Source organism: Miscanthus floridulus, chromosome 8, assembly GCF_019320115.1.
Source record: "Miscanthus floridulus cultivar M001 chromosome 8, ASM1932011v1, whole genome shotgun sequence".
In the NCBI taxonomy this organism is placed as follows: Eukaryota; Viridiplantae; Streptophyta; class Magnoliopsida; order Poales; family Poaceae; genus Miscanthus; species Miscanthus floridulus.
The window spans coordinates 140,228,025-140,300,113 of NC_089587.1; the positions used below are offsets into that span (position 1 = coordinate 140,228,025).

At 44.0% G+C, this 72,089-nt stretch overlaps 2 protein-coding genes across 3 annotated transcripts in view; both read right to left on the reverse strand.

The window, feature by feature from the left end:
• Window positions 1-326, reverse strand: part of LOC136473593 (oligoribonuclease-like) — a 5,893-nt gene extending 5,567 nt beyond the window's left edge. For both annotated transcript variants that reach the window (XM_066471250.1, XM_066471249.1), the window contains exon 1: window positions 132-326. The gene's annotated coding sequence lies outside the window, so the exon portion shown is untranslated. The remainder of the gene's footprint in view (window positions 1-131) is intronic.
• A 23,710-nt stretch (window positions 327-24,036) lies between these two features.
• Window positions 24,037-26,534, reverse strand: LOC136473594 (gamma-glutamylcyclotransferase 2-2-like). The gene is made up of 9 exons (XM_066471251.1): window positions 26,335-26,534; window positions 25,984-26,120; window positions 25,807-25,883; window positions 25,164-25,220; window positions 25,009-25,065; window positions 24,881-24,921; window positions 24,718-24,789; window positions 24,544-24,623; window positions 24,037-24,373 (listed from the first exon to the last, which is right to left on the reverse strand). Exons 2-9 carry the CDS (start codon window positions 26,090-26,092, stop codon window positions 24,210-24,212), a joined length of 657 nt encoding a protein of 218 aa, XP_066327348.1. The 5' UTR covers window positions 26,093-26,120; window positions 26,335-26,534; the 3' UTR covers window positions 24,037-24,209.
• Window positions 26,535-72,089: the final 45,555 nt, after the last annotated feature.

The following is a 72,089-nucleotide window of genomic DNA, read 5'->3' on the forward strand; positions in this document are numbered from 1 at the left end:
TAATTTTTGCAAAGCAGGCATAATACATGCACATACACTTGTAATTAGATTCGATGCGAATACGAATAGTATTTAGGGTTTGGGCGCACGGTTTCGCACAGCAGGAAGGGAAGACCAAGGGGAGGGCATACCTGGTGGTGCTCGTCGCCAGCGAAGGTGGCAAAGTAGGGCGGCAGCAACGGCCGGCCCAGTCGTCGGTGGGTGGGGGTTGCTCGCAGCGGCGCACGCTTGGGGAGTTGGGGTGTGTCACCGCAGAAGACCCACGGCGACTGCTCCTGACGAAGGTGAAGCAGTTCCTGAGCCTGAAAACGACACCGAGACACCTGAAGGAGATGGAGCTTCGACAGTCAGGCGCAGAGGGCTTTCCAGGCACTCAAGGACGAATGCTAGGCTAGTTGGGCCGGAGTGGGTTTCCTAACTGAATCATGGACCCTGCATGGCCCAGAACGGAAGGCAGCCCAAACAGCTCCTTCTTGTACCGTTGAGAGAAGGTGAGGAGAGCTCGAACTTGGTTACTCTCTGAACCGTGCCTATCGGCGGCGCCGGCGCCGGCGAGCGCGGCAAGTAGCCGGAGCTCGAGACCTTGATCCACATACTCTATCAATATACTTCGTAGTTGATATCGTGTAGTCGGGTAACAGAGTGATGGTCTGATGGAAGAAGACAAGGCAGGGTAGGGGTGCAGCGTACAACTTACAAGCGACAAATTTCGATATTTCACATCGAAATACTGCGCCTCTCAACTTAATATAAGAGATCCAGTGAAGATGACCTTAATCCTATAGGCGTTTGATAGATCTTCTTTTCTAATTTTGACGATAATACCATCAAAGTAGCCAGGATTTGAAGATTTTCCCTAGTCAATCTTAAAAAAAATTGTCCATACAAGTCGGAGACCCTCTGCCATTTGGATGAAACATTAGGTGACCATGGGGTGGTAAAGCTAGTTTTTTTCATCCTTGGGTGCCATCCAAGTTGGATGGTGTCCGAGAAAAAAATTGAATAAGCTTAGCATCTTGCACCTGGCCGTTAATTCAATCAGAGTGTCCATTCTATGTAACGATAAATCATCCTTTGGGTAATATTTGTTCAGATTAGTGAAATTCATATACATTATTCAATTTCTTTCTTTTTTCTTGACCATGACTAAATTGGCATCCAGTCGAAGTACAGGTCTGATGACCTTCACGTGCAAAAGGAATTACACTTCGGATTTTACTGCTTGGGCTCTTTCTTCTGAAATGTTTCTCAAACGCTACTTTCTAGGCTTGGTGTTTGGTTTGATATTGATCTCGTGTTGTATAATGTCTCTACTAACCCCATATAGATCTTTTGTCGATCAAGCAAAAAACATCCTTGTTTGCTACTAAGAAAATACATCAGTTTACTCTTTGTTTCATGAGCTATCTTGGCTGTGAGGGTTACACGGCGTGATCTGGTATCATTTTGTCTAGCGTGCATTGTGTCATCTACTCTTGTGATTCTGCTCTTTATTCGCATTCCTCTTCCTTGTCTTTGGAAGGTTTTCGTTGCTTTTAACTTGGTTGATAAGGCTCAAATGGAATTGGTTTACCTTCTATCTTTTGGGCTTCTAGCTGATTGCCAAATATTGTAATCAATCCGTAAGGGGAGGGGACTTTCATCCATAGAAGCTTTGCTTGATTTTAGTGTCAAATTTGTTTGTGAACCCTCTATCAAATATAGTTGTATGTGTATTCAATATTAACGATTATCAAAGGTGATGATCTCTGTTCAGACTTTATTACTGTTCAAAAAGGAAACATGGATATCCTTTTATTACTGTTCTAGCGTCCTTTTGTTCATGCTATTAATTGGCTTGATGAACATTATATTGGGGCTAACTACCGGTGTTGGCGAGTATGTTATGCGAGGTGTATCCATCTATGTTTGCTTGAGTGATGAAAGCATCAATATGAAGGTTATCTCGGGCTTTGAAATTGTCCTCCTCGGTGAAAGTTACTGGAACCATTGACGAAGTTGGTCTATTCAACCGGAGTCTAGATGAAATCGTGAATACTCTTCGGTCATGAACTTTGTGGGCGTTTTTTCCCTTTTGTTTAGTGACCTAGATAAGGTCATAAGGATACCATTCACTTGAGCTGCTTCATGTTGGTTTTCTACTTTTGGAATCAACTGTTGTTGGGGTTGACTTAAGAATTGCTGCTCTGGTGTGGGGCCGAAGATAGATGCGGCTTGTGTAGTGTTGTAGAGAGGTGGTGCGAGGTACTGCAGGGTGCAGACTGAAAGTTGGGCAGCCACTGACTTTTATGTTTGCATAATTCATTGCCATGTAGCTGGGTGCCTTACTATTGATCCAAGAGAGAAAACGGAGCACTAAGCTAGAGTAAAGTGGGCTCTTGCTTTTGGGTGGAAAGGTGCTAAACATTCTTCGATGTTTCTTCTGTATTTGAGGCTTCTTCACTCTCCTTAAGCTTTTTGGCCATTTTTTAGAACTTGCATTCTTGTGAGAAATAACCTGTGTTTTCGCTGCATATGTAGCAGCATGGAGGTCCTCGATCTTGCCTGCTTCCGCCTCAGATGTTGAGGCCCTCTCGGCCACCATGAAATGGAACATTATTGGGTGCTTGGTGTTTTTGTTTTTGCCGATAATGTTTCATTTCATTGTGGCCGATCAACAACAACACAAGCAAAACTTGATCGGGTATTTCTTTGCTTGTGTTGCTGTTGTGGTGGTTGTGGGCGCTATTGTTTGTTTTCTTGACAAGTGCTTTGCATCTTTTGCGATAATCAACATTTGACTTTTCATACTCATTCATGACTACGAATAACTTATTCACAGAAAAGCGGCAGATTTCATGCGAAATGTGATGCAAACTGTCCCATTCCAAGCCCTTTGATTGTTGTTACCATGACTGTTGTGTCTGGTATGTTGGGAGTTTAGGATTTTACTTGGATAAATCTTCGAAGATATTTCTTAAGGGGCTCATCTAGTTGCATGCAGTCATGAGGTCTCGAGACATCTTGTTCTCCACTTGTAAGCCCTAGAAAGTTGCCAACAATTCTCCCTAGATTTGATCCTAAGAGTGGATAGATATCATAGATTGCAGCTAGAGAGAGATGTACCGGTCATGAGTGATGCCATCGACTACCATGACGAAGCTAGAGCTGTTGTGTCGCTGCCTACTAAGATGATGGATATTTCAAATATTACTATGAACTCTCGAGGCTTGGTTTGCACATCAAAATTTGGTATTTTGAGCTTGTAGTTGTTTGACAACAGGTGCTCCTGTAGTTCCTTGGCAAGGGGACAGCTTCTATCGAAAATCAGTTTGGCTGCCTTTCTGCGAAATGATCATGGTCTTGCCTTGCTATGTGATGACTGAGGGCTTTTGCTCTACTCTTGTAATGTTCTCTGACTTTCTGCTATTGGGGTGTACAATCTCAGCTCTTCTCGAGTTCAGTGACCTCTCTATTTCATCTTGTGTAATATAGGGGGTGGAAGTCGATGGGCATCCAACATGAATCCTGAAGAATCCACACTCGTGCCCCCATCCGCACACGTATCCCACCCGTATCCCGAGAAAACAGTGTGAAGCAAACAAATAGCCTGAAACACACGCGTTACACTTTCCTTTCAACAACTCACCTTCCCAAAAATCGAAGCAAACAAAACATCTAATCCACTACACAAAAAGGCAACTCTGGCAGACAAGACACAACAAAGGTGCTACACCTCTCTCCCCTTCCAGAATCAGCATTTCATCCCACTGGAGTTGACACCGAGCCCCAGAGGGGCCGCTATTGGGGGTCTTACCTTTGGGCACCACCCCTCTTGTCGGGTTCATAAACCCGGGGTCCCTAATGGGCCTGCTTCCTAGGATAAAGCTCGGCCCAACAAACGACGTTGCGGATGACGCGTAACTCCTAGGCCGGCCTAGATACCTAACGACAGGCCAAAAGAGTGATCTAGTCTCCGACCGGAAGACCTCCGACTCCGACCGGCTTCTCCAGCCGGCAGGCCTGGCCAGGGAGGGGCGACGCTCGCTTCCGACTCCGACCCGCTTCTCCGACCGGAAAGCTTGGCCAAGGAGGGACGACGCTCGCTTCCGACTCCGACCTGCATTTCCGACCGGGAACACACCAAACCTCTACCTGCAGCTCTCCTCCGATCGGCGCGGTCGGAGCCGACTGGGAACGACCAAACGGGGACGCCCGCTCGGTGAGGACCCGAGAAATTAGGAGGAGCAGATAAGGTAAGGCATACAAGTCAACCGCAATACCGAGGACCGTACCCTGCACACCTGCAGGACACTACTCAGGCCATGTTAGAAGGGTACTTTGCAACCTTCCAGACATGTCAGGACATGAACAGTGTGGCAGAACATCCTAAGTTATAGGACCCACATGCACCTGTCACTGTCCAACGACCATTGACAACTATGCATATGTTCCTAGTAACTTAAAAAGTCTGTCGGGTGTCCTTGGGGAACCCCGAATCATCCACGATTTCCGAGCAGGATCACATTACAGAGTCATTGCAGTATTACAATATTTATTCAAATATATACATCAGAGTAAATTAGCGGAAGTCTTACGATAACATAGTTTACAAACCAGTTGTTTCAAACCTTACAAACTAAGTTTGATAATTATTACAAACCATAGTAGTAGTGGAGTGGCATAATTAATATAAACATAACACACAAAATAAACATCATGTCCAAGGATCACACATTTACTTATCGTCATCGACCTGAACAACGGTCATGCAGCAAGGTCCAAAACAGACCTGCTCATGAGGCTCACCTACAACAAGGGTCAACGAACCCTGAGTACAAAAGTACTCAACAAGACTTAACCAAAATAAAAACTGAGAAGACTCAGGAATGCAGGTTCAGGGATTCAAGGTATGGCTTTAGCAATAATCAAGTTCTTTTGCGTAAAAGCTCTTTAACAAAATTTTAGTATTTCAACATTTAAACTTCATCAGAACCATATATGAATCCGCCATGATCCGTAATGAGATCATGAACTTCATATCAAACTCCTTCTCAAATCCAGCTCAAGTTTCAGTTATTAACTACGATGATGAACAGTGAGTTGAGTCTCCATAACCGAGGAGCAACGACGATTCGAACCAATTATAAACCCAGCTGGGGATTCCAGACCACACGACATATGCAGGTCCCCGACTTACATATATCAACCTACCCTCGGGTCTCCTAAAATAAGAATGGGTTCGCGCCACCCGAGAATACAGTACTCCACCAATCCGGCCCATTGCCACGTGGGTACATGTTATTCTCATCATCTCTCCACTCCCAGTGCGCGATTAGCCATTCTCGTAATAGAATCGCCAAGTTAAGGCTTACCAGAGTATGTGGTTAGTACTACAAAGTCTCATCTCATGCAATTCAACAACGGACGGACCTTAATCGACACAGGCAGAAAGAAGCCGCTCACAAGACCTCCATGTCTTGTGGCTCTCACACACCGAGTCCGCCCGGTCTAGATTTATTACTTCCATGTTCATATCTCAAGATAACATAAGTAACCAAAGATCCATTTAAAATTCTCAGGTGACAGGTTATCACCCGACTAAGCATGACTAAGCATATCTAGATATTTACGGATAAATAGGTAATCAAGGTAGATATGGAAAAACAAGGTTGGTAATGCACCAATTAGGTTTCCACTTGACTCCTAATCACTTAATGCAGTATATATAAAAGCAAAAGCGATAAAATTTGTAAAACACAAGGTAGGGTTAAATGCATTCAGGGCTTGCCTTCGTTGACGGAAAAGTTAGGTTCCTACGACGTTCCACAAGTATCCGATCCGACCTCAATAGGCGGATTAACCTCCTCCGCAACTTGATTAACTACCACGTGTTCACCTTCGTTCACTACACGTAGTAACAATGCCATGTTTAACATGATGCGGGATACGAAACATGATGCTCGATGATGGATGCAAAATTAACAATTCGGATACAACTTTCCTTCGCGGTACAGTTGCAAGTCAAGCTTAACTAAATCTTTTTCATAACACATACATCACTTGCCAAGGATCATTATCAACTAATGACCCAAGGTCATCACTCAATCCAAAATTTCAAACAAAACCTAAATCATTAAAGGTTACTATTTGCTTTTATGAATTAATTATTTAATTCAAAATTATGAAATAAATCAACTTATTCCAATTGAGCTCAAAATTTTAGTAAAGATTCATCACATGATAAGTAAGTGGCAAAACAAATCTCATAATTTTTGGATAATTAATTGAGCCTAGAAAAATCATGGAAATCCATTTATTAATTAATTGAACAATTTTCATCACATTCAAAAAGTACTGTAAATCAATATTTAATATTTTTCCTAAATAATATTCATCACAAAGAGGTCACACAAAAATTTTCATAATTTTTGGAGCTCTAAATAAATGTACACAAAAATAACAAAAACAGACACTATTCATTCAAATCTGTAAAACAGAAATTCATTTTGAACTACACAGTCGCTGACATACGGGACCCACTTGTCATCCCTAACCTCTAGCTTTGACCGCGACGACGACGGCGCTGACCGACGCTAACTCGCCGACGGTGAGTCCAACGGCGACGACCAAAGTACCAAAACACTCACAACAACATGGCGCATCGATTGGAGACACTAGCTAACTCAATCACGGCACGATTCGAGGCTGACGCCGGCCATGGCGGACGCGGTGACACGGCAGCGCTACGCCAGCGAAACAAGGCCGATAGAGATCAAACAAAAGGCACGGGAAGGTTCAGCAGCTCACCATGATCACGTTGGAGCAAAGAACGAGACCGGAGAAGCTACGGTGACGCGGGTCGACGTTGACAGCGGTCACGGCGGAGCAGACTTTGTTGACGGCGGTGTTCCGGCGACTGCAGTGGGCAAAACGAGCAAGTAACAATGGATTAAGCACCATGGCATCGAGACGGAACCGTAGGTACACTAATCAAGGGCAATGGCTCACCGGAGGACGCTGGCCACGGAGAGGCGCCTACGACAGAGAAGTTGCCGGCCGCGAGGAAGAAGAGTTCGCACCGCGGTTTCCCGGCAAAATCAGACGACCCAAGCTAGCTGGATGGATGCGCAAGGAGTAGGTGAAACTACTGGGCGCTTTGCTATGACGGAGGAGGTGCTGGTTCGACGACGAGGGCTCGCCAAAGATGAGCAAGGCGACGGGAAAACAGAGCAGAGAAAGGAAAGTCGATGACGGCGTCGGAGCTTTATAGCGCGACCAAGAGAGCGAGGAGACGACACGTAGTGACCTTCACCACGCCAGCGCGAAGCCAAGGGCGGCCACAGGTGCGTTTGGAAGACCGGAGAAACAACGCCAGCAGTGGGGCGGTGGTCGTGGTACTGTTCCTCCAAATTACAGAATTGCCATCCATTTTAAAATTCAAATTACTCCCAAATTTGTATAACAACTCAAAAATCTCCAAAAATAAAAGTTGCTCAAAATCCAAAGTTCTACAACTTTTCTTTTATAACCACCCCCTAATTCGGTATACATTTTGAAATGAACTTTTGAATTCAAATAGGGGATTTTTTAACGAATTATGCCTTTTCAAATTACTTCAAATTTTATATGTAAACTTTAAAAACTTTGAATACCAAAGTTGATCCTTATAAAATAAGCTTCAACTTTGCTTTTTGTCACACCCCCAAATTTCAAATGGATTTTGAAATAGACAGAAGGGGCAAAAAGGGACTTTTATAATTTGAATTTGAATTCAAATTTAATTTGTTTACCTTTTTACTTAACTATGATTTTTGACCATTTACATGGCCCATTAGGATTATTTGAGTCAATTGACACATGGTCTCACATGATCATATGAAAATTGACCCTTGTGGTCATGATCTTTATTTAGAGTTTTGGATCACATTACATTACATAAAATAACAACTTATGAAATAAAGCTTATTTAGTGAATGCATTCAAAATTTTATACTTTATGAATGCTTTGCAATGCATATGATGACATGTCAAGTTTTAGTTCTAGGTCAAAACACCAGAGGTGTTACAACAGTGTTGTGGGCGCCAACATTTGTCCTGCAGTATGGTAGGCGCCGACATTTGTCATACTAGAAGAACACGATGGAACCAACCACATGCATCAGGGCGTCAACATTATTGTGGCCGTCGACAAACCGTCTCGTACCCGATGACGTGGGCAACAAGACTAGGTAGCACACACTCTCTCTCTCTCTCACTTGTAAGGCCATCCCCTTCATCTATAAAAGGGAATGCGCTCTCTCCTAAACAGGAGGATCAATTCCAACAACAACAAACAACAACGATAGAACGATCGATCACAGACAACAGACAGATAATTCTAACTCACTCTCTGCTAGCTTTAGACATTCTAAAGCTACACAGAGCATACATTTCGATACCTAGCGCTCGTAGGAGCTCCTGTCACTCTTGGCCATTCAGTCCAGAGTCCGATCGGACCTCTAACACCCCCATCTTACTCCTACTCATTTATAACCCCACAACAAACTTCGAGCACCTGGGCTCAGGAATAAAGTCACTAACCGACTCAAACTGGATGTAGGGCATGTTGCCTAAACCAGTATAAACCCTATGTCATTGAGTGCTAGGCCACATCCGATCATAACGTATAGCAAAACAACAAATATTTACTAGTTGGTCACTTTTCGCACAGACAGTTGGCACCATCCGTGGGGAGGACACTGTATGTTCACGCTTTTGGTCATCGGATGGCCCATCTTTTAGCCATCTTTGTCATGGAGGGCTCAAGCGATACGACTCGCTTCGACTCGTTGGAGTTTCCCATGCTCCCACCTGTTGGGATGTGGGTTTCTCCCATCTTCAAGCCGTCCTAGACCTTCCTCTTCGAAAGCCTAGACTTCATCACTGACTAGCTCAGCGTGCTTCGCCTTCGCAAGGAGGCACTTGTCCTGGTGCCTGTCGGAGGAGAAGCACCCTCCATCAACATCGGGACACCCGGCGACCTCAACGACGAGACACCTGCGCTTCGCTCCGAGCCCACACTAGGCTCAAACCCAACTGTGAGTAATGTACATTTTGTTCTTTACTCGCTTTTTAATATCTTCCGCCGACTCTCCGGAGGGACCCCATTGTCTCCGCCATGACCGCCATGCGACTGGTTCCCCTATGGCCTCGCGTCCCCTGTGGACGCGTATGCACGGGGGGCTCCAAAAGATGTTGATGCCACACCCTCTCACATCCGAATTCGTGGGGATGGCGGGCTATGCTCCCACCTCTTTCCACGACATCATGGATGACGAGGTTGAGAGCGACGGCTCCAGCATCGACAATGTCGTGGCACCTAGCCACCCTCTGTCCCAGGAGTACGCTATGGCGGACGCTCTAGGACAGCCGCCGATGGTAGCAGAGTCTCTATAGACCCACACCCCTCCAGACCCTCATGCGAAGGCCCTCATGTGTGCATAGGAGCACGGTGAGGAGCTACGACAAAGGTGGTAGAACTAGCCACCACCTACGCTAGCGCGCTCAGCACAGCACGTTGTGCCCCGCGTGCGAAACCCGGCGAGTGGCGCCGGGGGTCGCGCCCGCCAAATCCAGCGCAACATCATCGATGGGGGAACGATCCCCCATAGTTTGCTCGGGTTGGCTAGAACATCCCCGCTGCGATGATGCTTCTACGCAGTCTTCTAGAGCCCGTCGACCCCTAGGAGCAGGCGGTTCATGGGAACCTCTGGGCGCTGGTGGAAACCACCGCCGTTCAACAGGCAGAGAGCTCTGTGTCGCGACACTGACTCATGGCCTCTCTCCCCACCAGTGGAATGGGGGGGGCGCCAATCAAACCGTTCCATCCGCTCACCACCACAGTCGTTGGGCATAGAACAGGACGCCATAGCTACACCACAGCCTGACCTGACACTGGCTCCACAGCGTGATGATGACGTCTATCATGGGGCGGTGAGAGCAGGTGGCACGGGCCTCGCCCGAACCATCGAGGGTAGCGGTGAATCGCACCCCATGCATGGTCACCGATCAGATGACTAGTCCTAGCCCAGACGGCCTGGGACCATGGGCCTTTGGACATCGCATCCATAGAGCGTTGTTCCCACAGCGCTTCCGACCTTCTACCAACGTCACCAAATATACCAGGGAGATGAATCCCGGTATATGGCTTGAAGACTTTTGGCTCACCTGCCAAGCCAGAGGAGTGGATGATGACCACTTCATCATTCAATACCTCCCCATCTGCGTGGGGGAGCATGTTCGAGCATGGCTCGAATTCCTCCCGCATGACAGCATCCGCGATTGGGTGGATCTCAAGAGGATCTTCATCAGGAATTTCTAGGGGACGTATGTCCTCCCTAGGAATTCCTAGGACCTCAAGAGCTGCCAGTAGGAGCCCAACGAGTCCCTACGAGATTACATCTGTAGGTTCTCAAAACAATGCAACTCTCTTTCTGATGTCATCGACGCAAATGTCATCAGCGTGTTCCTCTCTAGGACAACCTACGAGTCTTTGATCCACAAACTTGGTTGTCTGAAGCCCCATACCACCCGTGACCTGCTCGGCGTCACCACAAACCATGCCTCCGGCGAGGAGGTGGTCAGAGCGATCTTTAGTGGAGGCCAGGACAAGGGCAAGGTCAAGTACGAGTGAAAGGTCCTAATGGATAGAGGGGGGTGAATAGCCTATTAAAAATTTCTACAACAACACTTAGCAAACCGGTTAGACAATTATGAGGCAAAGCAAGTGTTGTGCTAGCCTACTAAAATTGCAAGCCACCTACCACAATTCTAATTTATATATAGTTTCTATCCACACAATAGCTATATCACTACACTAAGTTAGAGCTCTCTCAAATGCTATCTAAAGAGCCACACTAACCAAACTAACAAGCTCTCATAATTAGCTACACTAAAGAGCTTGACAACTAGTTTGCGGTATTGTAGAGAGAGAGAGAGCAAGATAGTTATACCACCGTGTTGAGGAGTGAATCAATCAATCACAAGGATGAAGACCAATCACCTCAGAATCAAATGATGACACAATGATTTTTTACCAAGGTTCACTTGCTTAACGACAAGCTAGTCCTCGTTGTGGCGATTCACTCACTTGGAGGTTCACGTGCTAATTGGCATCCACGCCAAACCCTCATTAGGGTGCCACACAACCAATACAAGATGAGGATCACACAAGCCATGAGCTATTCACTAGAGTACCTTTTGGCTCTCCACCGGGGAAAGGTCAAGAACCCCTCACAATCACCATGATCGGAGCCAGAGACAATCATCAACCTCTGCTCGACGATCCTCGCTGCTCCAAGCCATCTAGGTGGCAGCAACCACCAAGAGTAACAAGTGAATCCCACAACAAAACACGAACACCAAGTGCCTCTAGATTCAAACACTCAAGCAATGCACTTGGATTCACTCCCAATCCCACAAAGATGTTGAATCTATGATGGAGATGAGTGGGAGGGCTTTGGCTAAGCTCACAAGGTTGCTATGTCAATACAAAATAGCCAAGAGAGTGAGCTAGTGCCAGCAATGGGGCTTAAATAGAAGCCCCCATAAAATAGAGCCATTGTACCCCTTCATTGGGCACAACTCGGGGTGACTAGACGCTCTGGTCAGATCGACTGGACGCACCCTGCCAGTGTCCGGTCAATAGATGGTTGCCATGTCATCCCTCTCTTCAAATACTGAGCGCCTGATCCCAATGGTCAAGTGATGACTGGACGTAGCACAGTGCCACGATCGGACGTAGGACCCTAGTGTCTGGTCACTTCTAGTAAGGTTCCAACTATGACCAGACACGTCAGTTTGATCATGATCGGACATAGGACCCCAGCGTCTGGTCATTTCCAGTAAGCCTCCACTTGTGACCGGACATGTCAGTTTGATCATGGCTGGACATAGGACCCTAGCATCCGGTCATTTCTAGTAAGCCTCCACTTGTGACTGGACGCATCTGGTCACGCTCGACCAGACTAACCCAGCGTCCAGTCACACTCTATCTCCTCTGTGCGTTGCCATGTCAATAGGACCGGATGCATCCCGCCAGCGTCTGGTTGAAGACCAACGCCAGCATCTTCATAGCTTCTATTGACTGGATGCTCTGGTCCAGTTGAGACCAGTGTTCAGTGCACTCTGTGAAACCCTGTCTTTTCTATACAGGGCACCGGTGGCACCGTTGGACTGTCTGCAGTCTACAGGCGGACACTCCATCGGTGAAATTTCTAACCCTCGCTCAAATGTACCAACCATCAAGTGTATCACCTTGTACACATGTATTAGCATATTTTCATAAACATTTCAAGGGTGTTAGCACTCCACTAGATCCTAATTTCATATGCATTGAGTTAGAGCATCTAGTGGCACTTTGATAACCGCATTTCGATACGAGTTTCACCCCTCTTAATAGTATGGCTATTGAACCTAAATGTGATCACACTCGCTAAGTGTCTTGATCACCGAAACAAAATGGCTCCTATCACTTATACCTTTGCCTTGAGCCTTTTGTTTTTCTCTTTCTTCTTTTCAAGTCCAAGCACTTGATCATCACCATGGCATCACCATCATTATGTCATGATATTCATTTGCTTCACCACTTGGAATGTGCTACCTATCTCATGATCACTTTATAAACTAGGTTGGCACTTAGGGTTTCATCAATTCACCAAAACCAAACTAGAGCTTTCAATCTCTCCCTTTTTGGTAATTGATGACAACCCTTACACAAAGATATGTATTGAAATTCAGTTGAATCCATGTTGCTTGCCCAAGCATTTTTACCATGTGTAAAAGGATACAGACAAGTTTCATGAACCCCATATTGTAGCAATTGCTCCCCCTACATATGTGCTAAGAGTTTGGATTGTAGCTTGCACATATGCTTAGATAGGAAATATAGGAGGTAATGTCTACCAAATGATGCTAAGGTATAAAAGATGGACCTTTGAAGTATGATACCAATCGGAGTGCACCAATATACCATCCTTAGCACCATGGTTAGCTCGATACCACTTGGAAATAAAATCACTAGATAACCTATGCATGCTAGTTTTCGCCGTGGCTGATCGCACGGGCAAGCAGCCCCAGCAGGGCCTGCCTAATCACTTTGACAAGCTCATGGAGAGCCCATGCACCAACCATGCCTACCCCGTCAAGTACCTCTACAAGGACTGCAAACTCCTCAAGCACTTTCTGCGATAGTCTAGCAGGCCAAAAGAGGGAAAGGGCAAAGAGGCGGCAGCCAAGAAAGGAGGCACGGTAGGCAAGGATGGGGATGGCTTTCCCAATCCTAAGGAATGCCTCATGATCTTTAGGGGATCTGATGCCATCTACTCCAAGCGCCGGCACAAAGTGTGTTACAAAGAAGCATGCGTCGCCGAAATGGCCACCCCCTCCTTCCTTAGCTGGTCAGAATCTCCGAATCACTTTTGATCTGAGGGGCCATCCCTCCCACATCGCCAGACCGGGTCACTACTCGCTCATCGTTGACCCCATTGTCTGCAAGAAGCGCCTTACCAAGGTGCTGATGGACGGAGGTAGCGACCTCAACATCCTCTATGTCGACACCCTCGATGCCATGCGCATCCCCCGGTTGGAGCTCTGCCCAGTGAGCTCTCCCTTCCATGGTGTGATCCCAGGAACGTAGGCATACCCGCTCGGGCAGATCGACCTACCCGTCACGTTTGGTGACCGAGCCAACTTCTTCTCGGAGGTCCTTACCTTCGAGGTGGTGGACTTCCCAAGGTCCTACCATGCCATCTTGGGGCGGCCATGCTACGCCAAGTTCATGGCGATCCCTAACTACACCTACCTCAAGTTGAAGATGCTAGGACCAAATGGTGTCATCACTATGGGTAGCACCTTTTCGCACACCTACACATGCGACTACGATCATTATGAGCTCGCCACTACCATCATCAACTCATCTGAGCTCCCTTGGCTTAGGGAGTTGTTGACCCCGGCAGTCCTAGACTACAACAAGCCAACCTCCTTGACTGCCTTCCACCCACTCGAGGAAACTAAGGCAGTGGGGATCGACCCCACCGAGACAACCAAGATGGTGCGGATCAGGACCCAGCTCCCAGCCAAATAGGAATGCGAGCTCGCTGACTTCCTATGCGCTAATCATGATGTCTTCGCATGGAAACCTTCTGACATGCCAGGCATACCACGGGAGGTCACCAAGCATGCATTACGCCTTGTCCTAGGCTCCAAGCCCACCAAGCAATGCCTACATCACTTTGACGATGAGAGGCGTAGGGCCATAGGCGAGGAGGACGCCAAACTCATGGCAGCCGGATTCATCAAGGAGGTATACCACTCCGACTGGCTTGCCAATCCTGTTCTTGTTAAAAAGAAGACCGGGAAATGGAGAATGTGCATTGATTATACTGGCCTCAACAAGGCATGCCCAAAGGACCATTTTCCTTTGCCATGCATGGACTAGATAGTCGACTCCACCTCAAGATGCAAAATCCTCTCCTTTCTGGATGCCTACTCAGGCTATCACCAGATCACGATGAAAGAGTCTGACCAGCTCGCAACCTCGTTCATCACATCATATGTTTTGTACTGTTACATAACCATGCCTTTCGGTCTGAAAAACACTGGCGCCACCTATCAATGGTGCATGCAGCAATGCTTCGCTGATCAAATCGACCCGCTCAACTAGCCTAACCAAGTCGAGTGGCCAAAACCAACAATCACCATATATGTTGATGACATAGTGGTCAAAATGGGTCAAGCTTGCAACCTGATCGCAAACTTGGCCGCAATGTTTGCGAACCTCCAAAGGTTCAACATCAAATTGAATCCCAAAAAGTGTGTTTTCGAGGTTCTAAAGGGGAAGCTGCTTGGATACATCATGTTCGAACACGGCATCAAGGTCAACCCCAAAAAAATCATGGCCATCTCCAATATGGGCCCTATACATAACGTCAAGGGCGTACAAAGGCTCACCGACTGCTTGGCCGCCCTAAACCGGTTCATCTCCTGGCTAGGCGAGCGGGGGATGCCTCTCTATAAGCTTCTCAAAAAGACGGGCGCTTTCGTCAGGACTGAGAAAGCACAGCATGCTTTGGAGAGCCTCAAAGCGTCACTGACGTTGGCACCATTTCTCGTCGCTCCCAAATGGGGAGAACCCGTCCTCCTCTATGCCGCGGCAAGCAACCATGTGGTAAGTGCTGCCCTAGTCATCGAAAGAGAGGAGCCGAGACACCACCTTAAGGTCTAGCGACCCATATACTTCGTCGAGGAGGTACTCACCGATGCCAAGGTTCGGTACCCCTAGGTGTAGAAACTTCTATACATCATGCTAATGGTGACCTAGAAGCTCCTCCACTACTTCACCGACCATAAAGTCTTGGTCGTCACTTCACACCCGCTAGGAGACATCGTCTGCAATCACGACGCAGCGGGACGGTCCTCCAAGTGGGCACTCGAACTAATGGGCCACGACATGAGGAACATCCCTACACCGCTATTAAGTCTCAGGCTCTCACAGATTTTGTCGCTGAATGGATGGAGGTCCAGCTCCCAACCCCAGACGCCATCCACGAGTACTAGACGATGTACTTTGATGGGTCCGTAATGGCACCCGGCTCAGGGGCTGGAGTGGTTCTGATCTCCCTAGATAGAAGCAGGCTCCGCTACGTGATCCGCCTCCACTTTTCAGCCTCAAACAACACCATAGAATATGAGGCCCTCATCAATGGGCTAGCATCGCCATCGAGCTCGGTGCTACGCGGCTCTATGTCCATGGCGACTCAGAGTTGGTCGTCGACCAAGTCATGAAGGAGTCCTCTTGCAAAAGCCCCCTCATGGCAGCATACTGCCAGGAGGTGTGCAAGCTCAAGGATAAATTCCAAGGGATCGAACTACATCATGTCCCCCGAAAGGACAACGATGCCACCGATTTTCTTGCAAAATTGGCCACCAGGCGGGTTCTATCTCTAGATGGGGTCTTCATCAATGACCTTCATGAGCCATCCACTCGCATCCTAGAAGGTCTGATCCAGATGCACCCTGATGCCAACCTGGCGCTCGGGGGGCTCTGACCCTGGTGCCTCCATGACGACATTGCTAAAAACGGAGTCCGTATGCGTCCTGGGTGACTAGTTTAAGGCAGACTGGTCCTGGAGGCCGAGGCAGACTTGAAATCATGTTGGACCGGGCCTCTGGTTCCTGTTGGACGTCCTTGCTGGTCATCTTCGCCTCCACCACGTCCTCTAAGTCCTTCATGACCCTCTCCAATATTCCTAAGCAAGATAACATCATTAGGTAGTAGTCTATTCTCAAAAGTATAAAAAGGATCGCTTAAGAACGAGCTCACCTTTAAATTGAGTTGACGCATTCGAGCCTGGGTCATTGGACCTTGCATGACGGTTGGAGGATCAGCGGGTACATCCGAAGGAGTGATGTCCTCATCATCCTCCCCATCTTGAAATGGAGTCGTCCTCGACTCAAGCTCATCTTCTTCTCCCAAATAAGGTTTCAAATCTGCAATGTTAAAGGTGGGACTAACCCCGAACTCAGGTGGCAACTCAAGTTTGTAAGCATTATCATTTATTTTCTCAATGATCTTATAAGGACTAGCTGCTCTTGGCATTAATTTAGACTTACGCATCTTAGGAAATCTATCTTTTCTCAAATGTAACCACACCAAATCACCCGGTTCAAGTTTAATCTCTTTTATACCTTTACTACTAGCAATTCTATACTTTTCATTCATTCTTTCAATATTTGCTTTAGTTGTTTTGTGCAACTTACGAATAAAATCAGCACGCTCTCTAGCATCACTATGTATTCTCTCTATGGTAGGTAAAGGCAAAAGATCAATAGGAGCATGGGGGTTAAAACCATACACTACCTGAAAAGGACTTACCTTGGTAGTGGAATGTTCCATCCTATTATATGCAAACTCCACATGCGGCAAACACTCTTCCCACATCTTCAAATTATGCTTCAAAATTGCTCTCAACATGGTGGACAATGTTTGATTCACAACCTTAGTTTGCCCATCAGTTTGGGGATGACATGTTGTAGAAAACAGTAGCTTGGTCCCCAATTTATTCCACAACGTGCGCCAAAAATGACTTAAGAATTTTGCGTCGCGATCTGAAATAATAGTAGAAGGCATACCATGCAAGCGAACGATTTCTTGAAAGAAAAGGTCAGCAATATGAACAGCATCGTCGCTCTTATGACAAGGAATAAAATATGCCATCTTAGAAAAACAATCAACCACCACAAAAATGCTATCCCTCCCCCTCTTAGTCCTTGGTAAACCCAACACAAAATCTATAGATATATCAGCCCAAGGAGTAGAAGGAACAGGAAGAGGCATATACAAACCATGTGGGTTCAACCGTGACTTAGCTTTTTGACATGTGGCACACCGAGCCACGTACCGCTCTACATCTCGCCTCATCCTTGGCCAAAAGAAGTGTGTGGACAGCACCTCCTCTGTCTTCTTGGCACCAAAATGTCCTATCAATCTGCCTCCATGTGCCTCCTACAACAACAAAAGACGAACGGAACCAACTGGAATGCATAGGCGGTTAGCTCTAAACAAAAACCCATCATTGATCATAAACTTATTCCATGTACGTCCCTCTATACAATTAAGCAACACATCCTTAAAATCAGGATCAAGCGCATATTGTTCTTTTATTGATTGAAGACCAAAAATCTGACAATCAAGTTGGGATAGCAATGTATATCTTCTAGACAAAGCATCAGCAATCACATTATCCTTCCCTTTCTTGTGTTTGATAATATAAGGAAAAGATTTAATAAATTCAACCCATTTAGCATGCCTACGATTCAGATTATTTTGAGAGCGAAAATACTTAAGCGATTCATGATTAGAATGAATAACAAATTCTTTAGGCCACAAATAATGACGCCATGTCTCTAAAGAATGAACAAGTGCATACAATTCCTTATCATACGTGGAATAATTAAGAACAGGGCCATGCAATTTTTCACTAAAGTAAGCAATGGGTTTACCATCTTGCATCAAAACACCTCCAATGCCAACTCCACTAGCATCACATTCTAGCTCAAAAGTCTTACCAAAGTTTGGAAGTTGCAGCAATGGTGCGTGTGTAAGCTTGTCCTTCAAAGTGTCAAAGGACTCCTCATGTGCCTTTCCCCAATGGAACACCACTCCTTTCTTCGTCAACTCATGCAACAGGGCAGCAATGGTGCTAAAATCTTTGATGAAACGGCGGTAGAATCCTGCAAGACCAAGAAAACTCCTCACCTGTGTGATGGTTTGGGGAACCGGCCAGCTCTTTATGGCTTCAATTTTCATCTCGTCCACCTCAATTCCCTGTGGATTTACAACATAGCCAAGAAAAGAAACCTGGTCCGTGCAAAAGATGCACTTCTCAAGGTTACCAAATAAACGTGCATCACGTAAAGCATTAAAAACAGCACGTAAGTGATCCATATGTTCATCAAGAGACTTGCTGTAAATCAATATATTATCAAAGTAAACTACCACAAAATGACCAATAAAAACTCTTAAAACCTCATTCATTAAGCGCATGAAAGTGCTTGGTGCATTTGTCAAACCAAAAGGCATAACTAACCATTCATACAACCCGAATTTGGTTTTAAACGCAATTTTCCATTCATCTCCAAGTTTCATTCTAATCTGGTGGTAGCCACTTCGCAAGTCAATCTTAGTGAAAATTATAGAACCACACAACTCATCAAGCATGTCGTCTACCCTAGGAATAGGATGAGGATACCAAATAGTAATATTATTGATGACTCTACAATCAACACACATACGTCAAGTTCCATCTTTCTTTGGAACCAAAAGTACAGGAACGGCACAAGGACTAAGGCTTTCATGTACATACCTATGGTCCAAAAGGTCTTGGACTTGCCACTAAATTTCCTTAGTCTCCTCGGGATTAGTTCGATAGGCAGCACGGTTGGGCAAGGTTGCTCCTGGAATCAAATCAATTTGATGCTCTATTCCTCTCATAGGTGGCAGCCCCCGAGGTATCTCAGCTGGAAAAATGTCCTCATACTCCTGCAAAAGGTTAGTGACAGCAGGAGGCACCGAGTTAACAATATCATCAAGCGAAAACATAGCTCGTTTACATACCAAAGCATAGCAAATATCATCATCAGAAATTTCAGCAAAGTCACATTTTGTTGCAAGCATAACACCATCCTTCAATTTAATCCCCTCAGCCTTAGAAATAGATGTAGACTTATCCTTTTTAGGTGGGAAAATAGAATTAGCAACTTGCTGATTTTCAGATTAGACATTATTCAAACTAGCAGCGCATTCTCTATCAGCTTGTACAATTTGAGCAGGGGTCAAAGGTACCAAAGTAATTTTCTTTCCTTTATGCACAAAAGTGTATTTATTACTTCTACCATGGTGTGTAGCATCATTGTCATGTTCCCAAGGATGACCCAATAAGAGTGAACAAGCTTGCATAGGTACCACATCACAATCAATAGAATCAACATAAGAACCAATAGAAAATGATACTCTACAAGTTTGTGTTACCTTTGCTTTACCTGAATCATTTAGCCACTGAATATGGTATGGATGTGGGTGTGGACGTGTGGTCAAGCCAAGCTTCTTGACCAAATTAGAACTTACCAAATTGGTGCAGCTACCTCCATCAATAATGACACGTGCGTGACGGTCGTTGATGACGAAGAAAATCTAGAACAAGTTATGGCGTTGTAGCTTCTTAGGTTGCTGGACTTGTGAGCTGAGCACCCGCTGTACAATGATGCTCCTATAGGCCGTCGTGGCCTTGTCACCAAGGACTTCGCCGTCCTCCTCATTTGCATCTCGGTCTTCTTCATCCTCAATGTCAGAGGTGCTGATGTAACCATCTTCTGTAGCAATATATGCCCGATGACTTGGGTAGTCCTTCTGCACATGGCCAATGCCATGGCAGCGGTGGCACTGAATGCCCGAAGTGTGTCCCGTCGATGCAACGCATGAGGAACTCTTGGTAGGCACCTGCAAAGAATTTTTACCAGAATCTGAAGGTCGTGTGGGAGCTGCCTTAGGTGTAGCAGAAACTCTAGAGGCTGTTGGTCGCTTGCTCGCTAGTGGAGGCGCTCGAAAAGTGGTTGGCTTAGCCAGCCCCAAAGATGGTGCCGAGCATGGCATGTATGTGGTGGTGCTGACCTTGCTCTTGCTCTGCTGTTCACGCCCCTGCAATTCCTTTTCTGTAAGCATAGCAAACTGAAACAACTGGTTGATAGTGTTAAATTCTTTATAATCAACAATGTCCTGAATCTCATGCCTCAAACCCAAATAAAAATGACAAATGGCATCTTCGTTCCCCTCTACAACACTACAGCGCATCAATCTCTTTTGGAGCTCACCATAGTAATCCTGTATAGATTTATCTCCTTGGTCTAAACGCATCAATTTCTTATGCAAGTCTCTATGATAAGAAGGAGGAACAAAGCGATCATGCATAGCTACCTTAAGTTCTTCCCATGTACCAGGTAAAGCATCCTGTGCAGCTAACCCATTCCACCAAATAATGGCAAAATCCTTAAACTCACTAGTAGCTTGTCAAACTCTATGATGCTCAGGCACAAGGTGGGTACTAAACTTTTGTTCTACCATCATCTCCCAATCAAGATATCCCTCAGCATCATAATGACCTGAAAAAGATGGTATTGTGAACTTAATCTTAGCATAAGGGTCATCGGGTACATGGTGATTATTACCTTGATGGTGGTGGACACCACCCATACCTGTCGTGTTGTGGCGAAGACGTCGTCGTAATCTTGCTTGTCGGAAGGCTGCTCGATCTATGTTCCCAACGGCATCATGCACCGTGTCTTCTACCAAGAGACCATCGGTGTTGCTGCCGGAGACGTCATTGTTGTTGACCGCCACCAAGGTTTCCAACTCAGTAACCTTGTCGGTTAGCGTAGAAATTCATTTGTCCAATCTCTCTATACTGTTGCCAATGTTGAGTTCAATGAGTGCGCCAGTGATGGCCTCATTCATCCTTTTTTGGGCATCCTCTACAATAGCTTGTAGTTGCTCTTGGCTGACACACTTGTTAAAACCCTTAGGATTGTTATCTCCAGTCTGATCACCTCCTGCCATTGTAAACACAAAAACAGGAACAAACGGTGAAAGTTATCCCTACCAAATGACTATGTGGTTGCAGTGGTGTCACTTTTCACAGCAAGTGGAAGCGTCTTACCAAACTCTTACAAAGTTCTTACCAACGCAAGCAATGGGTGGTACAACCGGTGGCTGGTTCGTGCTACCTGTGAGGTAGTGGTACCGAGATTGCAATGCCCTTTTTCTGTACTGATCTGAAGAGTTTGTGGAACTTAGAAGGCACACAAAAAGTAATATGTATATCTGGCATATAAGTCAGTAACAGAAAGTAATACTGAATTATAGTCCAAAGTACTTGTTCTTGTTGCTGGTCTAAAATATTCCAAGTACCAGGTGTGTGACAAAAGTATGGTGGATAGCAAGATGACAGGTGTGTGAAAACAAGTATGATGGATGAAAACAGTAACACAAACAAGGAACCAGACAGCACACGCAAACACAGCTCACTTTGGTCTTCTCTATGTGCTCCTCTAGATATTGTTCGTCTTTTGCCCCTCTCTTTTTTTATTTTTTGGGCTGTCGTTGTTTTTTGGGAAATTTTGACTTTTTTATTTTATTTTTTTTATATTTTTCTTTTACTTAGGAGCACAAAAGAAGTAACCACAAAAAATATGAGCTTAAACAAGTGAAAGACGTGGCCTGTGGAAAATTCAGAAAACTTGCTCAAAATCGACACAAACCTTGTGACCACGAAAAGAGGATCTTGTAACCACTTTTTGACCAATTTAAAATCTTCGACCCCGGCAGAGCCGAGGATGGACGGATCCGAAATTTTTTTCTGATCGATTTTGATATATGGAACGTCAAAATCGGAGTTCGTATGCGAAAACTAGACCAGTTTTAAGAATTGGCTCCGAATTAGAGGACAAAACAGGAATAATGTGCACAAAACTGGTCACAACAGTAAAGATTTGATGGAAACGATGGGGGAAAATACACGAACTAGACTCTAACACGACCTAACCAGCAACAAGACCTTGACTAGGACACAAACTCAACACGACGGACTCTGAAACTGAAATATGCAAAGGCTATGGCGCGGAAGGTTCTAGGATAGAAAAAACGAGTATGGCACTGGACTATGGGACGAATGCGAAACACTCAAACTAGGGAATAAATGTGAACCTAACGATATACCTTAGCTCTGATACCACTTAATGGGAACGGGGATCCCGATCTTCCGTCAGGTAGAGGTAACTATCGTTGTGGTGGAGAATGACACACTGATCCGGCTTTAGATCGAAAGATCGAACCCTGCAATCTTAGCACCACAGCTCCTCTGATTATCAACCGAGTCACGGACCAGGTTGACCTCGCCAAGAAGGCAAATCTCTGCCTGTGCAACGAAGAACACAAGCAAGAACAAGAAAGAACACAACCAAATTGCAGATGGGCGGCTGTTTATAAAGACTCTAGGTCGTGCAAGACCCCTGGACGCGTCCCTAATAGGGCAAAACACGATACATGGTCCAACGGACCAAAAGACGGTGTCACAGCACCCTAGCAGATTTTGGACGCTAACTTGTTTTGACGATTCCCGTTGATTCCGAAGAGCTTTTAACGTGAGACCACTTGGATTGGCTTCCTTATCAAATTAGCTTTCCATCCATATGTGGATCATCGAAAACGGAGTCCGTATGCGCCCTAGGTGACCAATTTAAGGCAGACTAGTCCTGGAGGCTGAGGCAGACTTGAAATGATGTTGGACCGGGCCTCCGGTTCCTGTTGGACGTCCTTGCTAGTCATCTTCGCCTCCACCACGTCCTCAAAGTCCTTCATGACCCTCTCCAATGTTCCTAAGCAAGATAACATCATTAGATAGTAGTCTATTCTCAAAAGTATAAAAATAATCGCTTAAGAACGAGCTCACCTCTAAATTGAGTTGACGCATTCGAGTCTGGGTCATTGGACCTTACATGATGGTTGGAGGATCAGCGGGTACATCCGAAGGAGTGATGTCCTCATCAGTTTCGACGAGCTCTGTGGTCCTTCCCTCCTCCCTCCGGCAAGCTCGGAGGCGATGGGTCAGGGCTAGAGCATGCTGCACCTCGAACCCATCTCATTTGCTATTCGTACGCCCTTTGTTTTTTCCTTCGTGTTGCAATGGATTTTTTTATGTTACAACAGATGATTTTCAAATGTTGCAATGGGATTTTTGGGTTGTTGCAATAGATGTTTTCCGAACGGTCCCATTTTCCATGTTTCATGGTTGATTTTGCGATGTTGCAGTATATATTTTCTGACTGTGCAGCACATAATTTTCGATGTTGCAGTACATAATTTTCGATGTTGCAGCACATAATTTTTCAATGTTCCGGTATATATTTTTTTCGATGTTGCAGTACATGTTTTGCGATGTTGCAGCCCATAATTTTTGATGTTGCAGTATTCATATTTCGATGTTGCACTATATAGTTTTTCCATACATTTGCGATGTTGCACTTGAAATATTTTCGCGCTCTTGGGACAGGAGCGCGTTTGGGGAACAGGGTGACGCGGGGGATAGGCGGGTTCCGTTCTATTCCCAAGGCGGAGCGGGCGGGTTTGGGAAGAGAGCAGCGTTCTGTTCGTCTCACGCGCCGAACGTCCGGGCGCTAGGATTACCGTTACCAAATTCTTCACAGCGAAAATCTTGCCACATATTTTGGGATCATTGCCGCATGGGACCAAGTTGGCATAAAAGAACTCTTGCTGTAGCTGCAGCTACAACCAAATGCCTGTCCACCTCGATCAAACTTGCATAAGCTTAGATGTGGCAAATGTGGTAAGGTTTGGTTGGAAACCAAACAAACCAAACATGCACTTAGGCCACATGGTTTAGACCAAATAAAAGGTTAAAATTAGGAAATTCAAATGCAGAGAACTTTAAGTGACAATATGGCCTCGATGTTAAAATTAATATCATTATTAGTGCCGGCTTTAGCATTTTTCACTCAGGAAGATACAGCCTCACAACAACCGTTGAAAGGGAAAAATCAGTACACGATGGCCACAAACAAACATGCAAGAGCTGAAAGTAAATTCCGGGTAGTAGAAGGTCGAACGTCCAAGGCTCTTGCTATCTCGAGTCCACAACGGTGCCTTCTGGAAGCGCAGACAGGTGCACAAGAGGCACATGAGATTTCAGGGAAGCATTGGCACCAGTGATTTTGGTCTCCTTTGTTCTGTTGAGCACCTTCCTCACCTCGTCTGCAAGCTCTATGATTGAATCATCTTCGTGGCCTGAAGAGGGCAGCATAAGCACAATTTGATAGTATGTAAATCCTGACTTAGCAGAAAGCGCATACATGAACTACTCCTAGGTAATACCATATTTTAGGTAACACATGGGTATAAACAGACAGATATTCAAGTGTTAAACACTTAAAAAGTATAAAAAGAGGTTCTCTTACTTATGCTGGCTAATGCCTTCTCCATTGAGAACAGGTAATCCCTATTATAGCCAGTAGGGCCATTGGCTGTAGCAATTTGCCTGCCATTGCAAACAAGATTGTAGAAAAAGTCAGAATAAGATGCTTGATCAAATAGAATGTCCAAAAGAACAATAAAGGAGTGCAATGTCTCACCTTGACATATCCTGCAAAGGAGCAGGGCCAAGGTAGTACTTGTTGCCAATTGGATCTGGAGTGGACACAAAACTGCATGAACAACAAGTTATGAGTTCCACAGAGAAACAACAACGGATAGCATGGAATTGGTATTTTTGGTTTTGGAACTTCAGATCCTTACACTAAGACGCCCGTCACAGCTGGTTTCAGGGGATCTCCTTCCTAAACAATACATCAAGGGATCATGAGAGTTCTGAAAGAAAAAGAAAAACTAGTTCAAAGCTAGTTGTTCACACAAATAAATAATACCTTGTAGAAATCAATGGATATCTTCTGGTCATACTCACACTCCCTTCTCTCCAAGTACTGAAATGGCAAGGTAAACTTTCAGTGTAATTCTAGTGTCACAAATATAGTTGTTATTTCTTTTGAACTGCAAAACACAGGGGAGAAAAGCAGTGCACCTGCATTGCTTTTCGCTCTTTTTCTGGACCACCCTTGACACAATATGCAATTCCCCACTGCCAAAAAAAAGAGGTTTGAACTGTAAATAGGATCAATACAAGGAAACTAGTATGGGAATGTTAAATGTGAGTAGCATCTGATGGAAAGAACTTGGAATGGACATATCAACATTCATCAGAAACAAAAAGTCAGAACTAAAAGTGCCCAGCAAGCGTTTGACACAAAAGAGTAGAATACAAACAGGCCAAGCATGCTCTCTAAATAGGTTAGAGCTTTTGAAAGATGAGAAATTGTGGGTGGATTCCAGATGCCAGCCATTGATCTTGCATTCTCGCATGAGTTTCAGGCAATGTATAGTACTCTACATGTTGTGTTAAAGTCAGATATACAAGTCCATATATCTACTGGCTGTGGAATAAGTGAGAACTTCCCTAGGCCGTTTCATCACTCAGATGGTCATGGAAATGACACTCAGGGTAACTATTTATCATGCTATAAATTCGCCTCCTAAAGATGGGAAGAGTGTTGTACAATACCATTTTAAGCGTACAGAATCACCTGCAGTAAGCTATGATAATTCATCTTTGCAACAAGAACACTGAAAACAGGGGAAATAAAGATAAACATGAAGTGGTCTCTTACGCATATGGCCTCGTCGTCAGTTTCAAGCGTGCAGGTCCTCGCCGGATGCTCCGGTGTGCCTCTGTGGTCAATGCAAGCTGCAGGGGAACAAAAAACAAAACAACGGAGGAAGTTGAGGTTGAGGTACGGGTCAACGAGGGTGTACCCAAGCAAGCGCCTGCAAACAAACATCCATACCGAGATTAAAGGTCCGCTTGTAGCCCTTGATAAAGCCAAGGATTTTGTCGTCGAAGTCGAAGCCGGGGTTCCAGATGAGGGACCCGTAGCCGAAGACCCACAGCACCATCCTGCAGCTTGTTGTGTATCCGATTCCCCTGCAGAAACAGAAGCAGAGACAGAGTCAAATTCACAGTCCCAATCCGAACCATGGTGCTACCCGCAAGACGAGAACCTTCCGAAAATGAATCCCAAACACCAAAACGACCCAATGCTTGCAGAGCACCCTCCAAATCCGACCGTCACACCGCATTACGCAGTGGCGGCATCCCTATCCGACCCCACCAAAAGAATCCCCATTGCAGCAATCACCTGGATGATGAGAAGCCGGAGGTATGGCGCGGCCGGTAACAACGACGCGCCGACGGGCACGGGCAGGCGGGCGGGCAGGAAGGATCTGGGATTTTTGTGTTCTCCTCTGCCTGTCCCGTCCCGAGCCCTGCTGCCTCACCAGCCCTCTTCGCCGACCTGCCCGCCTGGGGATTCGGCGAAGAGAAAGAGGGAGGAAGAAGCGGTGGGCGCGGGGCCGCCTTTATATCCCGCCAGGCGCCAGCATACGCACACGGACACGGCACGCGGCCTGTCCCGGTCCCGGCGCAGCGAGCGAGGGGATGACCCGGATGAGGATCAGGACGGTGTGGCCTGTGGCTGGTGGTCACCGGCACGTGATGCCTCCGGCGTGCGTGGCGGCCACTCCTCTCCTGCCGCGCCCGGTCGTTTTCCACGGGATCTCGCAGGAAAACGAGGCCCTTGTTTTTTTTTTCTCGTGGCGGGGCACGCAAGTGGGACCGCCTAATTGGCTAGGGCTGAAACAATCGTATACGATCCTTGTTTGGGACCGTGTTTGCTCAGCTTCTAAGTCCAATAAGCAAATAATCCCACATAAACGCGCTGCGATCTGTGCCTGATCGTGAACGTGCTTCCGCGGTCTCCTGGTCGCCCGCAACGTTACTGAAATCGCGAGCTCGACCTCGCTTTTCCGAAATCACGATCCGCAGTTTCTCTCCATGCCCCTCCTCCCTCCCGACCCCGAGCGGTCCCGTCATCCCAGTGCCCGTGCCCGATGACAATCCTCCCGAGCACGCTCTCTCTCTCGACGCTCGCTCTTCTCCACCGCCGCCGCCTCCCTTCATCCCCGCCGCCGCCTCTCCAGCCCGGCCGCGGCCTCCCCTAGGGCAGATCCACCGCCGCCGGTGCCGGATCTGGCGACACACGAGCGCCCGGGCCCATCCACGAAAAAGACCCCACCGCCCACTCCACCGGCCAATCACCCCGCGGCGGGGCTGGACGTCCCCAACCTGAAGAAGCGCGGCGGCGGCACGCGCAGCTGGATCCGCGTCGAGGCCGCCACGGCCTCCGTGCAGACGCTGGAGATCGACAAGGCCACCATGAAGTGGCGCTGCGAGCTCTCGGCCCGGGACCTCCACCTGCTCGACCCGCTCTTCGTGTACCCGTCCATGGTCCTGGGCTGCGAGCGCGCCATCGTCGTCAACCTCGAGCAGATCCGCTGCGTCATCACCGCAGACGAGGTGCTCCTGCTCAACTCCCTTGATAGCTACGTCCTCCAGTACGCCGCCGAGCTCCAGCGCCGCCTCCTCCAGCGCGCTGAGGGCGACGAGCTGCCCTTCGAATTCTGGGCACTTGAGCTCGCCCTCGAGGCCGCATGCTCCTTCCTCGATGCGCAGGTGATCATCAAAACATTGGGACAGTAACTGTCTGTGTTTAGCTGTTATCTGGATGACTGGATGAGTTATGTGTGGTTTTAGTGTTTTCCATATTTAGTAACTGCCCTTCTGATTTGATAAAAAAAAGAGGTATCATTAGCCTCAGGGATACATAGGTCAATTTACATCCAGGACAGATAATCTATTAGAAATAATCAGGACAGTCAAACACCCAGCTTATTCATACAGTAGATCCTCCAGATCGTGACTTATCAGATAAGCCTGCTCAGCTTGTAAGCGAGACTCAGAAACGCTCTCCCAAACAGGGTCTACGATCATGAATTATTACTGCTGGCTGATTTGGTATGAGAGAAAAATACTGTTCTACCTAAAAATTTAGAATCGTTTACGATCAAACGAACAGACCGGGCATAGGACACGGTACGGGCTTATAGCGGCTAGGAGAGCAAGGGTTTAACATACTGGCGTGCCGCTGGATTCAAACGACCTGCAGGTGCAATGGATCTGGACAGGTTTGGGTGCTAGGGGGCCATGGAGGCGTGAGTTCAATGAACGAGGGGTCAGACTGCCTGTTCATCGGGGGTTGAGGCCGGCCACGACTGTCACGCGTCGACCGGGTCAAAGTCGGATGGTTGGTGGTTGCAGCGGAGCAAAAGGATGGCGGATTTGGATCGGTGGTGTCGCCTCAAAGGGTTGGAAATCCATCTCCGATACTAAAAACTCGTAGATATCTAAAACCCGACGAATTATCTGAAACCCAATGAATTATCCAAAACCTAAAAATATTATAGCAAATTAACAAAGAACAGCAAAGAACAGCACTCCAGACCATGATAAATTAACAAAGCTGATTGCAGATACATATATATAAATTATTTCAACAAGATGTAGCCATGAAAATACTAGCAAGCAGTAGCTAGCCATGCACATAATATGTAGAACATGTACAGATTACAGAAAAATAGATACATAGTCCATCTGATTGCGTGCTCGCCTCGACGCCTCCCCACAGGCTGCGTGCAACGGCGGGCCACCCCTACTGGGCGCACGCTGCGTGCTCGGCGGTGCCGGCTGCCGGCAGCTGGCGGACACGGGAGCAGCGCCGAGGACGAGGAGGCCGCCCGCCGTCGAGGGCCGAGCGCCGTGAGGGACCCGCCGTCGAGGGCCAAGAGAGAGGGTGGGCGACTGCTGACTGGCGTGCCGAGGAGTTGGCGAGGTCACAAACGCGAGGGCCTGAGGCGTCGGCGCCTTGAGCCTTGACCGGGGTGCGGGGAAGCGGATAAGCGCCAGCCGCCGTCGCTCGTCGGGTCTTAGGTGGGATGGGTCTGTGCTGAGAGATTGAGTGAGGATTCCAGGCTTATATACTTAGGGTTGCTAGTTGGGCTTCTAGTGGGCTAAACTTTCGGAGCTCGATGGAGCTCCATGGGTGAAATTAAGGATCCGCTCCAAACCCGTAGTATTTCAGGTATCCAAACACGAAAAGTCGTTGGCAAAAACCAAGAACCAAAACTGAAACCCGTAGACCCGAAACCCACGGATATCCGCCCGAATTCGATTCGTTGCCATCCCTAGCGGAGCTAAGGGGTGCTGCCAGGGCCATCTCGCCCCCCCCCCCCACACCCACATTTCACAACAACAAAAAAAAATAGAACTAGTGTAGCTTTATAATTTTTACTAGCAAATATACCCTTGCGTTGCAAATGGATGTACTGCTTATAAACTTTACACACATAACCTATTATATGATAACCTGGCGGTTTGAAGAAAAAGAAAGATGAAAAAAGACACGTAGAAAAATTAAAATGAACCAAAAAGCATGAACGAAAAAAACCAATGGAACATGGGAAAATTTTAAACAAAAAGGAAAACAGAATTTGTTTTTGGAAAAACAGAACGTTAGCTGCACTCTGCTGTTTTTATGACATCTTCAAAAGGACACAACAACATGCTTGTTCGGGACATTCTTCACTGCACAGGCACAATGCAAATCTAATTACTTGGGTCTTGAGTAATTTACCCAAATCTTATGAAGTAACCAAACTAAAAATATCCCAAGCATTTCATTACAACCACCAAGCTGCACACGCATCACACTCATCGATAGATTGGGTCAAGCAGGAGCAGAAGCAAGCAAAGCATATTGAGGGGAGAAAGCGACAAACAGTCATAGTTGGGGATTGGCTAAACGTTGGCGTCAACCAACTGTACATGGGAGGCGGTGCTAGGCTGGGATTTCCTGCCGAGGAAGAAGTAACCACCAGCACTGCTCATCGTCCTCCTCTTACAGTCTCACCTCTTTTCCCTTGCTGCACTGCTCCCTCCACCTCCTTGACTCTCATGGAAATCCCCTAGATTATTAGGTGTACTGGGGCGACCGTGGTTGCCGATAGGAAGAGGGGTGTTTGGTTCTTTAGTCGTTCCTAAAATTTATGTCACATCAAATTTTTAATATTAATAAAGAGTATTAAATATAGATTAATTACAAAACCAATTACATAGATGGAGGCTAATTTGCGAGACGATTTTTTAAGCCTAAGTAATCTGTCATTAGCACATGTTTACTGTAGCACCACGATGTCAAATCATGAACTAATTAGGCTTAAAAGATTCATCTCGTAAATTAGTCACGAGTTGTGTAATTAGTTTCGTAATTAGTCTATATTTAATACTCCATGTATGTATCTAAACTTTCGATGCGATAGAAATTTTAGGAGCGTCTGTAGAAACCAAATAGGGCCGAAGATGGATGGCAGTCGAAAGCATCCTTATGCTTTTGAGGAATCTTTAGCCACCTCCTTACAAAGTCCCTCTTATTCTCCAGGCACCAGGAATCCTACAAAGTCCGTGGCCTCCTTTAGCAGACGGCCATTCACCTCCTTTAGTATATGACTGAAACTTCCACATGTATTAGGTAGCATACTATACAATGAATCCAAGATGTAAATTAATCGACACAAAGAACAAAAAAGCATGTCCTTATGGTTTAATTAAGACTTTATTATTTACTTGATTCTTTCCTTCAGAAGCGTAAAATAGTTATTCCTTGAATTGATTAATACTGCATCAAATGCTTTTACTATCTGAACCTCATAACACCTAGTAGTATGTAGTTCACCACCAATATCAGAAATTCTAGCAGTGCATCATCTAAACCACCTTGAGGAGCACCACCTCCACAAGATGGGACCAAGTCTAGATAATTTGCTTGTGATAAAAAATATTAAAATCATATAGCTAGAGGAAGCAAATCAATCACCAGGTATAACTGATCATACAAGCGTAGTAATAAGAATCATATACTATAGAGTAGTCGGTGTAGTCTTAGTCAGTCAGAGCATCTCCAACAGTACTACCTAAATCAGACTACCTAAATGTCTATTTAGGTAGCCACCTATTTTTCTACAACCCAAATTTTGCTTCCAATTCCTAGCAGTACTACCTAAAATAGGCTACCCAAACCAATCATCCTAGAGAATGATAGGCAGGGTCCCACAGTGTCATTCTCTCTTCTATCTTCTTCTCCATAGATGAAGTCGTCAACGGAGGAGGGGAGTAGGGGAGGGGCCGGTGGAGGCGTGGCCGCCGTCGTGGATGCCGGTGGAGGCGCGGCTGGGGCACTCCATCGTTGTTGACGGTCATTAACATCAATTATAAACCATCAATATGACCTGCATATATACTTAATTCCATCACCGAACATAGGTCTAGGGGTTTGTTGACGGTCGTTAACATCAATCATAAACCATCAACATAACTTGTATAAATGCATAAAAATGATCGCCAACATAGGTTTAGGGGTTTAAACTGACAAATTCCACGAGTTTTGGTGAATCTGTGTTTTCAGCAGGGTTTATCAAGAAAACCGACAAGGAGGACCTATTCGTCAAAGCAAATCACGTTTATCCACAGCAAAACTGGCGTAGGAAGACTCTAGAAGGCAAACCACCAAAACAGACGGCAGGCGGCTGCCATGTGGGGCCGGCCGGCCCCACCTATAGGCCGCCTGGTCCCTGGGCCCACCTATCAGCCCCTCCTTCGAATGTCGGTTCTCCACCGCCTCCTAGATTGCATCTACACCGTTCTTTCAAGTCGGTTTGATCCGAGGGTCTAGAATTGACGCTCCGGCCTATATATACCAGCCCCTGCCCCCCTCCCTAGAGCCATCCTAAAACCCTAAATCATATTCTTCTTGTCAGGATCAGAGCCAGCTATCAAGAGAAGATTAGTCCTCTTTAGGATCTAGTCTTATAAATAATAGTGAGATAGAGAGTGAGGGAAGAGTTTGGAGGAGGTGTCTGACCTATCGGTGCTCTCTCTATGGCTTGTACCTTGGCAGATCCAAGTTCTATCTAAACTTGCCTTTGAGATTTCTCTTGTAATCAACTTTTGATCTAAGTAAGCTTCTTGTTTATATTGTTCATCAGGTTTGCGACTCTTTTGAGTGCTTTATTCTCTTCCTAGGGGGAGTAAAGTATTAATCATAAGTGTAAGCGTGGTGCTTAGACTTAGGTTAATCGTAGATGCATCCTGCATTCCGGATCGGTGGTAGCTCGCAAGGGTGACTCTTATAGCCTCGTTGAATCCTCTGTAGTCCACCTCCCATTTGTAAGGGCACGTAGTACACGGCTGCAAAGGAAAGCATCCTCTACTGGTGTCTTTCCCTAGTAATGTCCCTAGTTGAATAGTAGAAGACATAGCTTATCCAAAATTAGAGAACCTTAGTTTTCCTCTCTATGCTCCTATTTATCCTAACCTTGTTGCTACCCTTAGTTAAGTTAGACCATAGTTAGTCTCGCATGCTTTCTTGTGGATACGATACTTGGAATACTTCTAGATGAAAGCTATAGCGGTATCTGTACACTTGCGAATTTATCTATGTGCATTAAAATATACCAACAAGCTTTCTGGCGCCGTTGCTGGGGAAATGGTTGCTGAATTAACTATGAACCTAGCTTAACCTTTTATCTTATATATTTTTATTTATTCTTTTCCTTTTCACTATGGATTCCACTCCTATCTATCAATACGCTGCACCCACGAGCGCATACCTAGAGCCACCAAAATCTTCAGAGCCTATCATAACACCTGGACTATGAGCTACGCTCGTGTTTTATAAAAATGATTCGAGATCAATCCTTCTCGGGAGAAGGCGAATGAAAACCCATACTCTCACCTATTGGAGTTTGCACAGATCTGTGCATGCTTGTGTATCACTGGCATGTTAGACTAATACCTAAAGATGGAAGTTATTTCCGTTCTCTTTGATGGGAAGAGGTAAACATTGGTATAAGTCAAACCGTAGGAAGTATGCAAGGAGAATTGGTAAACATTATGCTCTAAATTCTGTTTACGTTTCTTTCCCATCTCTAAAGTAGTCAGCCTTTGAAAAGAGGTTCTAAATTTTAGAGAACTAGAAGAAGAATCTCTTGGCACATCGTGGGATCATTTTAATGACCTCATCATCATTGGCTCAGGACCTTGCTATTCTAGACCCAATGCTCCTTCAACATTTTTACATGGGTCTTAGCAAGGATTCCATGGAATTCCTTGATGCAGCCTCTAGAGGAGCTTTCCTTCAGTCTGTCTGCTAGTGAAGCAAGGTTTATGCTTGATAGAATTAGTGGAAGGACTCATTGCACTAGCATTCCTAATAAACTCCCTGAGAAAGTGAAGAAATCATCTCCTGAACAAGAAGGGGAAGTTTTGATAGACAAATCACAACCACTCCAATCCCAAGGTTTAGCTATCAACCCCTGAACCATCACTACCCTAGAATCTAAATCCTCCAAAAGAAGAAGAAATTCCACCTGTTGAAATTTCTTGTGAGGATGATCTTTTTATGCTGATTTTGGAAAAGCTTAAACTTCTAGTTCCGCAAGAGACCTTCGAGCGAATATAATTCAAATTCTCTCAAGAAGGGATCTCTTAGAAAGCGTCCTTATTTTCATTAGAAAGAATTACAAGGATGGCATGTCTAGTGAACCCATAGAAGGAGAGCCAACTCATTTAGCCAGTGCCTATCTTCTCCCCTTCTATGACCACATTAGATATCTTATCTGAACCTATCTCTCAACCCATCCTTGAACCCGATAATCCCTCTTATGCTCTTTCTCCTAAGTCTCATGATGACCTTAGAAATCCATTAAGACAACTGGAGCATAGGAGTCATGAAGACCACAAGGATGACCAAGAAGAGCAATGATAATGGCTGGAATGTATTAAGAATTGGCTGATGAGAGGTCCTTGTTTGGTTTTGGTAATTGAGTGATAACCTAGGTGGACTAATTGTGTTTATATGAGATACACATGTGATTAGTCCACAAGTACATGTGTATGAGCAACATATGCCATGAAGGTGAAAATGGCGTGGAGAGGTTGCAAAGCTCACACATGTGATGATGAAGAAGCTTATTGCATATGAGACATGACATTGAGTCATGTGATCAAGGTGGAGAAGATCAAAACATGACTTGGCTTGATGGACCGGTTGCAAGCATGAAGGGCAAGTTGGAGGCTTTGGAGCGATGGACCGCGTGGCGGTGAAGCTTGAACAAGACTTGGCACCGATGGACAAAGGCAACGGTGAAAAGCAAGTGAAGTTAAGATCGATGAACCAATATGATTATGTGATGATATGAAGTGGATCATATCATTGTTGATCGTGTTGGTGCATGTGTTGCATCGACATTGGAGGAGATGGAATGGAATGCGCAAGGCAAAGGTATAACCTAGGGCATTTCATTTCACCAGTCATAGGTGTGTAGAGAAGTTGATGACCGGGTTTAGGATAGATGGTCATACTATCAAGAGGGGCAAACTTGTTTACATATCGGTCATCTAGTGCCACTCGAGTGATCTAACTTTGCATCGTCGCTAGGATCTAGTGGCGTGGCAAGTTGAGTGGCAAATCCTTTGGAAAATGTTTATGAAAAGCTAACACACATACACATGGTGGTGTTGGCACATTTGCAAAGGTGAAGAAGTTGGTGAAGAAAAGGAGTTAGCCACGCTGGTCACAGAGTGACCTGATGTGTCCGGTATGGTGACCAGACACGTCCGGTATTAATGACCGGACTCTAACTCGTAGCAGTGACCAGACGAAGAACAATCACTGTGCTGCGTTCGATCAGTGGTGACATGGAGTGTTGGTGTTGGTCCAAAGTGGACCAGACATAGGGACGCGTTCGGTCGGCCACACCGGATGCGTCCAGATCGAAGTTGAGCAGCTCTGGGAGCTCTCTGGACTCGACCGGATGCTGCCCAACCTGTGTCCGATCGGTCACACCGGACATGTCTAGGTCAGAGTTGAGCAGCTCTGGGAGCTCTCTAGACTCGACCGAACGCTGCCTGTCCTAGTGTCCGGTCGGTCACACCGGACGCATCCGGTCACGGTTGAGTAGCTCTAGGAGCTCTCTAGACTCGACATGACTCTGGCCCTCCTATGTCTGATCGGCACACCGGTTGCATCCTGATCCGAACATGTCAAAGAGAGCCGTTGGTAGCAATAGCTAGTTTAAATGGGACACATGGCGGTCAAGTAGCGACTGGACGTGTCTGGTCCCCATCGGACGTGTTCGGTGCACACGACCTACGCGTCTGGTCGTCCCAAAAAATACCCAGTGAAGGGGTAATGGCTATTTTAGCCCGTGGGTCTATAAATAGAGGTGGTGATTGGCGTTTGGCTGAGAGCTAAGCACACTAGAGCCTTGGTGCTTGTGTGGTAGTGCTTGGGAGCCCTCCATCTCACATATGCTTGATAGTGATCATCTGATTACCTGAGAGAGCGATTCTAGTGCGATTGCATCATGAGGTTGCATCGAGTGGCACTAGGTGATTTTGTTGCAAGCCGGTGGTGCTTGTTACTCTTAGAGGTTGCCACCTCCTAGATGCTTGGTGGTGGTCTCGTTGAAGCCCGCAAGAAGCTTGTGCGGTGCTCCGGAGAAGAGTTTTTGTGAGGGGCATTGTGCTCGCCCCGTGGGAGCTGCAAAGAGCAACTCTAGTAAAGCAAGACGCAAAGGGCGACAAGTGGTCTGGTCAGGTCAAGTGCTAGAGCTTGTGGTAAGCACTCCACATGGGAGAGTGTGACTTGTGGGTCACCACTAGCAAGAGGACCGGCGGCAACCTTGGAGCTTGTCTCAACGGGGACTAGCGTGTTGGCAAGCACGTGAACCTCGGGAAAAAAATCATTGTGTCATCCTTGTATTCCCATTGGTTTGCATCCTCGTTACACAAGCTTGTAATTACTTTCATATACATTATGCTTGTGTAGTTGCTTTTGTAATTAGTTAGCTTGTGTAGCTTGCTAGTTACCTTCTAGCTTGTGTAGCATAGAAGTAGCTCCCTTGCGTGGCTAATTTGGTTTGTGTAACTTTGTTAGTCACATTGCTTAGTTTGTGTAGCTAAGTATTTGGGCTCTCTAAATTGGCATTGGTTGCCTTAGTTATTGAGCATTGCTAGTGAGTTTAGTTGACTTTGCGCTTTTGCTTACTAGCATGTGTAGGAGCTCCCCGTTGCTTAAAGTACTAGTGGCATAGGTTTGTGTGACCTTGCTTCTAGAATTGATTAGGTGAGCTCTAGCTTGCCCGCACCTTAGTTACTTAATTAGGATCTTTGTAAGGTGCTAGAGAACATAGATAGAGGGGTGTAGTCTTGGCTAGACCGATTGTTTTAATTCCGCATTTGTTTCGGTTAGCCAGTGCGATTAGAATTTAGAAATGACTATTCACCCCCCTCTAGTCGCCATCTCGACCTTACAAGTGATATCGGAGCTAGGTCTCTCATTTGTGGTCTTCACCGACCCGAGAGGATGGTGTCTAGTGGGCTAGATGTTGAGTGTGACTCACACATTTTCGATGGCACAAACTTTGCACAATGGAAAAATCACATGCTTGATCATTTTCGTGCAAAGGGACCTAAGTTTTGGTGGATTGTCACTAGTGGTCTCACTCATGTATTGGACCATAGAAATCTCACCAAAGCTCAAAGAGTTCTCTATAAACTTGATGCACATGCTTGTTGTTTTCTAATGGATGCATTGAGTTTTGATTTGATGAAACAAGTAAACTACACGGGAACCGCTCGTAAGATATGGGAGTCCATCAAGCGCACCTTTGGTGATTCCTCCACATGGGATGATGGCAATTTCAAGAAGGAGGAGCCCAAGAATGAGGCGCATGAGGATGTTGAGCATGACCACAACTCCATGATTGTGGAAGATTGCTCCACCTCATGGTCAAGTGATGATGATGATCAATCCACTACAAGTTCACTTGGCAAGATTGATGATGCCACAAGTGTTGCAAATGATGATGCTACCCCATGCACACTTGATGGTTATGATGATGGATCATGCCCAGGATGACATTGCTACTACAAGCTCTCCTACTTCATCACATTGTTTCATGTCACAAGGTGACACTAAGGTATCTAATGCAAATATGATTGATCTTGATTCATATGAGGTGCTTCTAGATAGATATGGTTGCATGATCAAAGCTTTAGAAAAAGAGATGGCTAAAACCGAGAAATTGAAAAATGAACTCTTTTCTAAAGAACATATGTGAACAACAAAAGCATCTACTTTATGTTACTACTTGTTCACATGAGGAGCTAAAATTGGCTCATGAGGAACTAAGTGTTGCTCATTATAACTTGGTACAAGACCATGCTTTTCTCACTAAGGAGCTTTCCAATGGAAAAACTAAAACTAGTGAGAGCTCATCACATGGGTCAATTGATCAATCACATATTGTTGCTAACCCTTGTGATGTAGGCAAGAAGCATGTATCCACCTCTTGCGATGATTTATTAGAAATGCCATGTTCTTTACATATAGATGCTTGTTCTACTTCTATGTCTTATGAGACTAACATTTTGAAGGAGAACATTGAGCTCAAAAGTGAAGTGAAGAATTTGAGCAACAAGTTAGAGAGGTGCTACAACTCTCAAGTCACCTTTGAGCATATGTTGAACAACAAAAGAAGCAATGGTGACATGAGTGGCATTGGCTTCAACAAGAGCAAGATTAAGGGCAAGAGATGGGGCAAGAGAAGATATGAAAGAGAGATGAAGAAGCAAGAATAAGAGAAGCTCTCTCATTTCATGTGCTTCAAGTGCCATGAAGTGGGACATCTTGCAAATGGTTGCCTCAATGAAGAAAAGCTCAAGTTGAAGAAAGAAGAAGAGAGGCTAAGGCATGTTAAGTGCTTCAAGTGCCGCACATGGGGTCATCTCACCTCTATGTGCCCAACCAAGCAATTGGTGAAGCAACAAGTGAAGCCTCAACCAAAGCCACAAGTTGAGCAAGAAAAGACCCCCCAAGAGCAAATCAAGATCAACAATGATGGTAGTGATTTGATGATAAAGAAGAAGAAAACTAGAAGGGGTGGAAAAGCAAGAGAAAGAGCAATACATCCAAGGATGAATCAAGATGCAAAGCAAATGAGCAAGAACAAAGAAGAGAAAATGGAGAAGATTGCTCACATGAGATGCTATAGTTGTGACACATTGGGCCACCTAGCTTTGGGTTGTCCAAACAAGCTTGAGAAGAAGGCTCAAGCAAACAAGACGAAGCAAGGCAATGAGAAGCACAACATGAACAAGGAAGAGAAGGCTCAATTAAAGAGAAAGTGCTACTCATGCCGAGAAAGGGGATACATGGCACATTCATGCCCCCTAGGTAAAAATTCTAAGCCCATTTCAATTGATGATCATGATGTGCTTAGGAAGGATGGTAATGGTACCTCTATGATTTTTATTACAAAACATCCCGCTACTCATACTAAGGTTATGCCTAAGTATGTTGCTCCTAACTTGAGAGGACCCAAAATTGATTGGGTACCATCAAAAGGTGGATGATTGATTGTAGGTACCATCGGCATTGGAGACTTGATTCATTTGATTTCATAGTAATCATCATATGTTGAGTCAAGATATGAAGCCTAGTGCATATCCAATCCCAATGCCATGACAAATTGAGTGAAGTCCAAATGTGATACAACATACAAGTGCCACATTCAAGTTATGGTGATTTATTGGGTTATTTGATGGCTTACAAAAATAATTGAGTTGAAGCTTGCTAATAGGATGATCATGAGCTAACCAAGGATATATCTCTTGTTGATCATTTCATTTGGGTGCATATGAGTTGATTGAATTGGATAAATATGCAATGTTGCTTGCTATAAGATGATTGAATAGATAATTGCTTAGTAATTAAGTTTCAATTGATTTGTGTTGGATAAATTCATAAGATGACATTTAGTAAGTGGATTGAATGGATTTATGTCTTGTGGAAGTGTTCAAACAAGTTGGTTTCAAGTTTGATTCATATTTGATGAAGTATAGCTCAATAGTTGAAATCTGTCCTATATTATAAAATCTGAGGGAGCTGTGATCTTTACCATGTATGAGCGATCAAACCTTATTAGATTGGCATAAAAATTGGTGTACATGCTCTAGACTTATGGTATAAGATGCTGTACAAATTACATGAGAATTGGATAAGAGATGTTTCGGTTTTGGAGTGGATCTTAGTCAGCTATAGTGGAGCAGTTTTCAGCATGTAGCAGTGGTGGCAAGAATTGAAATCTGATAGCAATCTAGAAGTCAAATGAAGCTCATATTTTTACAGATGCTAGATAACTTAGTGAAGCACATCTCCATCAAATTTAGTGGTATTTGGATGTATACTTTGGGAGATATGGATTTTTCTTTGAAGGGTACAAAATCTGCCAGAAAAGTGACAAATGTTGGATTGATCTAGAGTCACTTTGATTGAAAGGTCCTCAAATTGGAAACATATTTATAAGTAATCGAGACACCTAAGTTTGGTTTTGAGATGATCTAAAAGCATGACAAGCAAATAGTACATGAGTTTTTTTTATTGTGGAGTGTACTTTGCACATATTTGGTACTCAAATTAAAGATCAAGATCAAACTTAAGATGAAGATGAAGTTTAAGTTCTAGTGACTATTGGAAAACATTTGGTAGAAAGAAAAGGACTTAAACAAGTAGAAAGAAAAGGAATTAAAGAAGGAATCAATGTTAGTCATTAAGTTAAGTCCATCACTTGGATCAATCAATCAAGTTATTTTAAGTGAGTGTCAAGAATGGTTCTTGGAGAGAGGTTACTTCTCCCTAGTATAGGGGCTTGCCGCCTATGTGTAGGTAAACCAAGTGTGGTACTTGAAAGGCTAACATGGAAGTGGTGATCCGAGGGACATTTGAGATGCTTAGTTGAAGCAATCAAAATGGTTGATCAAGAAAAGCAAGCAACACCCAAAAGAGAGCTAATCATGATACCTCAAGTGGTATTCTCACTTTGATGCTCTCATGCAAGCATTGATCAAAAGATAAAGCAAGCCAACCACAACAAGAAAGTGCACTTGATCATAAGTGGTATTCATTTCATATGGGTGAAGAATGGAATTCAAAATGGTATCTATTGGTCTTCACCAAGCTTATAATTGGACTTCACATTGCTATTGAGAAATGAATTGGAATCTATATGACTATCCTCTACTCCAACATAGCAAAGGTATCATTGTAATGTGCATGATCATTTCATCACTTACTAGTATGCGATTAGTGCATATTACATGCTTCATAGGATCATGCATAACAAATGAAAGTTTTAAATTCATAGCCTACCACTATTGCTTGAATAATTAATTGATCTAGTGGTTAGTATATGAATTTGTTCATGAGCTAGTGAACCCAAGTACTGGATTTAATTTGGATTGCTAACAAGTGACAAGTACAACATTGGCAAGATAACCCTTGTTAAAGGTGTGAAGAAGCTTGTCATTGGTTCAAACCGGACTTGGAATCTTAAGCAAATCAATTTAGTTCAAGTCAACTTAGAAGCTCATGATAAATAACAAGAGTACAAGCACAAGACAACAATGCAAATGGATATCTAGTTTGTTTGTTTCAAGTGGTATCTAGACTCAAGTGTTTCATCAAGAATTGACAAGTGATGTCTAGATCAACTCATAAGTGATATCCTATAAGTGGTACTCATGAAGATAACAAATGTTCAAGAAATGTTTTTATTGATAAATCCAACAAGTTGTTCCATACTAGAAAATTCTTTCAAGTGGTATCACATCTACACGTGGTATCAATCATACAAGACTGATGGTTCCACAAGTGATCCTCAACTTTAAGTGATCATCAAATGAAGAATGCATCCCTCACCAACAAGAGCTTAAGTGTATCAAATGGATGACCCATGCTATCACATAGGGGGAGGTGTCCCACAAATTGGTATCAAGATCAAAGATCCTATGTGTGGTATCTCAAGAAGCCCTACAAGATACAAGTGGTACAACATACAAGTGGTATCTTCAAGTGGTGTCATTCCAACAATCAAGTGATGTCCATAAAAAATGCAAGATTCAAGCTTCAACCATCTACCCCAAATGCAAACCTTTGCATCAATGAGAAGCACACCTTTTATGGAAATTGATGACAAAGGGGAGAGAGATTGTACAAAGGTATGAAAGCTTTGGGAAAGATTGAAACAAAAGTAGAGGTTGGACATGGACATGGACAAAGAGGGAGTAACATTGAAGAAAAGAGATGGATCAAATTCTTGGACAAGACAAGCACACAAGTAGGGGGAGCAAGCTCATGAACTTTAATTGGTTACATTTGATATGTGCATAGTCATGTGCTTGCTTGCACTGCATAAGCCTTTAAATTCAATATGCACGCTTGTGTGGTGTATGCTAGTTGTAGAATTTGATTGATGAAATGCAAACTAGCATGCATAGGAGGATAGCTAGACACTTGGTATGCTTTTCAAGTAATGCTAGTACCTTGCTTTTAATGTTGATCTCACAAGGTATCTAGTGATTTTATCCTAACCATGGTGCTAAGGATGAACTTAAAGGTGCAACTCCGATTGGTATGACACTTCAAAGGTTTACTCTATACACCTTAGCATCATTTGGTAGTAATTACTCTCCCACAAATTCAATCTATGAATATGTGCGAGCTTTAAAACCAAACACTCTAGCACATATGTAGGGGGAGCTAATACTACCATTTTGGGTTTGTGGTACTTGTCCAAAATCATTTACACATGGTAAAATTGCTTGGGCAAGCAACATGAATCCAAAAGAGCTTAATTTCCATATCTTTGTAGAGTTGTCATCAATTACAAAAAGGGAGAGATTGAAAGGTCCTTGTTTGGTTTTGGTAATTGAGTGACAACCTAGGTGGACTAATTGTGTTTATGTGAGATGCACAGGTGATTAGTCCACAGATACATGTGTGTGAGCAACATATGCCATGAAGGTAAAAATGGCGCGGAGATGTTGCAAAGCTCACACATGTGATGATGAAGGAGCTTATTGCACATGAGACATGACATTGAGTCATGTGATCAAGGTGGAGAAGATCAAAACATGACTTGGCTTGATGGACCGGTTGCAAGCATGAAGGGCAAGTTGGAGGCTTTGGAGCGATGGACCATGTGGCAGTGAAGCTTGAGCAAGACTTGGCTCCGATGGACGAAGGCAATGGTGAAAACAAGTGAAGTTAAGATCGATGAACCAATATGATTTCGTGATGATATGAAGTGGATCATATCATTGTTGATCATGTTGGTGCATGTGTTGCATCAACATTGGAGGAGATGAAATGGAATGCACAAGGCAAAGATATAACCTAGGGCATTTCATTTCACCGGTCATAGGTGTGTAGAGAAGTTGATGACCGGGTTTAGGATAGATGGCCGTACTATCAAGAGGGGCAAACTTGTTTGCATATCAGTCATCTAGTGCCACTTGAGTGATCTAACTTTGCATCGTCGCTAGGATCGAGTGGTGTGGCAAGTTGAGTGGCAAATCCTTTGAAAAATGTTTATGAAAAGCTAACACACATACACATGGTGGTGTTGGCACATTTATAAAGGTAAAGAAGTTGGTGAAGAAAAGTAGTTAGTCACACTGGTCACAGAGTGACCGAATGCGTCCGCTAAGCAATCACTGTGCTGCATCCGGTCATGGTGATGTGGAGCATTGGTGTTGGTCTAGAGTGGACCAGATGCAAGGGCGCATCCGGTCGGCCACCACAGACATGTCCAGTCAGAGTGGAGCGTTGACACCGTTTTTTGCACATGTCAAAATGATCAGAGTGGGCTAATCGGCAGGAGGAAAGTTACTGTATACGCTAACAGCCGATGAAAATCAGCTTGTAAAGATGATTGCTGATGAATGGTGGCGATCGATGGAAAGATTGATTTAGACTCGGGCGTTGCCGATAAGGTTGGAGATGTTATTGTCGATGCCAATGAAGGGAGGCTTGAAGACTACTGCCGATGAAACAGGAGGTATGCCGATGGAAAGGAGGTCGGTGAGATTTCCATCGTAATTGAGGCGGATAGGGAAATAGTTAGGAGTTGATTTCCTTTTCTATATTTGTTAGAATATGATTCATGTAAGAGTCACGTGTTTCCTTAGATATGGACTTGGTGTCCTAGTTGTATTTGGTTATGTCTCTTTAGATCAGGGTATAAATATAGATTGAGGGGCAATGTAAAAAGATATATCAATCAATATCAAAACCAATTTTTACTCCTATTTGCATCTACTTACTTTTCGGCGACTTCGTCAATTTGCATATTTTTCCTTTTTACGAGTTCTCATTGATTCGGCGAGTTGCATAGCTTCAGTGCGACCTTTGGCGATTCTCGAGTTCCGTGTGAGTACCTCTTGGCCGTGACTTCCGAGCGTATCGCTGTTGTCAGGACCAAAGTGCTCGTATCTTCATCCTTGTCGATTAACAGGTCAAATCGACTGGCACGCTTTAGATATCGATTCGGGTATTAGCCCTTTGTGTTTGCAGATCCACTTTTGCATCAACACATCTTTTGGCATGCTCGGTGGGACCAATCAATCTGATCAATATGTTCAATTCTAAGATCAATTCAGAGAACATTATCGCGGTATCAGAAGAAGATCTTAAGGAAGAGCAGAGGCAGGCTATGGAAAAGGCTGTAGAAGAATACAGGCAGCTTTGTCTGAAATCGTTTAGCCTGAACAAGAGTGGACAAGTCATCCAAAAGCAAGATTTGCCGTTGCCTCGGCAGGTTACCTTTGACTCCAATCCTGGTAAACTTCAAGAGATGGTTAATTCTGCAGTAAATCATGCTTTGATTAATCATTCCAATGTGCTGTCCAATACTGTTCATAATGCTGTGGTTCAAACTCTCAAAGAAGGACAAGCGTCACCGCATTATGTTGGGCCTGCCTATCACCAACCAGAGCCAGCATCTGTCAATACTCCATCGGCTCCCTCGGCCGTTGTGGGTACAGAAGTTACTTCCCCTCCAGTATCGGCAGGCTTACCTAATATTCAATCTACACCGATACGATCAGATCTGGTACTACCAGGAGGATGAGTTCAGCTTAATACAGATCTATCGGCATCAGCTATGTCAGGCCCTGTGTCTCAGAATAGCCAGATTCATGCTAATTGGTGGGGATATGGTATGCCTCCGGAGTCATCTACTTTCAATCCTGGGTTACCTCAAGTGTTTGATGCAGTAGGAAAAGCTCCTATACCTTCGGCTGTTTCGCCGATGGCTCAAGTGCCTCAATATGCCACAGCAACTACTGTGCAGCCAACTCCAGGAGGTTTCCAGATGCCTTTGGTTCAAACACCCAATTCAAGTCCATTAGCAAGCTTACTGCCGATGCAGCAGAAAGCCCCTGCTATGAGTCAAACTGGGGTTCAGTTCATGCCTCAAGCTGGTTATAATTATCCAACAATGTCAGCAAATTACCAGCCATCGGTAAGTTTTGTACCGATGAGTTCTAATAATGGTTGGTCAGGACAGTTACCTGTTCAACATACAGTTCAGCAAAATCAGCAGGTTGCAGGGATTCAACAAGGTCATATGCAAGCTGGTTTCCAGAATCAAGCATCGGTAGCTCAGTCGATGAATCCTTTCCAGCAGGTTAATGGACCACAAGTAACGGCAAATATGCCGATTGCTGGAGATCGTGGGCCACAAAGATATGTGGAGGGATATCAGCAGGTACCTCCCGTAGAAATTCAGCCAGTTCATCAGTAGGAGGCTGATGCTTTTTGGGCCGATAAGATAGCAGAAATTATGAAGGACCAGTTTGGAATAAAGCCCAAGGTCAATACTTATTCTTATCGGACTCCATACCCTCCTGCATATGATTTAATTCCTCTCCCAAATCGGTACAAGGTACCAGATTTCACTAAATTCTCTGGGCAAGATGATACATCAACAATGGAACACGTCAATCGCTTCATTATTCAATGTGGAGAGGCAGCTAGCAGAGATGAATTAAGAGTTCAATTGTTTTCATCATCTTTGTCTAGATCGGCATTTACATGGTTCATTTCATTACCACCAAATTCTATTATTACTTGGGTTGATCTAGAAAAACAATTCCATAAGTATTTCTTTGCTGGAATCCATGAAAAGAAGCTTACCGATTTAGTAAAATTGAGACAGCGTAATGATGAATCGGTAGAAAGCTTTGTGCAAAGGCTACGAGATGTAAAAAATAAGTGCTATAGCCTGGTGCTGGATGATCGGCAGCTTGCCGATCTGGCTTTCCAAGGGTTATTGCCACATCTTAAAGACAGATATGCTTCTCAGGAGTTTGAAAGCCTCAGTCATCTTGTGCAAAGGATCTCTGATCAAGATACTAGGGTTTTTGAACCTAAAAAGAATTGGAGTAAAAAAGTATCATTTGTTGAAGAAGTAGGAGGTTCTGATTCTAATGAAGAACCAGTTATCGGCTTAGTTGAGTGGGTTAAGAATAAAAAGCCGATATCTTGTCCCTTTGGTCAGAAAGAGCCAGAAAAGTTTACCTTTGATATCACCAAGGCCGACAAGATATTTGATCTTCTGCTTCAAGAGGGCCAAATTAAGCTGTCACCTAATCATGTGATCCCATCGGCAGAAGAGTTGAAGAAGATCTTGTACTGCAAATGGCACAATGCAACTTCACACAGTACAAATGAGTGCAAGGTGTTCAGGCAACAGTTACAATCGGCTATTGAATCTGGGAGAATTAAGTTTGGTACTTCCAAGGCCCAGAAGCCGATGAAAATTGATCAACACCCTTTTCCAGCAAATATGTTGGAGGCCAAAGGGAAGACCAAGGTATTGACGTCAGAGGCTGCTGAGAAAAATGCATCAGTGGATCCCCAACATCGGATAACTACCGATGATGCAAAAAGTAAGGGTTTGCTGGGAGGAAGCAGTAGTTCCAAAAATCCTCCTCGACCTGGCATTGTGATTACCCATCGAAGGCAGCAGGAGGGTTGGCGTCAGCGTAATGACCGATATCGACAACAGCAAGAAGAGAGACGTCGGGAAGAATGGTATCGGCATAAAGATCATTGGAGGTGACCGTTTTTCATCCATTGCTGGGAAGAAGGTATTAAATTGCCAACTGTTGAAAATTGCCCTGAGTGTAATGGTTATTATGGGGTCAATCGGTCAGAAAGGAGGTTTCAACCTGGCAATCAGGGTTTATTTATCAATGAGCCGATCAGAGGCAGAACATCAGTGCATGATCAGCTAGGGGGCAGACTTAGTGTACATGAGAGGCTTGGTAAACGCGCTGGATATTTTCCAAGGAATCAAGAGGAGCTTGAGGAGATGGCAAACGCAAGAGTTCCCGATGAAGAAATATTCTATAGGGACCCTAATATACGCCGTGTAGAATCAACTAGGACCTGTTATCAGCCGGTTTGGAAAACCAAGTTTCCTCGATGGTGCCCGGAGGGTCTGACAAAGACACAGAAAAGGAGGATGCAACGTGAGCATCAGGAGGATTTATACCGAGAGGAAAATTCCTCCAATGAGAGGTCTGGTCATCAGCAGTGGCAGGTAAAACACAAAAATAAGGGTCCATTGGCAGATGTTAATATGGTATTCATGTTGCCGATGGAGTTTTTGGCACTATCTGATAATGAGGAAGAAGTTGTTCTCTCTGATCAAGTAGCTCAGTTGACACTAGATCCAATGATGGCTGTTTTTGAGAAACCTACCGATGACGAGAGACAGCATCTTAAGGCTTTGTTTGTGAAAGGCAGAGTTGATGGGCAGCCTGTATCTAAGATACTTATCGATGGAGGGGCTGCGATTAATATTATGCCTTATGTGATGTATCGGAAACTTGGTAAGGGAGATCAAGACTTGACCAAAACCGATATGATGCTGAAGGATTTTGAAGGCAATGTGTCACCGGCTAAAGGGGCAGTATGCGTTGAATTGACTATCGGCAGCAAAACCTTGCCGACGACGTTCTTTGTTATTAATGGCAAGGGTGCATATAATCTGCTTCTAGGGAGGGATTGGATTCATGCTAATTGTTGTGTTCCTTCTACAATGCATCAATGCCTCGTACAGTGGATTGGGGATAAGATTGAGTTTGTCCCTGGTGATTCTTCTTATATCATCGCATCGGCAGAATCAGATACTTATGAGTGGCGATAAGCCAAGACCTACTTTTATTAGTGCTAAGTTAGATTCCAAGTGTAAGCAGCAAATAATTGATTTGTTAAAAGAGTATAAAGATTGTTTTGCTTGGGATTATACTGAGATGCCTGGATTAGACCGATCGGTAGTTGAACATCAGTTACCTATCAAATCTGGATTTCGGCCACATCAGCAGCCAGCGCGCCGATGCAACCCTAATATACTTCCCGACATTAAGGCCGAAATAACTAAATTAATTGAGGCAAAGTTTATTCGGCAGTGTCGATATGCAGAGTGGATCTCTAATGTGGTTCCTGTTTATAAGAAAAATGGAAAACTTCGTGTTTGTATTGATTTCAGGAATCTTAACAAAGCCACACCGATGGATGGCTATCCAATGCCGATTGCTGATTTGTTGATTGATGCTGCAGCCGAACATCAAATTATCAGCTTCATGGATGGTAATGCAGGTTACAATCAAATATTCATGGCTAAAGAAGATATTCCTAAGACTGCTTTTAGATGTCCAGGTCATGTAGGGCTGTTTGAGTGGATAGTCATGACGTTTGGTTTGAAAAATGCCGGCGCTACTTATCAAAGAGCTATGAACTTTATTTTTCATGAATACATCGGCACATTAGTGGAGATCTACATTGATGATGTAGTGATTAAGTCTGGAGATATCACAAAACATCTAGCCGATCTACGAAAGATACTAGAGTGCACAAGGAAGCATGGATTGAAGATGAATCCTAATAAATGTGCGTTTGGTGTATCGGCAGGTCAGTTCTTGGGTTTTATGGTGCATCAGCGGGGCATCGAAATCAGTAGGAAGTCTATTGATGCAATTAACAAGGTGGTTGCTCCTGCCAATAAAACTGAAAGGCAATCTTTGATCGGTAAGATTAATTTCATTAGAAGATTCATATCTAATCTGTCGGGTAAGATCAAGGCTTTCAGTCCATTACTTAAATTGAAAGCCGATCAGGAATTTGTATGGGGAGCTGAGCAGCAGTTAGCCCTAGATGAAATTAAGAAATATTTAACAAATCCTCCAGTGCTAGTTCCACCTCAACACGGGAAACCTTTCAGGTTGTATTTGTCAACTGATGATACCGTTATCGGTTCAGCTCTTATTCAAGAATTTGAAGGGAAAGAACGTGTTATTTATTATTTGAGCAGAAGATTAGTGGATGCTGAAACAAGGTATTCGGCCATCGAAAAATTATGTCTGTGTTTATACTTTTCTTGTGTCAAATTAAGACATTATTTGTTATCTGCCGAATGTACGGTCATATGCAAAGACGACGTAGTCAAGTATATGCTGTCGATGCCGATATTAAGTGGTAGAATCGGCAAGTGGATTTTAGCATTATCAGAATTTGAACTACGTTACGAATCGACTAAGGCAGTTAAGGGGCAAGTTATGGCTGATTTTGTCACTCAGCATTGTAATACAGTGGACTCTCTGGAGGTTGCTCCTTGGACACTTTTCTTCGATGGGTCCACATGTGGTGAAGGAGCAGGTATCGGCATTGTGTTGATTTCACCTCAAGGAAGGAAGTATGAGTTTTCATTGCCGATTGTTGCTACATCGACAAACAATCAGACTGAATACCAAGCCTTGATAAAAGGGTTAGAATTGCTGAAGGAGATACATGCCGATGTTGTTGAAATCTTTGGTGATTCTATGCTAGTTATAAATCAATTGGCTGGGATTTATGAATGCCGAAGTGAAGTTTTGATTTCGTATTATGAAATATGTTTGCAATTATTGAAAGGATTTAGAGATTTTCGTCTTGAACATATTTCTCGACTGCATAATGAGGAGGCTAATCGACTAGCTCAGCATGCTTCAGGGTATCAGCCTATTCAGGAAGTGCTAACATCGACAGTTGATACCGATGACTAGAGAAAGGAGATTGTCAATTATTTAAAGGATCCATATAAAAAGGTTGAAAGACGTATAAGGTTCCAAGCTACCAAGTATGTGCTCCTCGATGATGAATTATATTATCGAACTATAGATGGAGTTTTACTCAGATGTGTTAGCAGTGATGAATCAAAAAGCTTGATGGGTGAAATTCATGAAGGAGTGTGTGGGGCGCATCAATTGGCTTTCAAGATGAAGTGGATGATCAGAAGGAATGGATACTATTGGCCGACTATTCTTGAAGATTGTTTTAAATATTTTAAAGGATGTCAGGGGTGTCAAAAGTTTGGTAATATTCAAAGAGAGCCTGCATCGGCTATGAACCCTATAATCAAACCTTGGCCGTTCCGGGGATGGGCTATCGATCTCATCGGTCAGATTTATCCGCCATCGAGCAAAGGACATAAATTTATTCTGGTTGCTACCGATTATTTCACAAAATGGGTTGAGGCAATTCCTTTAAAAAAGGTGACATCGGCTAATATGATCAATTTTGTGAAAGAGTATATTGTTTACCGATTTGGTATTCCTCAGACTATCACTACCGATCAGGGTACTATGTTTACATCAGGAGAATTTGATGAGTTTGCTGTAGGTATGGGAATTAAAGTTTTAAATTCTTCTCCATATTATGCTCAAGCTAATGGTCAGGCTGAGGCTTCTAACAAAGGGATCATCAAACTCATTAAGCGCAAAATTAAAGAAAATCCTAAGAGGTGGCATACAGTATTAAATGAAGCCTTGTGGTCATATCGGATGTCATATCATGGTGCAACCAAAGTAACGCCTTATCAGTTAGTATATGGACACGACGCAGTATTGACTTGGGAAATTAAAACTGGCTCTAGGCGAATACGTTCTCAAAATCAGCTGACAGCCGATGATTATGATACTCTTATGAAGGATGAGTTGGAAGATGTGGCGGGTCATCGGTTAAGGGCTTTAGTTAGCATCGAAGAAAATAAGAAAAGAGTAGCCAGATGGTATGACAAGAAGGTGAAGGTAAAGGAGTTTGCCGATGGAGATCTGGTCTGGAAATTGATTTTACCGATTGGGACTAAAAGTTCAAAGTTTGGAAAGTGGTCTCCTAATTGGGAAGGTCCATATCGGATAAATCAGTCTATTCCTGGTAACGCATATATTCTAGAAACCCTCGAGGGGGTTGTGTTTCCCAGAGCATTAAATGGAAAATATTTAAAGAAATATTACCCTAGTATCTGGATGGATGCATAAAAGTATAAGTGCCGATAACAGTCCTATCGGCTAGAATTATACAAGGATGTCGATGTCTCATAAAGTGCCAATGCAGTAGACAAGATTTACAAGTTTAACAAGGATTGGATAGCCAATATCGCACGCAGGCAAATCTGGTCGGCTTCCTTCATTTCTTTGATGTCTTCATCGGCAGCACCCTCCACAGGCTTGAGTTTTTTCTTCATGGCCAAGGCTTTGCGAGCCTGGATGTCTCTTTCTTGCTGAAGGGCCTTGATGGCATTGGGTAGCTGGCTTTCTTCTTGTTGGGCATGAGTTAAGGCTGCCTCGACTTCTTTCAATTCAGCCAATAGAGCCATCCTCTTTGCCGATAAATCTAAGATTTTCTGCTTAAGTTCAGCGCCCGAAGTTTGCAAGTTGCCGATGCCCTTGTGCTTCTCATTGGCAATCTGTTTCAGTTGTAGCATCTCTTCTTTGAGTTGAGCCTGAGCTGCTCTATCGGCAATGCGTTGAGCAGCCCGTTGATATTGCAGTTGGCGGCTTTCTAAATGGGCTGCTGGGAAGAGTACTTCTTCAACATCGGTAGGGACCTGGCCACGGATTGTTTTGAAAATTGCCTTTGCGGGGTCCGAATCATCTACCAGTTGGGCGGTATCCTGCTGTAACAAGTTCAGGAGAGCTTCCAGCTTGGACTTAATTTCTGCCGATATTGTTCCCAGTGCAAGGGAAGAACTTGTTTCCTCTCCATCATCGTCAGAAACGTCAATGGCAAAGGAAAATAGGCTGTTTGGGGAGTCTTGTTCCTGAGAAAAAGAAAAAGAGGTCAGTTAAGGATAAGTATGAATATTGTAAATCGGTTAGGTCAATCGGCTTACCTGTTTCAAGGCAATTTCCTGTATTTGGCTGGAGGAAGCAGCCTGGAGCGTGTTGTGTGGAGGATCGGCTGAGCTTGCCGATGGGATATCTTCTATGGCCTCATCGGTGGTTGGCCCTTGGGGTATGATGACCGATGGTATGTCCTATACAGGAGGATTAACTGCTTGCTCAGTTGCATCGACTGATTCTGGCCGACTTGTAGACATTGGGGCAGATGTGGGGATCGGCATGGACTTCTATCATTTTGGCTGTGCCTCGGCATCTGTTAAGGCTTTGTGCTTTGCTTGGGCCTCAGCAACGGTTGGCTGGGGGGCATCGACACTTGTTGGTTGTGGAGCTTGAACATCTGGTACGCTTGCCGATATACCCATTTGTTGCTGTAAAACAAGTGTAAGGTATGATATTTAATAGGTAAAATGTAAAATCAAAGGAATACCTCTGAAGGTTTGCCAGAGGTAGTGGTGCTTGATGTCGGAGGAATTGGCGATGATGATCCAGCAGCGGCTCTTACACCCTGATGATTAATGTTAATACAGTTTGTGATTGGCATGAGTAGAAATAAACAGGGTTGTTACCTTGAATGCCTTGATCAGGGTTGTAGCAGCAGCCAATGGAGTGGCCCTAGCTGTAGCCAATTTGGACTTGGAGGTGATGGTCTTGGCACAGGTCTTCTGGTGAGTCAAAGCAGCTAAGGTGGGGGCGTTGTAGCCGATCGGTGATATCGGGGAAACAGGCTGAAGATCGAAGGGTTTCCCACTTTTGCTCATAGATGGTGCTGGGTTGTTAACCTATCATGAGAAAGTCAGTTACCAATATATGAAAGGAAAAAGTAGAAGGGAGTTAAAAGAAACTTACTATGTCATCAGGGATGGCATATTCAGGGTCGATCATGTGCCGATATGTGTGAGCAGATGTTGCAAACAGTTGTTCCTTCCACTCTCGCCACCATTGCTTATATGATTCGGTGATGAAAGATACTGGCGTCTAGATGGATATATCGACATCTGTAGTATCGGCATCGGGGGAGAGTCGCACTACCTTGCTCCAATATGTTCCGCAGGTGATTGTTTCTCTAGGTTTGATCACATCGGCAAAACAAAGTTTGATTGGCAGTTGCCCAAAAGCCAATTGACGGGATACCGCCGATGGGTTGTAAAATTCATACGTGATATTGGTGTTTTTCCCGCTACCGAATGTGTTTACTGGGATTGCCCTGGGAGTAATGATGGCCATCATGAGTTCATTATCCTGATTCAGAGTGTCATCGGCAAAGTTGAAAAGAAGGGGGAATCTGTTTTCTTCGTCAATATAAGGTACCCAGGCCCTATGATCACGAGAAAGACCATTGTAGAAGCTTTGGAAGAATCTGCCGATCTGGTCTTCATTGGCCTCTATTCTAGGGAGGACAATTATGGCTTCACCAAAATTGAGGGGTGAGCGTGTTGTCGATTCCTCATCCCCAAGCACGTGGTCTTCAGCAATTTCTCGTGGGAATTGTTGGGCGAAGAAGTCCCATTGCAAACGTTTGTGCATATGGGCATTCAGCCACATGTTGATAAACCACCACGGGCCTCCTAAGTTGCCGATGGGTTCGCCAAGCAAAAGTTTCTGAGACACTTGATGAAGAAGATGATAGGTGGAGCTCAGAAGGTATCGGCCAAGAGGGAACCTTACACCATTAGCCAAGAGTTCAGCCGCGGGGAGGAAGGCGTTGGTTGGTCCTACTGATCGACCATAGAAGATAAATTTTTCTAACCACATATTCAAGAATGTGGCATGTTCCCTCTGGTTAACTGTCCCAGTCTTCTGGCATTCTTGAATGTATCCCGTCCAACCACCGATGTTGCGGGTATTCACCCTATATTCAGATTTTCTGCCATAGATGGAGCCTTCATCGGCAGTTGAGATATCCAAGCCAGTGAGCATGTAGACATCGGCAAGTGTGGGAGTAGCTGGGCCATGTCCAAACATAAAAGTGTTTGTTGTGTCTGACCAGAAGTAAGCAGCTGCAATCATCATTGACTTGTTCTTTTGCATATCGGCAATGGATAGCCTAATGCATTGGTCTAGCTTCCGTTCTGCCCAGTGTACTTGCATTGACCTGTTGACCCTCAAGTACCAATCTTTCCACCCTTTGGTGGTTTTGGGCCAAGATCGGAATGTATCTTTCCATAAATTCAGAGAGAAATTTTGGGCTCTAAAAGGGATTCTATTAACATCGGCATTAATCAGATCAGTTGGATCTGGGTTGCCCATTGGTCCTAGGCATTGGACATGTGGCTGATCGGTTGGAATAACTAATTTGTTGCGAAGTTCCTAAGTTTAGAAGATCTGAAGAACAAAGAAAAAGAGAAAAATTACCAACTGTATGAACTCGCAAAGACCAGAGGAATCGAGGTAAAAGGTAATGGAAGTGGAACGAATCGTAGGGACGTCGAAGTTGATTGCCATTATCTTGAGGTGGATGGGGGCACGAGCCGGAGACTCGAGGTTGACGCTGGAGAAAAGGTCTTGTTGGTTGAGGTCGCGCAGTTGTTCGTCAGAGTCGCCGCCGGAAAGAGAGAATGCCAAAGATTAGAATCTGAGGGTAGAAGACGGGCGTTCCGGAGAAATCTATTTATAGGCCGCTCGGAGTAGGGGTATTTTGGACTTATCTCTATGCCGCGTGCATGTGGGTCGAGGTGGTTCAGGTGGATATGGTAACTGTTCGCACGATAATCAAGGGATTGTACAGATGATTCGATGGCAAGTAATCATGACTTGAAAGAGATCTCGGTACAGGATATTTTAATTCTGAAAATGGCGGCATTATTATGTTAGGATCTTGCCGATGGATTATTATTTCGGTATCTTAACCATAATCAGGGCAAGAGTGGTTGGAAATTGTGTGATATTTGCTGAGGTGCGTGAATCAGGACTAGATTTGATTAGATTTGATAACAGATCAAGTTTTGGTTTGAAGGATGAGTTACGGTAATTGGGCGAAGGCAAACGTTATCTGGAGTAAATTTCGGAGCATTAATGGTTTTATACTCCGAAATTGGGGGGCATGTGTTGACACCATTTTTTGCACATGTCAAAATGATCAGAGTGGGCTAATCGGCAGGAGGAAAGTTACTGTATACGCTGACAGCCGATGAAAATCAGCTTGTAAAGATGATTGCTGATGAATGGTGGTGATCGATGGAAAGATTGATTTAGACTCGGGCGTTGCCGATAAGGTTGGAGATGTTATTGTCGATGTCGATGAAGGGAGGCTTGAAGACTACTACCGATGAAACAGGAGGTGTGCCGATGGAAAGGAGGTCGGTGAGATTTCCATCGTAATTGAGGCGGACAGGGAAATAGTTAGGAGTTGATTTCCTTTTCTATATTTGTTAGAATATGATTCATGTAAGAGTCACGTGTTTCCTTAGATATGGACTTGGTGTCCTAGTTGTATTTGGTTATGTCTCTTTAGATCAGGGTATAAATATAGATTGAGGGGCAATGTAAAAAGATATATCAATCAATATCAAAACCAATTTTTACTCCTATTTGCATCTACTTACTTTTCGGCGACTTCGTCAATTTGCATATTTTTCCTTTTTACGAGTTCTCATTGATTCGGCGAGTTGCATAGCTTCAGTGCGACCTTCGGCGATTCTCGAGTTCCGCGTGAGTACCTCTTGGCCGTGACTTCCGGGCGTATCGCTGTTGTCAGGACCAAAGTGCTCGTATCTTCATCCTTGTCGATTAACAGGTCAAATCGACTGGCACGCTTTGGATATCGATTCGGGTATTAGCCCTTTGTGTTTGCAGATCCACTTTTGCATCAACAACACCTTTTATGGAAATTGATGACAAAGGGGGAGAGATTGTACAAAGGTATGAAAGCTTTGGGAAAGATTGAAACAAAAGTAGAGGTTGGACATGGACATGGACAAAGAGGGAGTAACATTGAAGAAAAGAGATGGATCAAATTCTTGGACAAGACAAGCACACAAGTAGGGGGAGCAAGCTCATGAACTTTAATTGGTTACATTTGATATGTGCATAGTCATGTGCTTGCTTGCACTGCATAAGCCTTTAAGTTCAATATGCATGCTTGTGTGGTGTATGCTAGTTGTAGAATTTGATTGATGAAATGAAAACTAGCATGCATAGGAGGATAGCTAGACACTTGTATGCTTTTCAAGTAATGCTAGTACCTTGCTTTTAATGTTGATCTCACGAGGTATCTAGTGATTTTATTTCCATGTGATATCTAGCTAACCATGGTGCTAAGGATGAACTTAAAGGTGCAACTCCGATTGGTATCACACTTCAAAGGTTTACTCTATACACCTTAGCATCATTTGGTAGTAATTACTCTCCCACAAATTCAATCTATGAATATGTGCGAGCTTTAAACCAAACACTCTAGCACATATGTAGGGGGAGCTAATACTACCATTTTGGGTTTGTGGTACTTGTCCAAAATCATTTACACATGGTAAAATTGCTTGGGCAAGCAACATGAATCCAAAAGAGCTTAATTTCCATATCTTTGTAGAGTTGTCATCAATTACAAAAAGGGAGAGATTGAAAGGTCCTTGTTTGGTTTTGGTAATTGAGTGACAACCTAGGTGGACTAATTGTGTTTATGTGAGATGCACAGGTGATTAGTCCATAGGTACATGTGTGTGAGCAACATATGCCATGAAGGTAAAAATGGCGCGGAGATGTTGCAAAGCTCACACATGTGATGATGAAGGAGCTTATTGCACATGAGACATGACATTGAGTCATGTGATCAAGGTGGAGAAGATCAAAATATGACTTGGCTTGATGGACCGGTTGCAAGCGTGAAGGGCAAGTTGGAGGCTTTAGAGCGATGGACCGCGTGGCAGTGAAGCTTGAGCAAGACTTGGCTCCGATGGACGAAGGCAATGGTGAAAACAAGTGAAGTTAAGATCGATGAACCAATATGATTATGTGATGATATGAAGTGGATCATATCATTGTTGATCATGTTGGTGCATGTGTTGCATCAACATTGGAGGAGATGAAATGGAATGCACAAGGCAAAGATATAACCTAGGGCATTTCATTTCACCGGTCATAGGTGTGTAGAGAAGTTGATGACCGGGTTTAGGATAGATGGCCGTACTATCAAGAGGGGCAAACTTGTTTGCATATCGGTCATCTAGTGCCACTTGAGTGATCTAACTTTGCATCGTCACTAGGATCGAGTGGTGTGGCAAGTTGAGTGGCAAATCCTTTGGAAAATGTTTATGAAAAGCTAACACACATACACATGGTGGTGTTGGCACATTTGTAAAGGTAAAGAAGTTGGTGAAGAAAAGTAGTTAGTCGCACTGGTCACAGAGTGACCGAACGCGTCCGTTAAGCAATCACTGTGCTGCATCCGGTCATGGTGATGTGGAACGCTGGTGTTGGTCTAGAGTGGACCAGACGCAAGGGCGCATCCGGTTGGCCACACCAGACATGTCCGATCAGAGTGGAGTAGCTCTGGGTGCTCTCTGGACTCGACTGGATGCTGCCTGTCCTATGTTCGGTTGGCACACCAGACGTGTCCGATTTGACATGTCAGAGAGAGCCATTGACAGCAATGGCTAGTTTGAATGGGACACATGGCGGTTAGGCAGTGACCGAACGTAGGCAACCGGACATGTCCGGTCCCCATCGGATGCATCCGGTGCACACAACCTGCGCGTCTGGTCGTCCTAAAAAATGTCCTGTGAAGGGGTAACGGCTATTTTAGCCCATGGGGCTATAAATAGAAGTGGTGGTCAGTGTTTGGCCGAGAGCTTAGTACACTAGAGCCCTGGTGGCTTGTGTGGTAGTGCTTGGGAGCCCTTCATCTCACATATGCTTGATAGTGATCATCCGATTGTGTGAGAGAGCGATTCTAGTGCGATTGCATCATGAGGTTGCATCGAGTGGCACTAGGTGATCGAGTTGCAAGCCAGTGGTTCTTGTTACTCTTGGAGGTTGCCACCTCCTAGATGGCTTGGTGGTGGTCTCTGTCGAAGCCCGCAAGACGCTTGTGTGGTGCTCCGGAGAAGAGCTTTGTGAGGGGCATTGTGCTCGCCCTGCGGGAGCCACGATGAGTAACTCTAGTAAAGCGAGACGCGAAGGGCGACAAGTGGTCTAGCCGGGTCAAGTTCTAGAGCTTGTGGTAAGCACTCCACATGGGACAGTGTGACTTGCGGGTCACCACTAGCAAGAGGACCGGCGGCAACCTTGGAGCTTGTCTCAACGGGGACTAGCGTGTTGGCAAGCACGTGAACCTTGGGAAAAATCATCATGTCATCCTTGTAATCCTGTTGGTTTGTGTCCTCATTACACAAGCTTGTAATTACTTTCATATACATTGTGCTTGTGTAGTTGCTTTTGTAATTAGTTAGCTTGTGTAGCTTGCTAGTTACCTTCTAGCTTGTGTAGCATATAAGTAGCTCCCTTGCGTGGCTAATTTGGTTTGTGTAACTTTGTTAGTCACATTGCTTAGTTTATGTAGCTAAGTATTTGCGCTCTCTAAATTAGCATTGGTTGCCTTGTTATTGAGCATTGCTAGTAAGCTTTGTTGGCTTTGTGCTTTTGCTTACTAGCATGTGTAGGAGCTCCCCGTTGCTTAAAGTACTAGTGGCATAGGTTTGTGTGACCTTGCTTCTAGAATTGATTAGGTGAGCTCTAGCTAGCCCGGCACCTTAGTTACTTAATTAGGATCTTTGTAAGGTGCTAGAGAACATAGATAGAGGGGTGTAGTCTTGGCTAGACCGATTGTTTTAATTCCACATTTGTTTTGGTTAGCCAGCGTGATTAGAATTTAGAAATGACTATTCATCCCCCTCTAGTCGTCATCTCGACCTTACAGCTAGAATGTATTAAGAATTCATATGCCGTTGCTAAAGAATGGATGAACATGGACGAAGCCTTATGGGTAGAATCCAAACTTGGCTTAGATCCAAACAATGAGCTTAAGTCAATCTCCTTAATAAATATGACTCACCCAAGTTTGAAGGAGGCCTTAGATAAGATCAACACGAGAGTCACCAATCTAAGGAAAATATTGGACATTCATGAAGAATCAACCTTGGAGCTTGAAAAGAAAGATTACATTATCGAGCATGAAAGTCATTTCATTAACACCTCATCAAATCCATGCTCACATGAGAAATCTCCTAAATCAATTAATTTCTTCAACATTGCCACACACGAGATCTTCAGCCCCCTCGTGCTTCCTGATCATAAAGACTTTGAAAGAGTGATTGTAGATGCATATGTTTATCATAAATATTGCAAATCTCGTTGGCATGAATCTTAAGACAGGTACATGAAGATTGGTGTTTGAGGGGAAACCACTTCACCAATTAGAAGCGCAATTAGAAGGTTTCCCAAGGACGAGCTTTTGTCCTAAAGCAAGCACTTTCGGGAGATAACATGAGCTTTCGCCTTTTGCTATAATACCCTTGTGCAGTGAGCATAGAAATATAGTTGTGAAAATATTCCTTTGGGTATTTGTCACTAACCATTTCAGGTTTGAAGCGAAAAGAATGAAGGATGAAGGCGTAAGGTATGTCCAACCAATTATCATTCAACATTGAATCACATCTATCCAAACTTGATTTTGCCTTGCAAAATTCAAGTGTGGGGTGAACTTCTCTGAAAAATCTTATGCCATGTTGCTAATTTTGGTTGTCTCTACCTTCAAGCCATGCTCAAATTGCTAAATAACAATCATGCTCTTTCATCTCTATTTGAATAAATCTCTATAATACTTTCATGCTACCTTTGTTTGCCATAGTATGCTTTGGTTTAGAAGTACTCGCCATACTTCTAAAGGCTTTTAAATTAAGCGTGGTGCTTTGGTTAAAATGCCTTCCTTAATTAAAACTAGACATGGAGTTTAGTTTGGTTATTGAACTAAAAATTGCTTGTGTAGACACTGGCTGTTTTGTTGGACTAACCCCTGTAGGAAACTCTCAATTCAATTTGGGTAAGTCATGAGATGAATTTAAATCATAGATGAAGCAAGACACATGACGAACTCCAATAACATTGTGTAAAGAAGACATGGCTCATTCAACATGGATGAAAGAACTATGTTATTCCCCAAACTTATGGACAATGAACCATGCTTCAAATTTGCTATATTCCCTCGGGTATGTCTCCACTAACATTTTGTAGGGATGAGCTACGTCTGTTCATGGTTTGGCATGAATCTACAAACCCTGCCACCACCAGTTATGGAACAAAGAGGAAGAAGACGAGTGCCATAAAATGATGAGTGGAGCGAAAGGACCAACAAGGTGTCAAAAGATCAAAGAGCAGAAAGATGGCATGACAAAAGGATGAGAAAGAAAGGGTGCAATCTAGGAGACAAGAAGCTCATGAACAGCTCAAGCTGCGAGGCTTGCCGAACAAGGAAAACCTTAAGCAAAAAGGAAAGGACCATCACGAGTCATCTACCCTTCATCATATGGTGCTACCATGCCCCAATGACAAAGATAACATCCAAAGGTAAATGGCCATTATTTAAAAAAGTTTTCCCTTGATTCTGGTAGGCACATAAATAACAAACAAACATGTTTAAGTCACAACTTACTCGATCCAATTTGACCAACTCAACATGTTTTGTTCTTCAAGATTGTTCCTAGCACCATTTTCTTGATCTCATAGCCTTAACCAAATGATCTAAAACTTTGCACATCTTATCTCTAGAAGATGATAGTCATAATCATATAAATATTTATAGATAGACAATCCTTCCAAGGTTAAGAAACTCAACCCTTTTTGCCAAATGTACTTAAATGCTACACTCATGCTCAATCTTTTGATCTTATCACCCATGACATAATTGAATAAAACACACAACATCAAAATCATCTTGTTCAATGTGCCTAAGGTTAGAGAAGAATAAGTAAAGTTTTGGTTCAGTTGGTGTTTTCCCACCAACAGAGCCCATGCACTTGATCTCTACCTTGTTTTATAAGTAGGACACACTTCAAGCAAAGTGTGGGCGTAGACAGTCGATTCCCCAAACTTCTACAAGTGAAGGTCCTGAACCTGTCAAACCAAAATCAAAACTCAAAACCAGGATAGGTTTGGCGGAAGAAGGTGACATCACCATTAAAAGCATCATCACAAGAATCCTCATCTTTAGTGCGAACCAAGGTACTTGATCAATGAACTTCACAAGGAAAAGTTTGGTTCAAAGGACTTAAGACACCGAACCCTCACCGAAAGAGCTAGTTTGGGGGAGAAGCACTCCCGTGTATCCAGGTAAGTATTTTTTCTCCTTTTGTTTTAGTTTTTAGTTTCTTTTAAATAGTTAAAAAATGATGAATGAAAACAAAATAAAAAGTTGTCCTCATAATAAATATATATAGTAATAATGTGTGATCTAGTAAAATTGAAAACAAAATAAAATGTGTGTCTAGTTTGTTTTAATTTGTTTTTAACAATTGTTAGCAAATAAAGAGGACTCAGAATAATCTCTTAAATGGAAATGATGAGTAGTTGCTCTGTTTTAATTCCTTTCAAGTACCTAGTTTTTAGGCTTGAATTCTCCTAAGTTTTGGATAAAATTGTTTTGATATAAGGATTTACTCTAAAACTTGAAACTCGTGGGTAGCATATGCTTGATCTAAGTCTAGGTAATTGACGGACATGATATGAGAAGGTCTGAGCTGCTGTTTATCCTGTTCCAAGTGACACTAAAGTTCTAGAGATTTATCTTTTGAAAAACACAAAAATTCTACATGATGAGTTCCTTGTATGTCAAAGCTTAAATTCCCACCAGAGCCATACATGTTATTTAGGGTAGGAAAACTTCCACATAAATGCTACTTGCTTTTGCATTGAGTTTTGTCAAGCTTTGTTGATCCTTATGAGAGGGTTGTCATGCTCTTCATATCAAGATCACGTACACACCACATATACATGCTGCTCCTACACCAGGAGTACGCAAAAACATGTCTTCCATCTAGATCCACCCAAAAATGTTCTACTCCTACACTGGGAGTGAACACCAAAAACATGTTTGTTAGGTTTTCCATCCACCAAATAAATGCTCCAAGTTCTTGTTGCTATCTCTCAAAGTTTGTTGCAAAAAAGAGACCTAGGGCTATGCAAAAGTTATTCATGAAAAAGAGAAAAATAGACGCAAAAGTGTCCTAGATATTTAAAACAATGGGTACTTAGATGCCCGCCTAAAAAAAGAGAGATAAATAAGATAGCCCCTGCTTTCTAGCAAATGTTTCCAAGTTTCAAAAGAGAGATATGTTTTCAAGGAGTATAGTAGAATTAGGATAGCCACCGTATATCCACACACATGCACATCTTGATTTGATTGTATGACTCAACTCTCTTTGAATCCAAGGTTTGACTTTACAATATATGCATTGCAAGTATGCTCTAACTTTCTCCCTACCTATGAACTCCACATAAGCCTTAGTGGTAGGAAGAGAAAAGGGCATAACATCTTTATTGCCTTGGTGAGGATCCACAAATACCACATATATTGAGAGACTTGAGAGTGTCATATAATGGAATCTCTGAGTTTTATTTTGAAAACTTATAAAAACTCTAGAACAATGGTGGAACAACGAACTTGAGACATAGTGCTTGACTTGATCATTCTGTCTTTCAATTGCTCAAGACCCAAGTGAAGGCTAAGAAGCCCCATGGTTGAAGGTAATATGGGTAAGTTTGAAAATCAGATCGATCTATTCTAATCCGGAGGAGAATTCTTGATTGAACGCATGTGTACTTTTGAGGAGTGAAAGCATTATAGCAACTCTTGATCCATTACTGAGTTTGGCTTTGCTCAGGGGCTAGCAAAGGTTAGGTGTGGGGGAGCTTGTTGACGGTCATTAACATCAATCATAATCCATCAACATAACTTGTATAAATGCATAAAAATGATCGCCAACATAGGTTTAGGGGTTTAAACTGACAAATTCCATGAGTTTTGGTGAATTTTTGTTTTCAACAGGGTTTATCCAGAACGCCCACAAGGAGGACCTATTCGTCAAAGCAAATCATGTTTATCCACAGCAAAACCGGCGTGGGAAGACTCTAGAAGACTCTAGAAGACAAACCACCAAAGTGGATAGTAGGTGGCTGCCATGTGGGGCCGGCTGGCCCCACCTGCAGGCCACTCGGCCCCCTAGGCCCACCTATCAGCTCCTCCTTCGAATGTCAGTTCTCCACCGCCTCCTAGATTGCATCTACACCGTTCTTTCAAGTCGGTTTGATCCGAGGGTCCAGAATTGATGCTCTGGCCTATATATACTAGCTCCTGCCCCCTTCCTAGAGCCATCCTGAAACCCTAATTCATATTCTCCTCATCAAGATCAGAGACAGCTATCAAGAGAAGATTAGTCTTCTTTAGGATCTAGTCTTATAAATAATAGTGAGATAGAGAGCGAGGGAATAGTTTGGAGGAGGTGCCAGCCTATCGGTGCTCTCTCTATGCCTTGTATCTTGGTGGATCCAAGTTCTATCTAAGCTTGCCTCTGAGATTTCTCTGGTAATCAACTTTTGATCCAAGTAAGCATCTTATTTATATCGTTCATCAGGTTTGCGACTCTTTTGAGTGCTTTATTCTCTTCCTAGGGGGAGTAAAGTATTAATCATAAGTGTAAGCATGGTGCTTAGACTTAGGTTAATCGTAGATGCATCCTACATTTCAGATCGGTGGTAGCTCACGAGGGTGACTCTTATAGCCTCATTGAATCCTTTGTAGTCCACCTCCCATTTGTAAGGGCACGTAGGACGTGGTTGTGAAGGAAAGCATCCTCTACTAGTGTCTTTCCCTAGTAAAGTCCCTAGTTGAATAATAGAAGACATAGCTTACCCAAGTCATAATTAGAGAACCTTAGTTTTTCTCTCTACACTCCTATTTTATCCTAACCTTGTTGCTACCCTTAGTTAAGTTAGACCATAGTTAGTCTCACACGTTTCCCTATGGATACGATACTTGGAATACTTTTGGGTGAAAGTTACAGCGGTATCCGTGCACTTGTGGATTGATTTGTGTGCGTTAAAATATACCAACAGGGTTTAAACTAACAAATCCCACATGTTTTGGTGAATCTATGTTTTTAGCAGGGTATATTCAGAAAACCATCAAATGTCAGTACTAATCATACTTATTCATGACGAAACCTGCACCAGAAGACTCTAGAAGACACCAGAGGACACCACCCCACGGCAGAGGGCAAGGCGCCGCCCCTGTAGGCCGGCCGACCTAGGGGGCCGATAGGGCAGCCCCTCCTCGTGATGTCAGTTCTCCACCGCCTTAAGAATTGCATCTACACCATCATTTTAAGTCGGTTTGATCCGAGGGTCCAAAATTGATGCTACCCCTATATATATAGCCCTATACCCCTCCAGCAAGGCCATCCTGAAACCCTAATTCATAACCTCCTCATCAGGATCAGAGCTAGTTATCAAGAGAAGATTAGTCTTCTATAGGATCTAGTCTTGTGTTAGAAATAGAGATATAGAGTGTGAGGGAAGAGTTTGGAGGACGTACCGGCCTGTTGGTGCTCTCTCTACGGCTTGCACCCTGGCGGGACAAATTCTTCATGAGCTTGCTACTGAGATTTCTCTAGTAATCAACTTCTAATTCAAGTAAGTAACGTGTTTATATTGTTCTTTAGGTTTACGACTCTTTTTGAGTACTTTAATCCTTGTCATTCCTGGGTTAAAGTAGTATTCGTAGTGTAAGCATGGTGCTTAGACTCAGTTACTCATAGATGTACCCTACATTTTGGATCGGTGGCAGCTCATGAGGGTGACTCTTATAGCCTTGTTGAATCCTCTGTAGTCCGCCTCCAGTTTGTAGGCCGAGTGGGATCTAGTTACTATAGGAAACATACTCTATCTGTGTTTTCCTTAGTAATATCCCCAGAATTGAACAATAGAAGACATAGATTACCGAAGTTAGAACTAGAAGACCTTAGTGATCTCCTTTGTACTCCTGTTATCTTAAGTCTTGTTGCTACTCCGGGTTAAGTTAGACATAGTTAATCTCACACGTTTCCCTATGGATACGATACTTGGAATATGTCCGGGTGAAAGCTACAACGGTATCCGTGCGCTTGTGGATTTATCTGTGTGTGTTAATAAATACCAAACTACTAGGAATATCCACTTCTATGACGAACAACTTTCATCACTGAAGGAGCCAAATTCATCATAATTTTAGTTTTATGACAAATTTATGACAATTCTAGAAATTCATCATAGAAGTCACATCATTCTTGAAATTTGATGATGATTCTAGAAATTTGTCATAGATGTGGATAGATATATGACAAAAACTAACCATCATAGAACTACTTTGGCATGTGGGACAGGGGGTAGCCACGCTAATGGGTGCTTTCCTTTAGAGATGCTTTCCACATGTATATGCTATAGCCGGTTGCTTTGGAGATGGTTCGGGTATGTGTCATCTTCTTATTGCACAACATGGCCATCTCTGGTTCTTGCACATTTTAGGTTCTTATTGGATAACGTGTCGGGACCCTGTTGTTCCATATGTCAGTTTTCTATTAGCACACATGTCGTGTTGTGGTTGGGTCATGTGTCACTTTTTCATTGGACCATGTGTCATATTTTTATTTATCCACGTGGCATGACCATAATACCCCGTGTGTCTTTATTTTACTCGACCACGTGTCTCGATTTTGTATGTCCGTGTGTTAGTATTTTATTAGACCACGTGTCATGGCCTGAGCTACCCACATGTCTTTTTCATATTCAACCACGTGGCAGGATGAATTTGTACCACGTATTTTGTTTGTATTGGCCCACGTGTCCTATCCTAGCTGTTACACGTGTCATTCAATGGTTCGTCCATGTGTCAAATTCTTATTTAACAACATGCCTATGCCAGATCTACCATGTGCACACCAATCACTACATCAGAAAAAATGATTTTAGATCTATACTACTGCATAAAATGACTACATGCATAGTTATATTGAACCTGAATCAAATAACAATAGTTTAGCTCAGCAACAAACCACTGACAGAGTTCACATATCAAGGCGCCAAAATTTCATATCAAAACAGCAAACAAAACCACATGTTCACTACATCAACAAGACTGAGAGTTACTAGCACTTAAGAGCATGATATGCTCATGGTGTTTATTGTACTCCTCCTGTTGTTGTTTCTTGAACTCCTCAAACTCCCTATTAGTGTTTTCTGCCTTCCTCTTTAGTTGATCCACTTGTTTAGCGAGGATAGCTAAACTTTCCTGATGAGCAGCAAGCCATTCCTAAAGTCTAGAGCAGCTTGTCCTGATACCAGCATTCTTCAAAGAAAAGGTGTTGTAGCTGGCCTAGGAGAGGACCTTGGAAACAACATCAACAATAGGTTCTGCTCGTATAGTTTACATAGCTTCCTACGAAAACCAAGGAGTAAACATTAGGAAGAGGACTTAAATTGTGGAACCAAGAAATTATTTCATTACAAGTAATGCATTGGTGTTCCTCAGCCTACTGCCGACAGAGATTCATAAGCACAATGCATAGGTAACATGTTAATTGTTGTAATATTACAACTTCAAAATGATGGTGCTACTTTAGTCTCCTCCTACTTTTCCTTCTTTTATGCCAATGGCTTCAGTAGATTTCAAGGAAAGCAAATAAAGGTAGTTACCACTGCTTCTCTTGCAACATCGCTCAGTCCCGTGTTGCTATTGGTATGGAAGTTGTTGAAGATTCCCACTACATCAACATCTTCATGAGGTCAATCATGTTCTTCAATGAGCACTTCTTGATCGTGTCCTGCGTCCTTCCTATTTTGTCCTTCTGTTAAAATTGCACATGCCTTTCTGTTGATACAAAAGGCATTGTGTATTTGATATAAAAAGAGTAACAGAACCATCACTTACATATGCTTGCAGGTGGGCAATATAGGAGCAAGATCCTATAACCTGGTGGCACTTGACTTTTGCACGATTTTGCTTGTTCTGCTCCAAGACTACCTACAACCACAATTGTGTTAGACTACAGCACAAGTAGACCACATAAATACTAGACAAGAAATAAATGAGTTCACACACACACCCCCTTGTTCTTGGAACTTAACCACATGTGGACAAGTGCACACCACTGTGAGTCATTCATGCAAGACACAGGAGAGGTCTTTCTGATTTCATCAGTGAGGATGCCGTTGAAGTAAGATCGCTTGAACCTATACCATGTCTGTCGTATAACAGACTGGAATACACTCGTGCATGCTTCTTTTGTTGTCTCATCATTGTCATCAATGGTCAGCCTCAACTACAAAAGTGTGAATACAAATTAAATCCATTACTAAGTTGCTCAAGGCAGAGTTGAATGTCAACAGAGGATATACATACTTACAAATAGCTTGGCCACAAATCCATTGAGATGTTTGATCCATTGCTTGTAATGTTTCTAGTGCGGGAAAATTAGTACTTGAGACCTGACTACTATACCTGCCTCTGAGGCAAACTGGCAGCTTGCAATGGATCATGTGGCCTTCTGTTCCCCTTGACAACTGAGATGGGCATCCCTGTTCCCATTGATTGGGTGGTTTTGTGAAGCCCAACCCCCTTAGTTGCTTGCCTCGACTTCCTTGCTCTTCTCAGTAATGGTACTACACAATTTTCATACATTGAGATTGTTTGAAAAGTAACATGGATATCAAATAGTGTGACTTGATTTATAGACATGTCTAAGGTAGTACCAACCTTCGCAAGTTTGGTCATTCTGCGGGTGGAGAGGTGGAGTCTCCTCTTTGGCATGGCTAAGGTCATCTTCACGTGACCAGTCCCTCATAGGGCTTTGTTCACCTTGTGCGTGTAGACTTTTGGACCTAGTTGGAACTACAAGATGCTGCAACTCTACTGGACTAGTTGGCTTCACTCTCTTGGATTGCCATCCCTCAGGACCCATATCGGTGCTGCCTTTTGCCCTATTGGTAGGGACTTCTCTACGGCTTGTTCAACTCACACCCTAAAATTGGAGAAACAAACTTAAGCGGCTAGCATGTAAAAATTGCATTGCTATCCACACATCAAAGAATTGAATTGCACTGCTACCTAAACCAACCCCTCCCATCCCAACATGACAAGATAGAACAAGCACATCAATTGCAAGGGTTACTGGCTCTTCTAAATCTATATCTATATCACCATTTTCCTAAACACGCTCCCCTACTTCAGGGAGATATTCCGGATGTCAACATGTGGAGATATTCTGGATGTCAACATGTAGATCACAAAGGCATTTATTGAGTTAACCTTGTACCAAATGTCAACAAAACAGAGCAGGAGCGTGCAAATTAGGCGCCTAAACTATAGCTTATATGGAAGCCATTACTTGAATAAGGCACATGTGAACTACAATGTATACGGAAGAACATGTGAGCTACAATCAACTAAGAAACATGTAATGCTGTCACTATATATCTACATGTCCTAGGTTCAACAACTAGAGTACAACATGCTTTGTAAAAGGAATTTGTGTACCTCTTCCTTTTCCTGGCTATGCTGCGTCGTCGGCACCACCCTCTTGTCATCCTAGTCATGGAAGTGGTGCGGCCAACGTCAATGAAGGGGTAGCAGATCTAGTGTGGTGGTCATCAATGATGATGCTGGGGCTCGATCGGAACATGTGCTGACATAGGGGGTCTGGATCTAGCATGTACCACCGCTGACAGCGGTCCTTTCACCATTAGTGGACCTACTGTTGATGATAGGGGATCGGATTTGAATCTAGCTCTGGCTCTAGCTAGGGTTCAGAAAGGTATGAGAGAGGGTCCGACTAGAGAGTGGAGAGGCAGTCAAGTTGCTATGCCAATGTGCCTAGATAGGGTTTGAACCAGGGTGGCAGAGGGGGCTAGGCTTTGGAGCAAAAGGAGAGATGGTGTGGATGGCCTGGTTGAAGAATGGAGATGGAGGTGGAGACGATGACTTCTTGCGCTTTTATGTGGCCATCACAATACCACAAATACCCTTGTTTGAAATTGTTGGTGTGGTAAACCAATTTTCCGCGAGGAGGGCAAGAGAGAGAGAGAGAGAGAGAGAGAGAGAGAGAGAGAGAGAGAGAGAGAGCTAATTTTTGGTTTGTGTTGGCGACACTGCTGGGCGTGGGGATTTTATTTTCACTCGAAATCAAATTTTTGCTCGAGCAGATCGCCGCCCCATCTAGCGTCTGGTGAGCAGAGACTAAATTTTATATGATGAATGGTGATGATATATATGGAGTAATACACTAATGTGTATTAACCATCGGATCACCAATATTAATCCCCAAGTATTGGTGGACGACAACTCTTGATAGCGTTTGTGTCAGTGATGCAATTACGCGGCACGTGGGATAGTCCTCTGCTAAAGGCATTCTCTTAGTACCCATCTTTTCCTCTTTTACACGCCGTTTCCATCACTGTTCGCCCCCTTCGGTGCCACCCACCCTACACCGCCTACCCCCTCCCCCCTCCCTCCTCCTCCCACACACCAAAACCTCTTGCCTAGATCCTTCCACGCCGTAGGGATCTACTACGCCGTGGTAATCTACCACACCACTGTCTGTCAGTGCGTAACTCCTCCAGCGAGCAAGCCGGTCGAGATCACCTTCTCACCTGGGCACGGTGAGGCCATCTGCGATCTCCTCTTTTTTTCTTCATGAATTTAAGGTGTTTGATGAAACGCATGTGTAATTTTTTCTGATTGTTGCAAATGGCGCGAGTTAAATCAAAGCAACATAACTACCACATCGTAGAAAGAGCCAGAGGTTGGAAACCATTCTCTGAGAAGCAGAGGAATAGGCACCACCATAGCCTAGAAAGAGCTAGTGGAAGGTTCGCAGTGTCCTAGAAGCAGAGGAACAAGCACCACCATAGCCTAGGAAGAGGCAGAGGAAGGCGGACAGTATCCAAGAAGCAGAGGAAGAAGCAACCAAAGCAGGTGGACTCAAATGGCTCGTCGACAACAGCAACGTGAGGAGAGTGCTGAAATGGAACTCAGGGAGGAGGAGCTCACTAAGGAACAACTATAGCAAATGACCAAGTTCCACTCCAAAAACTAGACTAGTCGCTTTGCACATTCCTAGATAAAATCTGTAGCTACTCATGGGGACACGTGTGCTCGCACTCGTGGAGGTTTGATGTGTGCCACAATTGATGGTACGAGAAGTAGTCGAGGAGGTAATTTGATGTCTGCCAATGGTGGTACAAGGAGCAGTCAAGGAGGTTTGATGTCTACCAATGGTGCTATGAGGAGCAGTAATATTGAGAGAAAGAAAGAGGTGGTTCAGTTCTATGACTTTTGGTATTATAGCTCAAAGAAGATACGGAGCATTAGGTTCTACGATACTGAGTTCTGGTTTGCACTAGTCAAAGAGCCTGGCACAAAATCATAGTTGTAGATCGTGACTCAGGAGAGTTTCTTTAGGAGCTACCATGCTAGAGGGATGGCACTAGTAGACCACAGGATACTTGGTTGGGATGAGCTTGAGAGAGCAGCTGGTATACCCATTTGGCCCCTCTTTGAGCTATTCCCAGGCTTCGTTCACCTTTTTAGTGAGGTTGATTGAATTGTGATAAGATAGGTGAGTCAGTTCTATGCAACAGTGTGGATTCATCCAAAGCATGACTACATTGCTTTTATTTATCTAGACAGACTATGTCTAGAGGCTTATGTTCTACACATAGCTCTGAGGAAGATAGTCCTTTCTCGTGGCGGCAACAGGGAGTCGTTGGCCAGCTTGTAGCAGTGGCTACTACTATCAATATGGAGAGGTGAGCAGTTTGACTTCTTACACTTTTTCTTGTTTGAGATCGAGGATGTGATAGCTGACGCTATCAGTACTGGATGGCAGCACATGTACCCTCACATCATCAGCTATCTGTTACGCACGATTGACTCTAAAAAGAATGGGCCGCTGTACAATGAGTCGACCTACAAGGTTATGATCAACATGCCAGCAAGTTCAGACGATCGTGATCATGGACAGTGTGCCCTTAGGTCTATTCAAGAGCTGTTACCCATACAGGACAGAGAAAGACACAAAATGGTGGATGTAGCCCTAGAGTAGGCAAAGCACCAGTCTAGGATTGGAGGAATCTTGAATTTATGAATGCAAGATTCAGACTCTAATGACAGCGGCTACCTAACCCTACGTCAGACAACCATGATGAGGGAGGGTCATTCTCCGGTGGTGTGGCCAACAAAGACATGGACAATGTTCCACCTACTACAGAGATGTTAGCCAAACAGGCATTGATGAGGACATCACTCCTTTGGATGTACCAGCTGATCCTCCAACCATCATGCAAGGTCCAATGACCTGGGCTCGAATGCGTCAACTCAATTTACAGGTGAGCTCGTTCTTAAGCGATCCTTTTCATACTTTTGAGAATAGACTACTACCTAATGATGTTATCTTGCTTAGGAACATTGGAGAGGGTCAAGAGGGACTAAGAGGACGTGGAGGAGGTGATGATGACCAGCAAGGACGTCCAACACAAGCCGGAGGCCCAGTCCAACACGAATTCGAGTCTGCCTCGGCCTCTAGGACTAGTCTGCCTTAAACTGGTCGCCCAAGACGCATTCGGACTCTGTTTTCGATGATCCACATATGGATGGAAAGCTAATTTGATAAGGAAGCCAATCCAAGTGGTTTCATGTCAAAACCTGTTCGGAATCAACAGGAATCGTCGAAACAAGTGAGCGTCCAGAATCTGCCAGGGTGCTGCGACACCGTCTTTTGGTCCGTTGGACCATGTATCGAGTTTGGGCCCATTAGGGGCGCGTCTAGGGGTCTTGCACGACCCTAGAGTCTTCATAAACAGCCACCGCCCCTCCATTAGGGTTTGGGTTTTGCTTAGATTATTCTGTCAAGAAACAGTTTCGCCGTTCTTTGGTTTGTGAGACCCCAACTCATGAGATTAATCTTTCATCTGCAATTTGGTTGCGTTTTATCTTGTTCTTGCTTGTGTTCTTCGTTGCGCAGGCAAGGATTAGCCTTCTTGGCGAGGTCAACCTGGTCCGTGACTTGGTTGATAACCAGAGGAGCTGTGGTGCTAAGATTGCAGGGTTCGATCTTTTGATCTGAAGTCGGATCGGTGTGTCATTCTCCGCCACAACGGTAGTTACCATCACCTGACGGAAGATCAGGATCCCCGTCTCCATGAAGTGGTAATCAGAGCTAAGGTATACCATCAGGTTCACTTGTTATTCCCTAGTTTGAGTGTTTTGTATTCGTCCCATAGTCCAGTGCCATACTCGTTTTTCCTATCCTAGAACCTTCCGCGCCATAGCCTTTGCATATTTTAGTTTCCGAGTCCGTCATGTTGAGTTTGTGTCCTGGTCGAGGTCTTGTTGCTGGTTAGGTCGTGTTAGAGTCCAGTTCGAGTGTTTCCCCCCATCGTTTCCATCAAATCTTGGCTGTTGTGACCAATTTTGCACACATTGTTCCCGTTTTGTCCTCTAATTCGGAGCCAATTCTTAAAACTGGTCTAGTTTTCGCATACGAACTCCGTTTTCGACGTTCCATATATGCAAATCGATCAGAAAAAAATTTCGGATCCGTCCATCCCCGGAAACGCCGGGGTTCGGGATTTTTAGATTGGCCAAAAAGTGGTCACAAGATCCTCGTTTCGTGGTCACAAGGTTTTTGTCAATTTTCATCTAGTTTTCTGAAAATTCCACAGGCCACGTCTTACACTTGTTTGAGCTCATATTTTCTGTGGTTACTGCTTTTGTGCTCCTAAGTAATGGAAAATATCAAAAAATAAAATAAAAAAGTCAAAATTTCCCAAAAAAACAACGACAGCCCAAAAAATAGAAAAAAAGAGGGGCAAAAGAGGAACAATATCTAGAGGAGCACATAGAGAAGCCCAAAGTGA

Coding starts and splice junctions, on each gene's coding strand:
- LOC136473594 (XM_066471251.1), bottom strand. CDS start 26,092: ATGGTGCTGTGGGTCTTCGGCTACGGGTCCCTCATCTGGAACCCCGGC. Junction 25,221..25,806: donor CTGACGACGAGGCCATATGC/GTAAGAGACCAC, acceptor TTTTTTTGGCAG/TGGGGAATTGCATATTGTGT. Junction 24,624..24,717: donor CCTTTGCAGGATATGTCAAG/GTGAGACATTGC, acceptor TTGCAATGGCAG/GCAAATTGCTACAGCCAATG.